The following is a 71,383-nucleotide window of genomic DNA, read 5'->3' on the forward strand; positions in this document are numbered from 1 at the left end:
CTGGTCTGTTTGGTGATTCTCTGCACAGCGTGAGTTCAGTCATCTTCTCCCCGGTGGCTTTCAGTGGATCAGAGACTCTCACAGTATCGCCACACACGCCACCGTGTGCGCATACTCGCCTGTTGGCTCCTATGCTCCCTCGGAACTTTGTTGTGAGTACCAGAACTGTCTACCTGCCCTGTACTCACCTCCACCCCGGTTCGGCTCCGCTTAGCTCAACCAGAAGCAAGCTTCTCAACCAGAAGCAAGACCTGCATTGTTTCTAGTTGTACCTGTCTGCATTATTCCCTGCACGTACTGAAAATAAAAGTCATTACCAACCATACCTGCCTGTATCTGTGCTGCAATTGGGTCCCATACCTACCTGTTACAGTACAATCTGGCCAGAGATGGACCCAGCGCACACCGGCTCATCTCAGTCCCGACAGGGTCGAGAACGTCCTAACCCAAGCCCCGGGTGGGAACCCCAGAGCGTTGCGCTGGAGATCGATCCGGAGGGCTGCAATCCCTTCATCACAAACTGTTCCATCCTGTTTGCCCTGCAGCCCTACACCTTCACCCACGAACAAGCTAAAGTGGCTTTCACCATTAACCACTTGACTGGCAGAGCCCGCCTGTGGGGAACGGCTGAGTGGGAGTGACAAACTCCTGCCTGCTCCTTGTTTCCAACCTTCACCACGGAGCTCCGGAAGGTGTTCGGAGGGGTCACCGTGGGTCCGGACGCCACCGGAGGGCTGCTGGGTCTGAGGCAGGGGGACCGGAACATCGCTGACTACGCCATCGACTTTCGCACCAAGGCCCATCAGAGTGAATGGAACTCCGCCGCCCAGTGTGACGCCTTCCTGCTGGGGCTGGGTGATTACATAGAGGACGAGTTGGTTTCCTACGACCTCCCCTCTTTGCTGGATGGGCTGATCGAGCTGACGTCCCGGGTTGATCGTCGCATCCTGGCGAGGCGACAGGGGCAGCTAGACCTACGCTCGACCAATCAACCCTGCATCCCTCCCGAGGCTGGGGGTTCCACGACAAGTCCGCCGTTGAGGCAGTCTGAGCCCATGCAGGTGGGCCGCACCTGACTCACACCGGAGGAACGGGAACGCCGTCTCCAGGGCAACCTCTGCATTTACTGCGGCCAGGCCGGCCACTTCAAGGTCTCTTCACCTTCCCCTCGTCCTGGGTTATCCAGCGCCACAATCCCAACATTGACTGGGCGACGGGGTCCATCCTCGGGTGGAGTCGTTCCTGCCACTAAGTGTGTCTCAAGCAGGCGGCTGCCCCCCAGCCATCCACCCGTTCCAGTCCGGCGCCAGGTCTGTCAGGGGTTCCAGTGGAATACCAAGACTTTGGTGAGGTTTTCAGCAAGGCCAAGGCGACCTCCCTTTCTCCTCATTGACTGTATAATTGCGCCATCGACCTCCAGCCCGGCATGGCTCCTCCTAGGGGCCGGCAATACTCTATGTCCGCCCCTGAGAGAGACGCCACGGAGACGTACATCAACGACTCCTTGGCTGCTGGCATCATCCGTCCCTCTTCATCACCCGCTGGCGCTGGCTTCTTCTTTGTGGAGAAGAAGGACAAGTCCCCGCGGCCTTGCATTGATTACTGGGGCCTCAACAACATCACGGTCAAGAATCCCTACCCCCTCCCACTCATCGCGTCAGCCTTCGAGCTCATGGAGGGGGCCACCATCTTCTCAAAGTTTGACCTGCGCAACGCCTACCACTTGGTCCGCATCCGGGAAGGTGATGAGTGGAAGACAGCGTTCAACACCCCTACTGGTCATTACAAATACCTGGTGATGCTCTTCAGCCTCACCAACGCCCTGGCTGTCTTCCAGGCTTTGGCCAATGACGTGCTCAGAGACATGCTAAACAAGCACGTCTTTGTCTACCTGGACGACATCCTGATCTTCTCCCGAAGCAAGGAGGAACATGTGCACTATGTCCAGGCAGTTCTTCAGCGGCTCCTGGAGAACTTCCTCTTTGTGAAGGCCGAAAAATGTGATTTCCACTCTTCGTCCGTTTCCTTCCTGGGTTACATCGTGGGTCAAGGGAACATACAGATGGACCCCGCCAAGGTGTCCGCTGTTACCGCCTGGCCCGTTCCTGACTCCCGCAAGCAGCTACAGCGTTTCCTGGGGTTCGCCAATTTCTACCGCAGATTCATCCCAGGTTATAGCACCATGGCCACTCCCCTCACGGCGCTGACCTCCTCCAAGGTTCCGCTCCGGTGGTCCTCTGCTGCTGACGAGGCCTTCCTGTCTCTTAAGGCCCGGTTCACGTCAGCTCCCATCCTCCAAGTACCAGACCCCGAGAGACAGTTCGCGGTGGAGGTGGATGCCTCCGACGTAGGGGTGGGGGCAGTACTCTCTCAGCGGTCAGCCGGCGACCAGAAACTCCATCCCTGTGCCTTCTTCTCCCCACGTTTGACCCCGGCAGAGAGAAACTATGACATCGGCAACCGCGAACTGATACCATCCTCCTCTCTCCACACCGGGTCACCTCTCTCACCTGGGAGGTGGAGGAAAGAGTCAAGGCAGCCCTAGAGGACCAACCTGGACCCAGTGCCTGTCCAGCTGACCGCCTGTTCATTCCCTCCACTCTGCGGTCCGAGGTCCTACAGTGGGCTCACAACTCCCGTCTCACCTGTCACCCGGGCATCCAGCAGACCAAGAAGGTTGTGCAGCGGAGGTTCTGGTGGGCAACCCTGGAAGACAACACCCAGGAGTTTGTGAACACTTGCCCCGTCTGCAACCAGCACAAGTCTTGTTACTGGTCTGCCACCGTCCAAGGGACACACCACCATCTTGACAGTGGTCGACCGGTTCAGCAAGATGGCCCACTTCGTGCCCCTGCCCAAGCTCCCGTCGGCCAAGGAAACAGCGGCGCTCACGCTCCTTCACATCTTCCGCCTTCATGGTCTCCCCACCGACGTGGTTTCCGACCGGGGACCCCAGTTTACCTCGGTGTTTTGGAGGGAGTTCTGGACGCTCGTCGGGGCCACCGTCACCTTGTCATCCGGGTTCCACCCCCAGTCCAACGGCCAGACCGAGCGCAAAAACCAGGAGATGGAGACAGTTCTGTGCTGCATGGTGTTCAAACACCCCTCGTCCTGGTCCCAGCAGCTACTGTGGGTGGAAAAGGAGGTGTCCTGCCCGTCGATCCAGGCATTCGTCCGCCGCTGCCACAGGACCTGGATCCAAGCTCGGGCCACTCTTCTTTACTCCGCTGACCGCTACGCCACCGCTGCCAACCGTTGCCGCACCCAGGCCCCCACCTACCATGCCCGGCCAGAAGGTGTGGTTGTCCACTCGTGATTTACCCTTGCGGGTAGAGTCGAAGAAGTTGGCACCCAGGTTTATTGGCCCCTTCGAGATTCAGAAGGTCATCAACCGTGCGGTGGTGAGACTCAAGCTGCTGTTTCCAGTTGTGCCTGTCTGCATTATTCCCTGCACATACTGAAAATAAAAGTCCTTACCAACCATACCTGCCTGTATCTGTGCTGCAATTGGGTCCCATACCTACCCGTTACACCAATAACTGAATCAGCTCAAATACTCCGATGACACGACTACACTTGCACTCCTTAATGACAATAACTTCAGGCTATCAAGACTCCATCTCCCACTTCACAATGGTGCATGAACAATTACCTGCAACTGAATGTAACAAAGACAAAACAACTGTTCATTTAGACTCCCAGCACACACAGTGCAGCCCACAACTCCACCTGCACCAATAATGAAACTTTTGAGATGACGGAGTGCCTCAAATACCTTGAACTCATCCTGGATAATAAATTGAGCTGCGAATGACACACCACTGACATCAACAACCTCTCTGCCATCCCCAAACACATAGCACTTTCTGTTGGGTTTTTCTTACACACTACAGAAACGACATACACTTCTAGGAGGTGCTATGGAGATGCTATGGCCATACTGGTCTGTCCTTCACACAGCGGCCCCCTATAGTTCATAACCATCATGAGCACAGTATAGTAGTTTTAAAGAGATGCTGCTTTGCACTGCGCCAGGGGCTGCGATTATGTAGATATGTTACTACTACCACTGGTGAGGCGATATAACATGGTCTGGGAAGACTAGTTTAAGAAACAGATCCGTGAGTTGGAAGGCTTATCAGACACCAAATCACGTCACAGCAGTTTACAGTGAGTTATAAAATCTTTTTTTATAAAGTTATAAAGTTATCACAGCAGCAATCATTCCGTCCTTTCTTTTTACTTGAGCATTGCCAGATAAACTAAATACTGCGGTCACATTACAGCATAGTCCACCACAAATACGCGCTTTCCCCTGGAGCCCACTTTGTTGGCACCCCTGCTGTGTGGAGTGGCCTCACTGAAATAAATGTTTTTCTCATGCAGCATTGTTGTCTGTCTAAACACTGCTTGAATCAGGTTTTTTTAAAAAGCAGTACAGAGGTAGGTCAAATGAGAGGAAACAAGGGTATAGAATAACGGGGGGTTTGCAGAAAGTGAAGAAAGTGATGAAGATGATGGTGTGATGTATCGAGCGAGGGAGGAGGAGCATCAGAGTCCAACAGACACTTAGAAGGAGGAGGGGAGGAATTAAGAGGGTGTAAGGTAAGTACAACAGTTATATCAGTTTGTTCAGGAAGCTGTCAGAGCTGCAGATCTCCGAGGATGGAGGTTGAGGACGGAGCGGAGCTCTGCTTCCCGCAACTCCTCAACACCTCCTGCAGGAAGCCCACGACTCCTTGGTCCGAAGCACTGCTCATCCACGTTGTGCTGTCCTCCATCTCTCTGCTCACTGTGGCTCTCAACCTGCTCGTCATCATCTCAGTCTCCCACTTCAGGCAGAGATTAACTCCTCAGCTCCTCTCTACATTCAACAGCTACTGTAGATACAGAAACATTTTTGGGAACATGTTTGTCTTTGAGCTAATACTGAATAATGTTGCACCTTGACACACTAGACTGATATTCTGCCTTGCTGACAAAACAATTAAGTTCAATAATCAAGTAGTTTTAATTGTCTACACTTGACCATATGATAACTATAGACGTGGTATGGAGTACAAAACATTCAAACTTTTTTGGGGGAATATTTTATTGAAATGGTTGTTGTGTCATGTAGATATGAAGACGTGTTGGTTTAATGGTGCTTTTCTCCCTCCCCACCCAGGCAGCTCCAAACCCCCTCCAACACCCTCCTCCTCTCTCTGGCTGTCTCGGACTTTCTCGTGGGCCTCCTGCTGATGCCGATAGAAATCCTCCTCAAAACATCCTGCTTGTTTCATGGTGACCTCATGTGCTCTTTGTATGTGTATGCATCGTACATAATAACCTCTGCCTCAGTAGGAGACATGGTGCTCATATCAGTTGATCGCTATGTGGCTATTTGTGACCCTCTGCATTACCCCACCAGAATCACTGTGACAAGAGTTAAACTCTCCGTTTGTCTGTGCTGGTCCTGTTCTGTTCTCTACAGCAGTCTCTTTATAAACGATTACTTGAATCAGCTAGATATTCATAATTCCTGCTACGGAGAATGTGTGATTGTCACTGACTTTATCGCAGGAGTTGTTGACCTTGTTTTGACCTTTATTGTTCCAGTTACTATCATCATTGTTCTGTATATGAGAGTATTTGTTGTGGCTGTGTCTCAGGCTCGTGCCATGCGCTCTCACATCACAGCTGCTACACTTCAGCGTTCAGTAAATCCAACAAGGAAATCTGAGCTGAAAGCAGCCAGGACTCTTGGTGTTCTTGTACTTGTGTTTCTAATCTGTTTCTGCCCATATTACGGTGTCTCTCTTGCAGGGGACAGCTTGCTCAATACTTCATCTGCATCCTTTATGCTCTATCTCTTCTATTGTAACTCTTGTCTAAACCCTGTGATCTATGCACTGTTTTACCCCTGGTTTAGAAAAGCAATGAAAGTCATTGTCACTCTTCAGATACTGCAGCCTGGCTCCTGTGAGGCCAACATACTGTAGAGAGACTGTGGACTGACTAAAACAAGATCTGCTATACGAAGATTTTCACTGAATTCAAAATCCCAAAAACTGAAGTGAAAGCCCTCTCTTCTCTCTCTGTATACAGTTTATAAACTGTATATGAGAAAACTCACGCGTTGTTCTTCTCATTGTCAGTTTTATGTAAAGAGTGTAACTCATTGCATATTTAGGGCAAAAGAATAATTATGACAAGTTATGACAAAATAATTATTTGGTTCTCATCAGTTGCATTATATGATGGTTGTATGTGTTTTTCTCTCTGCTGCTTTTTTCATTTTATGAGAAAGTAAAAGCAAATTAATAGTTAGATGGAAGAAAACCTCAGAGCCAATACAGAGAGAGAGATCCGCCCTCCTCGGGGAGGCCGAGCTAACAGCTAACAGTGCTAAAAATATGCAGGGTAGATATCAGAGGTGCCAGTGTTTATGGTTGGTGACTTTTAACAGCTGCAGACTCGACAGTGTTCTGCCTTCATTTCAACAATACGTGGACAATATGTCTGACAAGAAGGGGAAACATCCTAGACTCGTGGAAATATTACTGACGCATACGTCTTCCGCCACTCGGCTTTGCAGATCACAATGTTATCTTCCTATTTCTGCATTACAGACAGGTTCTGAAACGTCACAAGCCCCAGACCTACAGCGTCAGCCAGTGGTCGGAGGACGCCATTACACAATGACAGGGTTCATTTGCCTGCATAGACTGGGAAATTTTTGATAGCAACTTTATACCTACAGGAAATATTCAAATTCCACACCCTGCATCACCCACCATATCAATCGTAGATTAAGGGATGGAAAGCCTTTCAGCAGCAGGACTTGCTTTCTGATAATTCTGATAATTCTTTTTTATTAACTAACCAAAATGAAAAAGGGGGCATCTCAGTAGTTACAGTATATATTGCAGTTTTCCCAACATCACAAGGATTTGTAGAAAAACACAAAAAAAGTAAATAACAGTAACATTAATGACAAAAGTTATAATATATAAGTAACACATATATATATGTATATATATATATATATATATATATATATAATAACTGTTGTTTTTGTACCTTAAATTCTACCTTTAAGGTACAAAAACAACAGTGCAAAATAATAATTTAATAAATGGATACAAAAATAATTTAAAAAAGAATTGAAAAACAATAAAAGAAAAATAAATGTAAATCAAAAGCAGAGAATAAAATGACTAACTCCCACATGTCACGAACCCCACCCAACCCTAACCCGCACACACACACACACACACACACAACTGTGGCTGGGGTGTGATGACACACCTAAGAGAAATACAGAGTCAACAGGAAAAAAATAATAAAAAATATGGAGAAACTAACAAACAAACATGGATAGCTGGGCAGGTACATACTGGGATTAATCGGAGGGCAAGCGGTGCAACACATTAACATGGGTCATAAAGGGCTGCCCTATATGAATTTTTTTTTCCCTTGAACCTCTCAGAGTATATTTTATTTTCTCAAGTTTGAGAAAGAACATAACATCTTTAAGCCATTGGGATGTAGAAGCACTCTTGGCAGAGTTCCAATGTAATGGTACGATTCATCTGGCTATGAGAGACGTGAATGCAATTACCTGTTTGTTTTAATTGTACCACTATCTTCAAATGACATGAGGGAGTTATTCATTTTGGAAACTGGTGCTCTTTGATGCAGTTTTATACAAAGCTGTAGTCCAAATGTGGATGATATATAAGAAAGATCTGCGAACACCCCTTCTGTATACAAGTCTTGAAAAGTCTTAATACCTTTACTGTTCCACTGGGAGAAAAATGAATCTAAAGATGAAGGGGGGGATGAATGATTATTACATATTGGAGCCAAGGTTGATGCAGTTAAGAACTTAAAATGGTGGCTAAATTGCTGCCAGATTTTTAAAGTGGTAAGAACTACTGGGTTGTCTGTATAATGTTTGATTTGGATAGGTAGGGAGGCATACAGCAGGGTGGAGAGGGAAGATGAGGTACAAGAGAGTGCTTCCAATCTGCACCAGGGAGTGTTTGGGGACTCGAGCCAATAAATTCAATTCAGTTCAGTTTTATTTGTATAGCGCCAAATCACAACAAAAAGTCATCTCATGACACTTTACAAATAGAGCAGGTCTAGACCGACTCTTTATAATGTTATTACAGAGACCCAACAGTTCCCACCATGAGCAAGACCTTTGGCGACAGTGGCAAGGAAAAACATCCTTTTAAGAGGCAGAAACCTCGAGCAGAACCAGACTCGGTGGGCGGTCATCTGCTTTGACCGGTTGGGTTTGAGAGAGAGAGAGAGAGAGAGAGAGACGTAGAGGGGGAGGGAGAAAGAGGGAGGGGGAGAGACAGATAGACAGAAAGAGATTTTAAACTCTATTCTAGATTTTACAGGGAGCCAGTGCAGCAAAGCTAATACAGGAGAAATATGATCTCTTTTCCTGGTTCCTGTCACAGAATTGTGTATCCGGGAGAGTGCGTCTGGTTTCACGTTTCTGGAACCAGGACGATATGTGAGTGTGAAGGAGAATCGGCCAAACAACAGAGCCCAGCGAGCCTGTCTGGGATTGAGTCGTTTAGCGGACATCCAGTCGGCTAAATTTTTATGGTCAGTCCAAACAACGTTTGGTTAGGGGGGCTGCCACTTCGCGATAGTTGCGGATGAAGCGTCTGTAAAAGTTAGCAAAACCCAGAAATCTCTGAAGCTGTTTTTGGTTACTGGGACGTGGCCACTCTGCTACAGCTCAGATTTTATCTGGATCTGCCTTCAGATGTCCCCTCACCACTATATATCCCAGAAAACTCACTGATTCCACATGAAACTCACATTTCTCCGCCTCGACATATGGTCTGTTTTCCAACAGCCTCTGCAGCACCTGTTGGACATGGGAAATGTGGTCAGACATTTTTTCAGAAAAAATGAGGATGTCATCCAGGCACACGAAACGGTTCAAAAAATCTCTTAAGACATCATTCACTAGGGACTGCAAGACTGCAGGAGCATTAGTGAGACCAAAAGGCATTACCAGATATTCAAAGTGGCCCAAAGGGGTGTTGAAGGCAGTTTTCCATTCATCTCCCTCCTTGATTCTGATCAGATGATATGCATTGCGGAGATCCATCTTGGAAAACACTGTGGCCTTGTGAAGTGGTTTGAATGCAGCAGAAATCAGAGGTAAGGGGTATTTGTTCTTAACTGTGATGGTGTTTAGCCGCGATACTCTATACAGGGACGGAGGGTCTTGTCTTTCTTTGGAACGAAAAAAAATCCTGCTGCCACGGGGGATTAGGAGGGACGGATAAGACCGGCTGCCAAAGACTCTTTGATGTATTTCTCCAATGCCTCCCTCTCAGGGCTGGAGAGATTGTATAGTCTGCTGGTGGGCAAAGGGGCACCTGGAAGGAGGTCAGTGGAGCAGTCATCGGGCTGGTGGGCCGGTAGTGATTGGGCCAGATCCTTATGAAAAACCTCTGCCAGGTCATGATATACATAGGAAATAGAAGATAATTCAGGGGGAATCAGGGTTGGGTGTACTGGTGGCGCCCTCTGCTGGAGGCAACACAGATTACAGGCGGGTGGAGAGACAATAATTACTCCAGTTAATGATCTCATTTCTGGACCAATCAATGTGTGGATTATGTTTTGCCAACCAGGGGTGTCCTAGAACTATAGGAGTCTGAGGTGAAGAAATTATCTTTAGCTTAATCTGATCTTTTGGCCGTACTGGACAGACAGCGATGTAATGTCCGAGCTGTCCGCAGTAAAGACGTTCCCCTCTTAGCATTCTCCGGGTCCGCTCCATCGGAGAGAGGTGCATGCGCACAAGTTGCATGGGCTCCTCCAGGGCTGTGGTGAGGGAAGGAGAGTTGGATGCTTCTCCGGAGGATGAATGCGGAGTAGCGCACCGCACTGGAGGAAAACACAGAAGCGGCGAGCGTCCTGCCCTCTCACGGTGACGCTCCCAAAGCCGGTTATCAATCTTTATGGCCAGAGAAATAAGAGAGTCCAAATCGGGAGGCTCATCGCGAGTGGCAATCTCATCTTTTAATTGTTCTCCGAGGCCATTCAAAAAAGCGCATCTGAGCAACGGGTCACTCTATCCCGCATCTGCAGCCAGTGTGCGGAATTCAACAGAGTATTCTGCCACGGGGGTCCTGACAGATGTTATACAGGCGTTTGTTCGCGCTACCGGAGTGATCAGGATGGTCAAACACACTCCGAAGTCTGTTGGTAAGCTCATCATAATTCAGCGTGGAGATATCAGAACTGGTATTTACGGCTTCGGCCCAAGCTAAAGCTTTTCCTTGCAGTAACCCGATCACATAATGTACCCTTGCCTGATCCGTTGGAAACGTAACATCCTCAACCATCATCACCGACACCGGAGCCCCACAAGGTTGTGTCCTGAGCCTTTTCTGTTTACCCTTTACACCAATAACTGAATCAGCTTCTCACCTGTCGCCACATACTTCAAATAGTCCAATGGCACGACTACACCTGCACTACTTAATGACAATGACTCTGTTTTAGGCTATCAAGACTCCATCTCCCACTTCAAAATGGTGCATGAACAATTACCTGCAACTGAATGTAACAAAGACAAAACAACTGTTCATTAAGACTCCCAGAAACTGTTGAGATGACGGAGTGCCTCAAATACCTTGAACTCATCCTGGATAATAAATTGAGCTGTGAATGACACACCACTGACATCAACAACCTCTCTGCCATCCCCAAACACATAGCACTTTCTGTTGGGTTTTTCTTGCATACATTTCTAGAAGGTGCTATGGAGATGCTTTGGCCCTACTTGTCTGTCCTTCACACAGCGGCCCCTATGTACATAACCATCATTGGCACAGTATTGTCATTTTAAAGAGATGTTGCTTTGCACTGCAAGCACATACAAGTCCTCAACAAAGGGCTGCATTTGTGTAGATTTGTGTTACTCCAGCTACTGGTGAGGTGATATAATATGGTCTGGGACGACTAGTTTGAGAAACAAATCCATGAGTTGGAAGATCAAAAGATACCCACACGCAGAATAGCAGACAGAGACGAGGGTAGATCACAATGTCTTTACTAACTTGTTTGCAAGGTACAGACAATTCCAGGGTCAAATCCAAACCTTCGAGGAAATCAGGCAGAGGGCCAAAGGTAACAGGCAGAAGCTTAAAAACCAGTAGGCAGGTACAGGTCGGAATCCAAAAGGTCACAAATGTTCAAACAGGCGGGATTCGAAGCATGCTAAGCACAAACAACGATCTGGCAGAGAACAACAGGGAAGGTGACTGGTATAAATACTGGAGGTAATTGGGAAATGAGCTGCAGGCAAGTGTCAGGAAGAGCAGGCTGGTGGGTGATTGGTAGACAGGGGAAAAAGGGGAAATGTCCAAGGGCCTGGAGGGAAAAAACTGGCAGGTGCTGACTGGAAGATGAAAGGCTGGGGAGTGTGTGTGGGAGGAGCAGCAGGAGGGTGGGGTTCAGGAGGAGCAGGAGGCTCCAGCAGAGTCCATGACAGTACCCCCCCTCGATGGACGCCCCCAGGCATTCTACTGGGTTCATCTGGGTGTCGACGGTGGAACTCTCTGATGAGGGAGGGGTCGTAGATGTCCCTGGAAAGAACCCAAGACCTCTCCTCTGGGCCGTAACCCTCCCAGTTTACCAAATATTGGATGCCCCTCCCACGACGACGAGGCTTGAGGAGCTTTTTGATGGTGTACACCTCCTCCCCATCGATGAGCCGGGGTGGAGGAGGAGGAGGAGGAAGGTTGGCGGGTGGGGCGAGTGTGCTTGTACGTGATGGTTTGATGCAGGATACATGGAAGGTGGGATGGATTCTCCGAACGGTCTGGGGCAACTGCAAACAGACAGCAGATGGATTATTAATTCTTGACACTGGAAATGGACCAACAAACCTAGGAGTCAACTTTCTGGAGACAGTCCAGAGGGGTAGGTTCCTGGAGGACAACCAGTCATAATTTCTTTCTGTGGAAGACAGACGGTGGGAGAAGAAAGCACAGGGGTGCAACTTACTATCATTGGAAGAGCGGTGAGATAGGACAGCCCCCACTCCCACATCAGAGGCATCCACCTCAACCACAAATTGGAGCTGAGGATCAGGTGTGATGAGAATGGGGGCCGAGGTAAAAGCTCTCTTCAGCTTGGCGAAGGCCTCCTCTGCCGCAGTGGACCAGGAAAAGGGAACCTTGGGAGAGGTCAGGGCAGTTAGTGGGACTGCAACAGAACTGTAGTTATGGATAAACCGCTGGTTAAAGTTAGCAAACCCAAGGAACTTCTGAAGGTCCTTTCAGATGGTTGGCTGGGGCCACTCCAGCACTGGCAGTATCCATCTCCAATCTCCCAGCAGACACTACAAACCCCAAAAAAGACACCGTGTCCCGGTGGAAGTCAGACTTCTCAGCCTTAACATACAGCTGGTTCTCCAATAGACGTTGCAGGACCTGTCTCACATGCTGCACTTGCTCCAGAGGGGACTTGGAAAATATCAGAATGTCGTCCAAGTAAACATAGACAAATTTATTAATCATGTCCCTTAACACATCCTTCACTAGACCTTGAAAAACAGCTGGGGCATTGGTCAATCCAAATGGCATTACCAGGTGCTCGTAGTGTCCGCTGGGGGTGTTAAAGGCCGTCTTCCACTCATCCCCCTCGCGAATGCGCACCAGGTGGTACGCATTGCGGAGATCCAGTTTAGAGAAGATGGTCGCTCCCTGCAAGTTCTCAAAAGCAGAGAGGAGTAGAGGCAATGGATAACGGTTCTCAGCAGTTGAATCATTGAGACCTCGGTAGTCGATGCAGGGTCGGAGTGAACTATCCTTCTCTACAAAGAAGAAGCCTGCACCCACAGGAGAAGAGGATGGCCGTATACGGCCTGCAGACAAAGCATTGTTAATATACTTGTTCATGGCCTCCCTCTCAGGGGTAGTCAGTGAATAGAGCCTTCCCTTAGGCGGTGACGCACCAGACAACAGATCAATGGCACAGTCATATGGGCGGTGTGGAGGAAGGGTGATGGCTCGTGATTTGCTGAACACGGCCTTAAGGTCCAGATATTCTTTAGGTACCGCCGACAGGTCCGGAAACTCCTCCAGTGGTTCCATGGTACCACCTGGTGGCAGAGCTGAAGAAAGCCACTGAGACAAACAGTAAGTGCTCCATCCCAAAATGGTTTTATTTACCCAGTCAATTTGGGGATTGTATTTGACCAGCCTGGGGTAGCCTAGTATTATGGGAAACTGTGGAGTGTCTATGAGATGCAACTGGATCTTTTCACAGTGGTGACCAGAAACCAGGAGAGTAACAGGCTCAGTTACATATTTTACCTTGGCTAGGGGCTAGCCATTGAGAACATTGGCTTGTATGGTCTGGGGTAACCTTCGGGTGAGAATGCCCAGTTGTCTGACCAGTGCTGTGTCAACCATGCTTTCGTCTGCACCTGGGTCCAGCAATACGGCCACCTCCAACCGCTGGTCTCTCCACTGTAGGTTGGCAGTTAGTAGAAAGCGTTGGAAAGGAGATTCGGAGAAGGGGAGGGCACTCACCAGTAACTCCCGCCCTACTGGTGTTCGTTGTCTTTTAACGGACAGTAAGCAACATAGTGTCCTGGTTGACCACAGTAAAGGCAGGAACCTGTGATGAGGCGTTGTCGCAGCTCTGCTGGAGACAGCCTGGTTCGGTCCACCTGCATGGGCTCCGGATCTGAGGAGGTCACAGCTTGCTCTGCTGTCTGCGATCTGCGGGGAGATAGCTGAGGGCGCCTGGCTAATCTCTCTTTCTGCCTTTGTGATCTGAATCTGGTGTCAATGCGAATGGCCAGGTCAATAAGTGAGTCTAGTGTGGTAGGTAATTCACAGGGAACTAGCTCATCCTTTATGGCCTCCGAAACTCCATTCAAAAATCGTGTTTGTAATGAGCCTCAGCGTTCCAGGAACAATTAGCAGCTAACGTGCAAAAATCAATGGCATAATCAGAAACTGACCTCCTCCCTTGGCGTGCTTGCAACAGAACCCGTCCTGCCTCTCTGCCACTGGCGGACCAGTCGAAGACCTTTCTCATTTCCTGGGTAAAACTATCCAGGGAGGTGCACCGCTTAATTGACCTCCCAGACCCTCCCAGAAGTTCCCCACTCTCTCACTCTTCCATCCAAGAGAGTGATAATGTAGGCAACTCGGGAACGATCACATGGAAAGGAGGAAGGCTGCAGTTGAAAAACCAGAGAGCATTGTGACAGAAAGGAGCGACAAAGACCAGGCTCACCACTGTAGTGTCTGGGAGGAGGCAGGCGTGGGTCATTGCTGGGGAGTGGGGAAAGCAGGTGGCGGAGGTGGAGAAGGGATAGCCTGACTGGCTGGGACCGGGGTCTGAAGCTGCTGAAACTGGGTAGTCAGGAGATCAAGATTGCCAGTGATTGCTTGCAGGTGCTGAGTCACCATGGCCGTGTCCTTCTGCTGAGAGTCAAGTGCAGCTCCCTGCTTGTGCACTAGTGCACAGAGCTGCTGAAATTCTGCTGGGACAATGGCTGGCCAGATCGTACTGTCACAAATCAGAAGGAACCCACACGCAGAATAGCAGACAGAGACGAGGGTCGAGCAATCACAATGTCTTTACTAACTTGTTTGCAAGGTACAGACAATTCCAGGGTCAAATCCAAACCTTCGAGGAAATCAGGCAGAGGTACAAAGGAAACAGGCAGAAGCTCAAAATCCAGTAGGCAGGTACAGGTCGGAATCCAAAAGGTCACAAATGTTCAAACAGGCGGGACACCAAGCAGGCTAAGCACAAACAACGATCTGGCAGAGAACAAAGGGAAGGTGACTAGTATAAATACTGGTGGTACTTGGGAAATGAGCTGGAGTTGAGTGTCAGGAAGAGCAGGCTGGTGGGTGATTGGTAGACAGGGGAAAAAGGGGAAATGTCCAAGAGCCTGGAGGGAAAAAACTGGCAGGTGCTGACTGGAAGATGAAAGGCTGTGGAATGTGTGTGGGAGGAGCAGCAGGAGGGTGGGGTTCAGGAGGAGCAGGAGGCTCCAGCAGAGTCCATGACAGTGTTACTCCAGCTACTGGTGAGGTGATATAACATATAACAGCAGCAATCATTCCATCTTTTTTTGACGTGAGGATTGCCAGGTAAACAGTATAAATACTGCAGGCAGTTATATCACTTTGTTCAGAAAGCTGCCAGCTTTACAATAAAATTACAATATTCGACTATTTTACCAATCTTTTCCAATCATTGGATTTACAAGAGTTGTATGCTTTGCCCTGCCTATTTTTGCAATAAATTCATAAACTGCAATTGAAGCCCAATTTGTGGACATTGGCTTTATCCTGTCTTAAGGACTGCGGTCTTAAAGGTAAAGTGTGTTTAACAACTTTCATGGTACCTAAAGGTTACTCTAGCCAATCAAATTAACAGATCCTTGGGACCTATTTTACAAGTTCCTAAAACATTTCCTAGCACCCATACCAAGTGCAAAGATCACAAAGAGCAGAGCTGCCATTAACAGCCGTGGCCGGTGAAAGTATCAGGTACAGGGCTACTTAGCCTGGTGCTATACCGGAGTACGCAGGGTGGACTTCGGAAGAAGGCAGTGAGTAGCGAGGCGTTTCTCCTCGCCACCAGCTTGAATAGTTTTCATTACCATAACCAGGTGATACCGGTAGGGCTGCGAACTCGGCCCCTTTAAACGGAGAGCTGGTCCAGTACCTCCTGACCAGGGGTTACGCGGGATCTAACAAAAACTTGGTGATGTACGCACAACACACTCCCCAACTCTGCCACTGGTCTATCACATTTCCAGTGCACCCTGGTCTACCAACCACTGCTCTTTCCCAAACAAGAGAGAGAGGCCAACGTCTCCACGCGTCCAGGCCTTTGTTCGCTCAGTCTGGGTGGCCGAGTGGGACCCTTCCTCTCGGGGTGGAGTCCAGGATGTTTGCTCCCGGTACGTGGGTCGGATAGCAGAAAGTGTATGAGAGAGAGAGAGAGAGAGAGGCAGAACAAGTGATGAAGATGATAGTGGGATGTGTAGAGCGAGGGAGGAAGGACATCAGTGTCCAACAGAGACAGTGAGAGAGGAGGGGAGGGATGGAGACGATGGTAGAAAGAGATAAAGCAGCTGTATGACAGAGACTTCTGGGTAGAAATCTGCCAGAGCTGCAGCTTCTCCCCCCCCCCTCCTCTCTCTCATGATGGAGACCCAGGACGGAGCGGAGTTCTGTTTTCCACAACTCCTCAACATCTCCTGCAAGAAGCCGACACTTCCTTGGTCTGAAGCTGTGCTCCTGAACTTTCTGCTGCCCTCCATCTGTGTGCTCACTGTAGCTCTCAACCTGCTTGTCATCATCTCAGTCTCCCACTTCAGGTAAAGTTTCATGTCTCAGCAGAACCCACAGTTTAAGTTTGACAACTATGAACACTGAGATCCAAGAAGAATTGAGCTACTTTTTAAATCTGGCAAACTACATGTCTCCTACTAACAATATTCCTTGGTTTCTTTGAACCACGCCTGTAATGTTTCAGTCAGTATCAGAAGAAGGCCAAGTATGTATACACATGTTTTTTTGCTCTTTATTTACTTACACAGAATAGAAATACGGCTGAAAACCAAGGACAGCAAAGCGGAACAAAGGCAGACATTTAGGTATGATGTCTATATAAGAAAGAAGATAAACATATATATACGTATAAATAATACAACAATGAACAACAACAGATTGTCTATATGTAAACAAGAATAGTGTAGGATTGTGTGATCATGCTGGAAGAAATATTGAATGATTAATGTAACAGGGTGCTTTATATAGATGATGTATGTGGATATGTACAGTATATGCATGTATACATGGCAGTATGCAGTATATTCAGTGTGTATAGTGGCTTAGGTTTATATATGACCGTGATGTACTGAGTTAGAAATTGAGTGGTATGTCAAGTGTAAGTATAAAACATACAGTGTCATATTGTCACTGATCTGTGGCTTTTGTTAACTGTTAACTGTTCTACTGTAAAGTCTTATTGCCTAAGATGAACCAGACCTTAACAATGGAACCACAGAAGATATTTTGACATGTCACAGTCGGAAACATAAAATGAATGATGGCTGAATTCCATTTAGGTGCTTCAGTTTCAGTATCCTGGTATTGTGCATGCTGGTGATGTCTCGCTGTTATGTTTTACTGGGACACTTGAATAATGACAACAATAATGTTTGAACTGTAACACCTGTTCACCTGTTCATTCTTCGAATGATTGTTTTGGAAGGCACTGAAATGAAACAACATTTTGTCATTTAGATATGAGGACTTGTTGGGTTATCGACTCTTTTCTCTTTCCCTCTAGGCAGCTCCACACCCCCACCAACATCCTCCTCCTCTCTCTGGCTGTCTCAGACTTTCTCGTGGGCCTCGTGCTGATGCCGGGCGTGATCCACCTAAAAACATCCTGCTGGTTTCTTGGTGACCTCATGTGTTCTTTCTCTACTTTTATTGCATACACCATAACCTGTGTCTCAATAGGAGACATGATGCTCATATCAGCTGACCGCTATGTGGCTATTTGTGACCCTCTGCATTACCCCACCAGAATCACTGTGAGAAGAATTGAACTCTCTGTTTGTCTGTGTTGGTTCTGGTCTGTTTTGTACAGCACTTCCTTTTTACAGGATGACCTGAGTCAATCAGACAGTCATATTTCCTGCTACGGAGAATGTGTGATTGTCACCGACTTTATCGCAGGAGTTGTTGACCTTGTTTTGACCTTTATTGTTCCAGTTACTATCATCATTGTTCTGTATATGAGAGTATTTGTTGTGGCTGTGTCTCAGGCTCGTGCCATGCGCTCTCACATCACAGCTGCTACACTTCAGCGTTCAGTAAATCCAACAAGGAAATCTGAGCTGAAAGCAGCCAGGACTCTTGGTGTTCTTGTACTTGTGTTTCTAATATGTTTCTGCCCATATTATTGTGTCATTCTTGCTTCTGACAGCTTACTCAGTACTCCATCTGGATTCCCTGTGACCTTTCTGTTCTATTTTAACTCTTGTCTAAACCCTGTGATCTATGCACTGTTTTACCCCTGGTTTAGAAAAGCAATGAAAGTCATTGTCACTCTTCAGATACTGCAGCCTGGCTCCTGTGAGGCCAACATACTGTAGATTGACTGTGGACTGACTAAAACAAGATCTGCTATACGAAGATTTTCATTGAATTCAAAATCCCAAAAATTGAAGTGAAAGCCCTCTCTTCTCTCTCTGTATACAGTTTATAAACTGTATATGAGAAAACTCACGCGTTGTTCTACTCATTGTCAATTTTATGTAAAGATTATAACTCATTGCATGTTGAGGGCAAAAGAATAATTATGACAAGTTATGACAAAATAATTATTTGGTTCTCATCAGTTGCATTATATGATGGTTGTATGTGTTTTTCTCTCTGCTGCTTTTTTCATTTTATAAGAAAGTAAAAGCAAATTAATCGTTAGATGGAAGAAAACCTCAGAGCCAATACAGAGAGAGAGATCCGCCCTCCTCGGGGAGGCCGAGCTAATAGCTAACAGTGCTAACAATATGCAGGGTAGATATCAGAGGTCCCAGTGTTTATGGTTGGTGACTTTTAACAGCTGCAGACTCGACAGTGTTCTGCCTTCATTTCAACAATACGTGGACAATATGTCTGACAAGAAGGGGAAACATCCTGGACTCATGGAAATATTACTGACGCACACGTCTCCCGCAGATCACAATGTTATCTTCCTATTTCTGCATTACAGACAGGTTCTGAAACGTCACAAGCCCCAGACCTACAGCGTCAGCCAGTGGTCGGAGGACCATTCCCTCCTTTTTTTTACTTGAGCATTGCCAGATAAACAGTCTAAATACTGCGGTCACATTACAGCATAGTCCACCACAAATGTGCGCTTTCCCCTGGAGCCCACTTTGTTGGCACCCCTGCTGTGTTCAGTGAGTCTAACAAAGAAATCTGAGCTGAAAGCAGCCAAGACTCTCTTGGTGTTGTTGTACTTGTGTTTCAAATATGTTTCTGCCCAGTCTACTGTGTCTCTGTTAACTACTCTACTGTGTCTATTTTAACTCCTGTCTAAACCCTGTGATCTACGCCTTGTTCAACCCCTGGTTTAAAAAAGCTATTACTCAAATTGTTACGTTCAAGATTCTGCAGCTTGGTTAATGTGAGTCCAACAATACTGTAGAGAGGCTGTGGAGTGAATGCAATGAGATCTGCTCATTAATTTGATCATGTTGTTCAGTGTGTGAATTCAGAAATACATAGAAAATACATATACATATATACTGTAAACTCTGTGCTAAGTCCATGCACACATTGCTACTTTGCTGCTGTTAGTATGTACACAGACTTTACACTGAATGGCGTAATCCCATAGCACTAATGTTGTCCACTTTCAATTGGTATTTACACTGGAAGATAACTGGCACTCCCTCACAGGCTTAACCTGGAAACAATGATGGTGGAATGGATCCGAATGGACCGAGGCAGTTGGAGGTGAACCGAAGCTGGGTTGATCACCTTTGAGTTTGAGAAAGGGCCCATGAAACAGGGAGCTAACTTCCCGGACTCTACCCCGAGAGGAAGGGTCTCACTTCGCCAGCCACAGTCAGTGAACAAAGGCCTTGGACGGGGGAAGGCGTTGGCCACTTTCTTGATTGGGAAGGAGCAGTGGTTTGTCGCTGTGGGTTCACTGGCAAAGTGACAGACCAGTGGCAGTGTGTTGTACGCATATTCAACCCATAGCAGTTGTATTGACCACAAGGACTGGTTGTTGGATGAGATGCACTGGAGGGCCGTCTCCATCTCCTGATTCATGCAGTACGTCTGGCCAATGGACTGTGGGTGGAACACTGAGGACAGCCTGATGGTGGGACCTAGGAGTCTGTGAAACTCACTCTAGAAACAAGAAGTGAATTGAGGTCCCCAGTCAGAAACTACGTTCCTGGGGAGAGCATTCAGGCGGAATACATGTTGTAACTTGAGTTTGAATAAACTGTGTCCCATTCATAGAAAACTGCGCCCTCTACGTAAATGTTGTGCATTCCGAGAAAAGCCCATTGAAAACAAGATGTTTTAAAAGAAAACAATGTGTGTTTAAAATGCTATTCTTCATCATCACATATCTCGAGGAACTGTAAAATTAAAGTTCAATGTTCTTAAAAGTGAAAGACACCACACAGGGCTTCGTCCCAGACCCACACCCTGGACATGGCAGGTGGACCTTGCTCAAGAGCATGTCGAGGAGGAGGAGGAAACCTCACCTCAATCTCATGTTACCACCAAATGCAAAAAAGTATGAGGCACAAATCTTACAGACAAATCCTGCTCTAAAATATCTCTTGAAAAAAGTATATCCAGTTGGCCACAGAAACAAAGCAGTGAAACTGTATGTGACTCTGGACGAGCAGAGCAACAGGTCACTAGTTTGTCAAGTGTTCAGAGTCCAAGTGCTCCTTTCACGTTGAAAACATTTGCTGGAGTAAAGGTACTGGCAGGAAGAAGCGTCAGTGGCTATGAAGTGGAATCTCTGGATGGCATTGTCCGCATCCCTTCACCCAGCCTCGTAGCCCCCCACCCCCAATGCGGCTCTTCAACATGCACACCTAAAGTCAGCGGCACACCTCATCCCAGACAATGACCCACAAGCCCCACTTATGCTTCTCTTGGGTTGGGACATCATCAGAGTTCATAAAGTCCGTAAACAGGTGAATGGCTCACACATCCTGCCCTATGCTCAGAAGTTAAATCTGGGGTGGACCATTGTAGGCATGTATGTCTAGGTAAAGTCCACAAACCACTGACAATCAGCACCTTTTACACAAACACCGCTGAGCTAGAACATGTTCCGTGTCAAGGAGGAATCAACCTGTGATAGTGACCACTTGGGATGCAATGTGTCTAAGTGGCCCAAAGATGACAACCAGGTGGCTCCTTCGATGCAGGATGCCTCCTTCTTGAAAATGATGGATGAAGGATTATGGAAAGATTCAAGCAACAGTTGGGTAGCACCATTACCCTTTAAGTGTCCACATCAACGGCTTCCCAACAACAGGCCCCAAGCACTGAACTGTCTCATCGCAACTTTGAGAGGAAGCGTGAAATAAAAGGCCACTTCCTCAGCTTCATGGACAAGATGTTTAAAAATGCCCATGCTGAGGTAGCCCCTCTTCTCAGTGAGGAAAAAGAATGATGGTACTTGCCAACCCAAACCAAAAATCCAAGTGGTGTTAGATTCTAGTGCCAATACTGTGGTATGTATCGCTCAACAATGCGCTGTTAACTGGGCGTTACAGGCCATACGGTGGACTATAGAACATTTGTTCTATTGTTTTTTGGTAACGGAAGATGACAGGGACTTCCTACGTTTTCTTTGGTTTCAAGACAGTGATCTCTACAAAAGACATTGTGGATTATCGCATGAGGGTCCACGTCTGGTAATAGCCCCTCACCTGCAGTGGCTATTCATGGCCTACACCAGTCTGTCCAGGTCAGCCAGTTCAACGTCGACCCTGATATTAAGAACTTTGTGATGTGCGACTTCTATGTAGATGATGGTCTGAAGTCCCTGAGTCCCATGAATCAGGACATGGAGACGGTCCTGCAGTGCATCTCCTCCAACAACCCTTCCTCTTAGTCAAAACAACTGCTTTGGGTTGAATATACACACAACACACTCCGCATCTCTGCCACTGGTCTATCACATTTCCAGTGCTCCCTGGTCTACCAACCACTGCTCTTCCCTAAACAAGAGAGAGAGGCAAACGTCTCCACGCGTCCAGGCCTTGGTTCGCTCAGTCTGGGTGGCAGAGTGGGACGCTTCCTCTCGGGGTAGAGTCCAGGAAGTTTGCTACCCGGTACGTGGGCCCTTCCCAAACTCAAAGGTGATCAGTGTAGTGTAAGTGCAGTTAGTATTTACATTATAGTTATAAGTACAAGCAGGAAGGAAGATGGACAGAAAGGCAGAACACTTAAGGGGGGATATGTACAATGATTAAGAAAAGATGTGTAGAATAACAGAAAGTGTATGAGAGAGAGAGAGAGAGAGAAAAAGGGTGGCAGAACAAGTGATGAAGATGATGGTGGGATGTGTAGAGCGATGAGGAAGGACATCAGTGTCCAACAGAGACAGTGAGAGAGGAGGGGAGGGATGGAGACCATGGTAGAAAGAGATAAAGCAGCTGTATGATAGAGAGTTCTGGGCAGAAAGCTGCCAGAGCTGCACCTTCTCCTCCTCCTCCTCTCTCTCATGATGGAGACCCAGGACGGAGCGGAGTTCTGTTTTCCACAACTCCTCAACATCTCCTGCATGAAGCCGACACTTCCCTGGTCTGAAGCTGTGCTCCTGAATATTCTGCTGCCCTCCATCTGTGTGCTCACTGTAGCTCTCAACCTGCTTGTCATCATCTCAGTCTCCCACTTCAGGTAAAGTTTCATGTCTCAGCAGAACCCACAGTTTAAGTTTTACAACTATGAACACTGAGATCCAAGAAGAATTGAGCTAGATAGTATAATGGTGCAGGGTGTGATCATGCTGGTACAAATATTGAAAGATTAATGTAACAGGGTGCTTTATATACATGATGTATGTGGATATGTACAGTATATGCATGTATACATGTCAGTATGCAGTATATTCAGTGTGTATAGTGGCTTAGGTTTATATATGACTGTGATGTACTGAGTTAGAAATCGAGTGGTATGTCAACTGTAAGTATAAAACATACAGTGTCAGATGGTTTCTGACACTCTGTGGCTTTTCTTAACTGTTAACTGTTCGACTGTAAAGTCTTATTGCCTAAGATGAACCAGACCTTAACAATGGAACCACAGAAGATATTTTGACATGTCACAGTCGGAAAAACAAAGGTGTAAAACATAAAATGAATGATGGCTGAATTCCATTTAGGTGCTTCAGTTTCAGGATCCTGGTATTGTGCATGCTGGTGATGTTTCGCTGTTATGTTTTACTGGGAATAATGACAACAGTAATGTTAGTACTGTAACACCTGTTCTTTTCCTACTATGACAGGTCAAAATATCTGCTGTGAAAAAGGTCTGTTGCTGCGGCAGATCAGCAAAGAAAACCTTTTTCTTTGATTGTTTTTGAAGGCACTGAAATGAAACAACATTTTGTCATTTAGATATGAGGACTTGTTGGATTATCGACTCTTTTCTCTTTCCCTCGAGGCAGCTCCACACCCCCACCAACATCCTCCTCCTCTCTCTGGCTGTGTCAGACTTTCTCGTGGGCCTCGTGCTGATCCCGGGCGTGATCCACCTAAAAACATCCTGCTGGTTTCTTGGTGACCTCATATGTTCTTTCTCTAGTGTAATAGCATACACCATAACCTGTGCCTCAATAGGAGACATGATGCTCATATCAGCCGACCGCTATGTGGCTATTTGTGACCCTCTGCATTACCCCACCAGAATCACTGTGGGAAGAACTGAACTCTCTGTTTGTCTGTGTTGGTTCTGGTCTTTTTTGTACGGCATTCTCCTTTCAAAGGATGACCTGAGTCAACCAGACAGTCATATTTCCTGCTACGGAGAATGTGTGGTTGTCGTTGACTACATTACAGGAGCTTTTGACCTTGTTTTGACCTTTATTGTTCCAGTTACTATCATCATTGTTCTGTACATGAGAGTATTTGTTGTGGCTGTGTCTCAGGCTCGTGCCATGCGCTCTCACATCACAGCTGCTACACTTCAGCGTTCAGTAAATCCAACAAGGAAATCTGAGCTGAAGGCAGCCAGGACTCTTGGTGTTATTGTACTTGTGTTTCTAATATGTTTCTGCCCATATTATTGTGTCACTCTTGCTGCTGACAGTATGCTTAATCCTTCATTTGAATTCTTTGCGATGTATCTGTTCTATTTTAACTCTTGTCTAAACCCTTTGATCTATGCACTCTTTTACCCCTGGTTTAGAAAAGCCATGAAAGTTATTTTTACTCTTCAGATACTGCAGCCTGGCTCCTGTGAGGCCAACATACTGTAGAGAGACTGTGGACTGACTAAGACAAGATCTGATATACGAACATTTTCACTGAATTCAAAATCCCAAAAATTGAAGTGAAAGCCCTCTCTTCTCTCTCTGTATACAGTTTATAAACTGTATATGAGAAAACTCATGCGTTGTTCTACTCATTGTCAATTTTAAGATTTAACTCATTGCATATTTAGGGCAAAAGAATAATTATGACAAAATAATTATTTGGTTCTCATCAGTTGCATTATATGATGGTTGTATGTGTTATTCTCTCTGCTGCTTTTTTTCATTTTATAAGAAAGTAAAAGCAAATTAATCGTTAGATGGAAGAAAACCTCAGAGCCAATACAGAGAGAGAGATCCGCCCTCCTCGGGGAAGCCGAGCTAATAGCTAACAGTGCTAACAATATGCAGGGTAGATATCAGAGGTCCCAGTGTTTATGGTTGGTGACTTTGAACAGCTGCAGACTCGACAGTGTTCTGCCTTCATTTCAACAATACGTGGACAATATGTCTGACAAGAAGGGGAAACATCCTGGTCTCATGGAAATATTACTGACGCATACGTCTCCCGCCACTCGGCTTTGCAGATCACAATGTTATCTTGCTATTTCTGCATTACAGACAGGTTCTGAAACGTCACAAGCCCCAGACCTACAGCGTCAGCCAGTGGTCGGAGGACGCCATTACACAATTACAGGGTTCATTTGCCTGCATAGACTGGGAAATTTTTGATAGCAACTTTAGACCTTCAGGAAATATCCAAATTCCAAACCCTGGATCACCCACCATATCAATCGAAGATGAAGGGATGGAAAGCCTTTCAGCAGCAGGACTTGCTTTCTGATAATTCTGATAATTCTTTTTTATTTCAACAAAAATGAAAAAGGGGGCATCTCAGTATTTATAGTATATATTGCAGTTTTCCCAACATCACAGGGATTTCTACAAAAACACAATAAAAGTAAATAACAGTAACATTAATGACAAAAGTTATAATATATATATATATATATAAGTACAATTTAAGGTACAAAAACAACAGTGCAAAATAATAATTGAATAAATGGATCCAAAAATAATTTAAAAAATAAATGAAAAAGAATAAAATAAAATAGAAAAGAAAAAAGATGTAAATCAAAAGCAGAGAATGAAATGACTAACTCCCACATGTCACGAACCCCACCCAACCCCCAACCAACCCTATCCCGCACACACACACACACACACACACACACACACACACACCTTTACGCAACTGTGGCTGGGGTGTGATCACACACCTAAGAGAAATACAGAGTCAACAGGAAAAAAAAAAAATATGGAGAAACTAACAAACAAACATGGATAGCTGGGCAGGTACATACTGGGATTAATCGGAGGGCAGGCGGTGCAACACATTAACATGGGTCATAAAGGGCTGCCATATATGAATTTTTTTTTTCCCTTGAACCTCTCAGAGTATATTTTATTTTCTCAAGTTTGTGAAAGAACATAACATCTTTGGCTCGGTGGAGGTTCTTGTGGCATCTGTCCATCAGAGGCTCCTTCTCCAGGTGGAGTGCTTCTTTGAGCAACGTCGCGATTGTCATGGTGGAGTTATTGCCCACTTCCTCAGGGACCCCCACAATCCTGATGTTATTTCGGCATGATCAAACATCCAAATCCAATTGTTTTGGATCGCGACGATATCATCAGTGCAAGTTGATAGGGACTGTTCAATTTCAACCACCGTTCCTTTTAGCGAACACAATTCAGCTTGTGTGGAGGCTGTGTTGTTGGCGAGCTGTGTCTTTACTGCTTGTAGTTCAAGTTTCATTATGGATAAATCGTCACCGAGAGCCGCACGTAGCTCTGTCTTAAAGATGTCCGCTATGTCTTTACGCAAGACGGCGAGGAGCTCAAGTTTCAGGGATGAGGGGTCCACAAGTGTTTGAGCTGGGGCGAAGACGCACTCAGAGCCGGGAGGAGAATCACTCGGGGACTGAGGTGCGGCCTGAGGGCAAGGTCGCTGTTGAGATTGAGTAGCATGTCATCCTTTGGTGCTTTTATTCTGCACTTTAAGATTTCTCCATGATGGAAAGTCGAGTGGCCAGTAAACACAGATGTAACTGGACAATTTAACTAATAACAGACGCAAATAAAATACTGTTTGAGGCAAAGTCTGTGGGAGCTCCCACACACCAACGTCTTACTCCATAGCTAGCTCAACTGGAAGTCCAGACTTGCTTTCTGAGTGTTTCCACAATCACTTAGGGTGGGCAATGTAACATCCTCAACCATCATCACACCGACACCGGAACCCCACAAGGTTGTGTCCTGAGCCTTTTCTGTTTACCCTCTACACCAATAACTGAATCAGCTCCTCACCTATTGCCACATACTTCAAATAGTCCAATGACACGACTACCCCTGCACTCCTTAATGACAATGACTCTGTTTTAGGCTGTCAAGACTCCATCTCCCACTTCAAAATGGTGCATGAACAATTACCTGCAACTGAATGTAACAAAGACAAAACAACTGTTCATTAAAACTCCCAGCACACACAGTGCAGCCCACAACTCCACCTGCACCAATAATGAAACTGTTGAGATGACGGAGTGCCTCAAATACCTTGAACTCATCCTGGATAATAAATTGAGCTGTGAATGACACACTACTGACATCAACAACCTCTCTGCCATCCCCAAACACATAGCACTTTCTGTTGGGTTTTTCTTGCATATATTTCTAGAAGGTGCTATGGAGATGCTTTGGCCCTACTTGTCTGTCCTTCACACAGCGGCCCCTATGTACATAACCATCATCGGCACAGTATAGTCGTTTTAAAGAGATGTTGCTTTGCACTGCAAGCACATACAAGTCCTCAACAAGGGACTGCATTTGTGTAGATGTGTTACTCCAGCTACTGGTGAGGTGATATAACATGGTCTGGGAAGACTAGTTTGAGAAACAGATCCATGAGTTGGAAGATCAAAATCATTTTACATAAAATTCAAATCAGAAGAAACCCACACGCAGAATAGCAGACAGAGACAAGGGTAGAGCAATCACAATGTGTTTACTAACTTGTTTGCAAGGTACAGACAATTCCAGGGTCAAATCCAAATGTTAGGAAAGGAAATCAGGCAGAGGTACAAAGGGAACAGGCAGAAGCTCAAAAACCAGTAGGCAGGTACAGGTCGGAATCCAAAAGGTCACAAATGTTCAAACAGGCGGGATACGAAGCAGGTTAAGCACAAACAACAGTCTGGGAAAGAACAACAGGGAAGGTGACTGGTATAAATACCGGAGGTAATTGGGAAATGAGCTGCAGACAAGTGTCAGGAAGAGCAGGCTGGTGGGTGATTGGTAGACAGGGGAACAAGAGGAAATGTCCAAGGGCCTGGAGGGAAAAAACTGGCAGGTGCTGACTGGAAGATGAAGGAGTGGGGAGCTGGGGAGTGTGTGTGGGAAGAGCAGCAGGAGGGTGGGGTTCATCCTCCTCTCTCCACACCGGGTCACCTCTCTCACCTGGGAGGTGGAGGAAAGAGTCAAGGCAGCCGTAGAGGACCAACCTGGACCCAGTGCCTGTCCGGCTGACCGCCTGTTCATTCCCTCCACTCTGCAGTCGGAGGTCCTCCAGTGGGCTCACAACTCCCGTCTCACCTGTCACCCGGGCATCCAGCAGACCAAGGAGGTTGTGCAGCGGAGGTTCTGGTGGGCAACCCCGGAAGACAACACCCAGGAGTTTGTGAACGCTTGCCCCGTCTGCAACCAGCACAAGTCTTCCCACCAAGCTCCTGCTGGTCTCAGAATCAGAATCAGAATCAGAATCAGAAACCACTGCCGGTGCCCCATCGGCCGTGGTCGCATATCTCCCTGGACTTTGTTACCTGTCTGCCACCGTCCAAGGGACACACCACCCTCTTAACAGTGGTAGACCGGTTCAGCAAGATGGCCCACTTCATGCCCCTGCCCAAGCTACCGTCGGCCAAGGAAACAGTGGCACTCACGCCCCTTCACGTCTTCCGCCTTCATGGTCTCCCCACCGACGTGGTTTCCGACCGGGGACCCCAGTTTACCTCGTGTTTCGGAGGGAGTTCTGCACGCTCGTCGGGGCCACCGTCACCTTGTCATCCGGGTTCCACCCCCAGTCCAACGGCCAGACCGAGCGCAAAAACCAGGAGATGGAGACAGCTCTGCGCTGCATGGTGTTCAAACACCCCTCGTCCTGGTCCCAGCAGCTACTGTGGGTGGAGAAGGAGGTGTCCTGCCCGTCAATCCAGGCATTCATCCGCTGCTGCCACAGGACCTGGATCCAAGCTCGGGCCACTCTTCTTCACTCCTCTGACCGCTACGCCACCGCTGCCAACCGTTGCCACACCCAGGCCCCCACCTACCATGCCAGCCAGAAGGTGTGGTTGTCCACTCGTGATTTACCCTTGCGGGTAGAGTCGAAGAAGTTGGCACCCAGGTTTATTGGCCCCTTCGAGATTCAGAAGGTCATCAACCGTGCGGTGGTGAGACTCAAGCTGCTGTTTCCAGTTGTGCCTGTCTGCATTATTCCCTGCACATACTGAAAATAAAAGTCATTACCAACCATACCTGCCTGTATCTGTACTGCAATTGGGTCCCATACATACCCGTTACACCAATAACTGAATCAGCTCAAATACTCCGATGACACGACTACACTTGCACTCCTTAATGACAATAACTTCAGGCTATCAAGACTCCATCTCCCACTTCACAATGGTGCATGAACAATTACCTGCAACTGAATGTAACAAAGACAAAACAACTGTTCATTAAGACTCCCAGCACACACAGTGCAGCCCACAACTCCACCTGCACCAATAATGAAACTTTTGAGATGACGGAGTGCCTCAAATACCTTGAACTCATCCTGGATAATAAATTGAGCTGCGAATGACACACCACTGACATCAACAACCTCTCTGCCATCCCCAAACACATAGCACTTTCTGTTGGGTTTTTCTTACACACTACAGAAACGACATACACTTCTAGGAGGTGCTATGGAGATGCTATGGCCATACTGGTCTGTCCTTCACACAGCGGCCCCCTATAGTTCATAACCATCATGAGCACAGTATAGTAGTTTTAAAGAGATGCTGCTTTGCACTGCGCCAGGGGCTGCGATTATGTAGATATGTTACTACTACCACTGGTGAGGCGATATAACATGGTCTGGGAAGACTAGTTTAAGAAACAGATCCGTGAGTTGGAAGGCTTATCAGACACCAAATCACGTCACAGCAGTTTACAGTGAGTTATAAAATCTTTTTTTATAAAGTTATAAAGTTATCACAGCAGCAATCATTCCGTCCTTTCTTTTTACTTGAGCATTGCCAGATAAACTAAATACTGCGGTCACATTACAGCATAGTCCACCACTAATATGCGCTTTCCCCTGGAGCCCACTTTGTTGGCACCCCTGCTGTGTGGAGTGGCCTCACTGAAATAAATGTTTTTCTCATGCAGCATTGTTGTCTGTCTAAACACTGCTTGAATCAGGTTTTTTTAAAAAGCAGTACAGAGGTAGGTCAAATGAGAGGAAACAAGGGTATAGAATAACGGGGGGTTTGCAGAAAGTGAAGAAAGTGATGAAGATGATGGTGTGATGTATCGAGCGAGGGAGGAGGAGCATCAGAGTCCAACAGACACTTAGAAGGAGGAGGGGAGGAATTAAGAGGATGTAAGGTAAGTACAACAGTTATATCAGTTTGTTCAGGAAGCTGTCAGAGCTGCAGATCTCTGAGGATGGAGGCTGAGGACGGAGCGGAGCTCTGCTTCCCGCAACTCCTCAACACCTCCTGCAGGAAGCCCACGACTCCTTGGTCCGAAGCACTGCTCATCCACGTTGTGCTGTCCTCCATCTCTCTGGTCACTGTGGCTCTCAACCTGCTCGTCATCATCTCAGTCTCCCACTTCAGGCAAAGATTAACTCCTCAGCTCCTCTCTACATTCAACAGCTACTGTAGATACAGAAACATTTTTTGGGAACATGTTTGTCTTTGAGCTAATACTGAATAATGTTGCACCTTGACACACTAGACTGATATTCTGCCTTGCTGACAAAACAATTAAGTTCAATAATCAAGTAGTTTTAATTGTCTACACTTGACCATATGATAACTATAGACGTGGTATGGAGTACAAAACATTCAAACTTTTTTTGGGGAATATTTTTATTGAAATGGTTGTTGTGTCATGTAGATATGAAGACGTGTTGGTTTAATGGTGCTTTTCTCCCTCCCCACCCAGGCAGCTTCACACCCCCACCAACACCCTCCTCCTCTCTCTGGCTGTCTCAGACTTTCTCGTGGGCCTCCTGCTGATGCCGATAGAAATCCTCCTCAAAACATCCTGCTGGTTTCTTGGTGACCTCATGTGCTCTTTGTATAATTATGTGTCCTTCATCATTACCTCTGCCTCAGTAGGAGACATGGTGCTCATATCAGTTGATCGCTATGTGGCTATTTGTGACCCTCTGCATTACCCCACCAGAATCACAGTGACAAGAGTTAAACTCTCCGTTTGTCTGTGCTGGTCCTGTTCTGTTCTCTACAACAGTCTCTTTATAAACGATTACTTGACTCAGCTAGATATTCATAATTCCTGCTACGGAGAATGTGTGATTGTCACTGACTTTATCGCAGGAGTTGTTGACCTTGTTTTGACCTTTATTGTTCCAGTTACTATCATCATTGTTCTGTACATGAGAGTATTTGTTGTGGCTGTGTCTCAGGCTCGTGCCATGCGCTCTCACATCACAGCTGCTACACTTCAGCGTTCAGTAAATCCAACAAGGAAATCTGAGCTGAAAGCAGCCAGGACTCTTGGTGTTCTTGTACTTGTGTTTCTAATCTGTTTCTGCCCATATTATGGTGTCTCTCTTGCAGGGGACAGCTTGCTCAGTACTTCATCTGCATCCTTTATGCTCTATCTCTTCTATTGTAACTCTTGTCTAAACCCTGTGATCTATGCACTGTTTTACCCCTGGTTTAGAAAAGCAATGAAAGTCATTGTCACTCTTCAGATACTGCAGCCTGGCTCCTGTGAGGCCAACATACTGTAGAGAGACTGTGGACTGACTGAAACGAGATCTGCTATACGAACATTTTCACTGAATTCAAAATCCCCAAAATTGAAGTGAAATTTCTCTCTTCTCTCTCTGTATACAGTTTATAAGATAACAATGGCATAAGATAAAACTCTTAATAAAGCTATGTAAGGAAAAATGATTTTGTTCTCATCAGTTGCATTATATGATTGTTGTGTATGTTTTTCTCTCTGCTGCTTTTTTCATTTTATAAGAAAGCAAAAGTAAAATCATAGTAAGAAGAAGAATAGTAATAGTACGCAAAGAGAGATCCCCCTCCTCAGAGGGCTGGTGCTGCAGTTGGAGACTGAGGGGAGGGATCCCTCCCCCAGGATGGACAGACGTGCAATAGATGTCGTGTGTACAGAATAGATTCACAACAGAAAATCAATATACTAATTTCTCAAGAACTGTAGAAAAACAGGGCGACAGCTACTTTACTTTAGCTGTTTTAAGGTCACTTGGTACGACATCTGTTCTGAGGGATAAAGTTAAAACATGGGTGAGGGGACAAGACTAGATCTTATTTACTCATGCCCTCTTTCATTTCCAGTATAGTGTCATGCATTTCTTTAGAGGTGGGAGGGTCAAACATACTTTTCATTTTTCAGAAAAGTCAAAGATGTTCGTGTCTTGAAGGGATTTTGCTCTCTTCAAAATGTCTTGCTCGTCTTTGTATCGAAGCAATTTAACCACAATGGATCCGGGACGACCAGCATGGTCCTATTGTCCAGTCCGATGAGATCTTTCGATTTCTATCAGCTTGGAGTCTATTTTAAGGTGGTCAGATCATACTTTTGTTTGCCTTGATCTCTGTCTCACTCCAAGATTCAGATTTTGAGTCCCGCACTCCATCAGCAGGTTGTTTCTTCTCGACTGATTTTTCAAACAATCCATTTTTGTGGACAGATTATTTATGGAAGTTTGGCAGTCAGCAAGGCTGTCAGAGATAACTGGGATTTTCTGCGCAGGTCATCCAGCTCAAGGTTAGCTTTAAGGTCATGAATGTCTTTGGACATGTTCAGTACGTCTTTAACAAGACTGTCTGTGGGCAAATGTAGAAGTGACACTTGCAGACATGATTTGTAACTGTTGTAATGAAGTCATTTGTTGTAAAAAAGAATGTAAAAAAAAAGTCCCTTGCTGTTCCAGCAGCTCACGAACCATTGAAAGAGATTCTTCCTTATCTTTTCTAGGCATTTACATTTTTGAGTCCACAGTGACTATAAGTTGTGGCACTTACTCTTAGAAGATAGCCAAGACAGTCAATGAAGGCAGGTAGGATGGTGGGAGATCCAGTAGGCCCGAATTGTCAATCCATCTGAAATCTCTTTAAATGTTGTCCATCCACTTGTCCAAGCAACTCTTCTCCATAAATAACTTGAACGTTTGACAGAGAAACTGTTTGTATGGATTTTAATTGAGGTTATTATTTAAAAAGGTTCAGAAATACACTAAGTACAATACAATATTAATATCTGTGTCCTGTACATGCGCTCAGCTGCTATGACTATGACATCTGCCATTGAACCCGGGCAGAGGATGCTCCTCTGATGGCTCAACGGCTAGCTCTTGGCTGTATGGTGTGATTTGCACAGGATATAACACGATGGGTTGTTCCCTGCGTGTAGGACCAGGAGCGTGGCCTTGTCGACCGAACTCTAAAAGGGCCTCGTTGGAAGACATTGCCTGGCTGCTTCACGGTCTCCCATCTCGACCATTGTGCTGCCATATCTCAGGGATATCGCGCTGTGATGATGTGGTTGTGTGTCTCACTCTTGATGCTTGACGCAACGTCTGCGGGGGCACCAACCGGTTCGGAATTAGACATCCAGGTTACATTTGGCTTCCAGCTTGAACGCATGCAGTTAGGCTCCCAGGAGAGCCGGTGCTCAGTGGCTGTGAGTATGTCACATCCCTGATGGCCTTCGCCTCGGGAGTTTAACAGCAGAGCTCGTTAAGAGGACAAAGTCTGTACAAAATAGAAATGCATGTATCTCCCGTTTTATGAGTACGTCTGGAGTTTGGGCCCAATGACTAATGTCCAATAAAAAATAATGAAATAAATCAGGTTCTGTAGTATCCTGTTTTTATTACATACTACAAAAACAGTAGTAGTAGTAGTAGTAGTCGTTTTAAAGAGTTGCTGCTTTGCACTGCCAGCACTTACAAGTCCTGCGCCACGGGCTGCATTTAGTGTAGATGTGTTACTACCACTGGTGAGGTGATGCAACATGGTCCAGGAAGACTAGTTTGAGTAACACATCCGTGAGTTTGAAGGTATCATATCGTGTCATATTATCACAGCAGCAGTCAGTCCATCTTTTGGCAACGAGGATTGCCAGATAAAGAATCTAAATACTGTGTTTTACATTACCATGAATGTGCGCTTGCATGTATTTGATTTGCCAACACAGTGTGACATCATATTGCGTTGCTACGAAAGCTGAGCCAGGCTCATCTCTTTTGCTGGACAATGCTTCGTTTTTTTTCCCCCTGTAGGCCTCTGCTGTGTGGAGTGGCCTCATTGAAATGAATGACTGGACTGTTTTTCTCAACTACGAGATGATTAAGAGATAATTCACATCCTGGCAAATGCACATATTGGCCAAAATAATACTGGTTATTCTAGCCATATGTCCTTTTTCTGCGTGCACCAAAAAACTGTTTTCAGCTCGAAACGGAAAGGAAACAACAGGGAACAACAACCAAACAAACAAGGAAACCAAACGAAATAAAAAGTCTAAAAGCTTTTCTTTGTTTTCCCATTTCCCCACCTTGTCTTCCTGCTGCGTGGCCACGCTTTGGGCATGCGCTTTGTATACAAGACAGGTGTGCCAAAAAGAGACCGGCCGCCGAAAAAACTGATTGCCGTCCGCAGGAGTGCGCGCATGTACACATAGGAAGCAAACTGTGACACCTGGAGCTGCCGTTGGAGACTTAAGGTGGGAAAATAGAGAGTTAGAGAGTACAGTTTTACTACTAAACAGTGGGATTATAATCCCTATACCCCATCTCCCACAAATGTGATAAGGGAGGTGGGTCAAGCATGTAGGAGGAGGCAATGGATCAGCGTTCATCTACAAAAAGTGGATCGCAAATTCACATGGTTTTTAACAACAATCACCTATACTGCGTACTGAGGACACATTTAATTTCACACATAAAGGTTTACATACGCATCTCTGAACTCAAATGAATCAATCACAACCTTCTGGATATCACATTTTATGATTTATTCGAAATTGCAAACTGCTCAATGATTGACTCAGATCAAACGTTCAGAAATACAATACAAAAATCCGCCTCATCCATCAAAGATTCTCGTCACGTATAGGAGGGCATAACATCAACTAAGTGAAGCGATTCGTCCGGAAAGTGAAGTGATAACTGCAACATGCCGTGCTATGTCCAAAATTCCCTTATATTGATATATAGAACAGTATGTTTACTTTTTCATATCTTACTTGAGAGTCGGAACACTAAGATTTATTCTTGTTCACCCTTGGATTCTGAGTTTATTCTGTTCAGATTTAGCGCCCATGTGTGACAGCCCTAGGCCTAATGACAGTATCCGTGTTGGCCTGCCTCCTCCAGATTCTCCCTGATGGTCTGGCCCCTCCCCGCCTTGATAAACTGGGCGACTCCAAGATGGCTCCCTCTCTCTACCTCCTGGAAGGCCGGTGCCTTTCGGGCACCCATTTTAGTTATGTTTGGCTTTGATTGTGTTTAGTTTAGCCTTGGTTCACAGAGTTACACATAGTTTAGGTTTGCCTGTACAGTCTTATAACACCCATCACCCATCAATCATTATTGACAACTTACTCTACATCTCCTAATTTGCTTATGTTGAGTTATCCTCAATAAACTATACATTTACTTAAGCTGTTACTGTGTGGACCTGTGTGTGTTATGCTCCTGAACGAGCATTGGGATCCTTAATGATTCTTCTAGCCTTATTCTTGCAGCACCTGGTGTAAATATCTTTTAGGCAGGGTAGAGCACCATCTATTGTACGTTCAGCTGAATGAACCACTCTTTGCAGGGCCTTGCGGTCCTGTTTGGTGCTGTTTCCGTACCACTGCCTGGGATGCTCCCTGTCAGGACGCTCTTGATGGAGTAGAAACTCCTCACTATTTGAGGGGATACCCGGAATTCGTCCTGAAACAGTCTCTGCCTTGCATTTCTCACCACTGAGTCACTATGCAGCGCCAAGGTCAGGCCCTCGGTGATGTGGACACCAAGGTACTTGAAGCTGTCCACCCTCTCCACCGAGGACCCGTTGATATTAAGGGAGGCATAGTTCCTTCCCGGCTTCTTCCTGAAGTCCACTTGCAGCTCCTTAGTCTTGCTGACGTTCAGGAGTAGGAAGGTCTTTTCATTGTTATCTGTTATCAGCCGTGTCGTCAGCAAACTTGATGGTGTCGGAGTTGAAAGTGGCTACATAGTCATGTGTGTCCAGAGTACAGCAGGGCTTGTAATCTGTCATAGTTCTTAGACCTTGCCACATGCTTCTGGGATTGCCTTCCTGGAATTGTAGTTCCACTTTCTTCCCATAATCCCATGCCTTCTTTACTGCTTTTCTTACATTGTAGAATGCTGCTTTATAACTGTCCATGTTGCGTGGTAACCCATCTTTCTGGTTATGGAATGATGTAAACTGTAGTTTTGGGTACAATTGCTTCTGTTGCTGTACAAATTAAATCCACCACAGACTCCATTGATGTCATCTGTGACACCGAGGGTGTCTTCGGTGTCTTAAAAAAGGGTAGAGAGGTTTGAATAAAGAAAAGGAAACAGGGGTAGAGAATAACAGAGGGGGGGGGGGGGGGGGGTAGGAGAGAGACAGACAGTGAGAGAAGCAGGGTTGCAGGGAAAGTGACGAAGATGATGGTGTGATGTGTCGAGCGAGGGAGGAGGAGCATCAGAGTCCAACAGACACTCAGAGAAAGAAGAGGGGAGGAATTAAGAGAATGTGACAGAGATAAATTAGTTATACGACTCAGTTTTGTTCAGCCAGGGCTGCAGATCTCTGCAGGTCTCCGAGGATGGAGGCTGAGGACGGAGCGGAGCTCTGCTTCCCGCAACTCTTCAACACCTCCTGCAGGAAGCCCACGACTCCTTGGTCCGAAGCACTGCTCATCCACGTTGTACTGTCCTCCATCTCTCTGCTCACTGTGACCCTCAACCTGCTCGTCATCATCTCAGTCTCCCACTTCAGGCAAAGATTAACTCCTTAGCTACATATTCTTTTACTTAAAAATGTCAACAGCTACTGTATATTTAAAGGAAGAATTGTCTTTGAGCTAATACTAAATAATGTTGCTTCGGGCCATACTCAATGTATATTCTGCCTTGCTGACTGTTTTTGCACAATCAAGAGTTTGACTTTGACGGTTCATATCCCGTCTCATACCAATAATCAACACTGGTTTCTATCCACCGTGACCTCTAACAAGTCATTTAGATTGTCTGCACTTGACCATATGGTAACTATAGATGTGGCAGATCTTTTTTTTGTTGTTGTTGTTGTCTTGTCATTTAGATATGAGGACTTGTTGGGTTATCGACTCTTTTCTCTTTCCCTCCAGGCAGCTCCACACCCCCACCAACATCCTCCTCCTCTCTCTGGCTGTCTCAGACTTTCTCGTGGGCCTCGTGCTGATGCCGGTAGAAATCCTCCTCAAAACATCCTGCTGGTTTCTTGGTGACCTCATGTGCTCTTTGTATAATTATGTGTCCTTCATCATTACCTCTGCTTCAATAGGAGACATGGTGCTCATATCGGTTGATCGCTATGTGGCTATTTGTGACCCTCTGCATTACCCCACCAGAATCACTGTGAGAAGAGTTAAACTCTGTGTTTGTCTGTGTTGGCTCTGTTCTGTTCTCTACAGCGGCCTCTTTATAAAGGATGGCTTGATTCAACTAGATATTCATAATTCCTGCTTCGGAGAATGTGTGATTGTCATTGACTACGTTGCAGGAGTTGTTGACCTTGTTTTGACCTTTATTGTTCCAGTTACTATCATCATAGTTCTGTACATGAGAGTATTTGCTGTGGCTGTGTCTCAGGCTCGTGCCATGCGCTCTCACATCACAGCTGCCACACTTCAGCTTTCAGTGACACTAACAAAGAAATCTGAGCTGAAAGCAGCCAGGACTCTCGGTGTTCTTGTACTTGTGTTTCTAATCTGTTTCTGCCCATATTACGGTGCCTCTCTTGCAGGGGACAGCTTGCTCAGTACTTCATATGCATCCTTTGTGGTCTATCTGTTCTATTTTAACTCTTGTCTAAACCCTGTGATCTATGCACTGTTTTACCCCTGGTTTAGAAAAGCAATGAAAGTCATTGTCACTCTTCAGATACTGCAGCCTGGCTCCTGTGAGGCCAACATACTGTAGAGAGACTGTGGACTGACTAAAACAAGATCTGCTATACGAACATTTTCACTGAGTTCAAAATCCCAAAAATTGAAGTGAAATTTCTCTCTTCTCTCTCTGTATACAGTTTATAAGATAACAATGGCATAAGATAAAACTCTTAATAAAGCTATGTAAGGAAAAATGATTTTGTTCTCATCAGTTGCATTATATGATTGTTGTGTATGTTTTTCTCTCTGCTGCTTTTTTCATTTTATAAGAAAGTAAAAGCAAAATAATAGTAAGAAGAAGAATAGTAATAGTACGCAAAGAGAGATCCCCCTCCTCAGAGGGCTGGTGCTGCAGTTGGAGACTGAGGGGAGGGATCCCTCCCCCAGGATGGACAGACGTGCAATAGATGTCGTGTGTACAGAATAGATTCACAACAGAAAATCATAGTATGTACAATAATGATGACAAAATGTAGAGTTCAAATAGAGAGGAGAAAGAGACAAATACACAGAGGGAGAGAGAGAGAGCCACGATAACATGCAAACTAGGAGAGGGAGAGAGAGCAGGGGAGAGGCTGAATCTCCTGGGGGACGAGGATCCAGATCAACAAGTGGATGAGGCACCCACGGCCAGGAGAGAGCGGGGTCCCAGGACAACTGATGGTCCAGCACAGAGACGCCTGAGCGCAAAAGAGGAGAAGGCTAGGGAGAGAGGGGGGGAGGAAGAGAGGGGTGGGTGGGGTGGGGGGGGGGGGCATGCACAGTTTGGCAGCTTTCAGGGCACAGAAAACAAAAACAGCAGAGGGTTAGAGAAATTCAGTCGATATCCAAACGTTTGCAAGTCTTTTAGTTGAATTCTTGTCTGCAGTACTAATGTGAATAGATTCATTAAGACTGAGACTGACCCGCTGAGAGTAAAGTGGTAACAGGTACGAGGCCTGAAGCTCAGATTTAAAGGCCTCAACGTCATGGAGTCAGACTGATGTCAGCAGGAAAATTGTTCCAGAAAAAACGGGCCCGATAGGAAAAGGCCCTGCAGCCAGCTTACCTCTGTTTAACTCTGGGGACAGACAGGAGGAGGGAGAGGACGGAATGGGACATGAGGGTTGATGAGATCAGAGAGATAAGAAGGGGTCATAAGTCATCAGAAGCTCCTTAAAGTCCGATATGACATGGATAGTAAGCCTACGAATGAAGCTGAAATTTGTGAAATATGGCTGTCTTGTCTCATGCCGGACAGGTTGTGCATGATGGCAGAACTGTGTGGACTAGGTCATCCATGCATGGACACCAGTACAGCTCTCTGGGCCACTGTTTTTGTGAGGAACCATGCCCTGGTGTCCCACATGAGCTAGGTGTACTGCCCTTTTTCTCGTAGGACCACCAGGCGCGTAGAAAGTAAGGCTGTACCTCGGCTGAAAGATACTTCTTCACCTTAGGCTACTCTGAATGAATGACCTTTGCAAATTCAGGATAGTCCTCACATTCAGCTTTGGAATCTGCAAGTAGCAGTGTGGTCAGGAAAGGGGAGATCTCTGTGATTAGGACCTGCAGCAGTACTGGGGTTGGTGAGGGGAACACATGGGAGGCAGTCGGCCATGACATTCGGACTACTTGGGCAGTGCTGCATGTCGTACTGAAAACACATGTTAGCGAGTGCTGGGCTTTTTTTGTTTTGTTTCCAGAAGCATTACTTTGAGCTTAGTGAAGCTTTTTTTCTGCTGCATCAGTCCACCGGAGTTCCATCACTGTAGCATAGTTTGGAAGAACTTGCTGGACCAGGAGGTTAAGCCCGGGAAGGAGCAATGTGCTTCCATGTCTTTTTGCGCAGGAGCTTCAGCGACGGCCGCCAGGTGATCTGGGCTAAGTTGCCAGCCCTCCTTGGAGATGGCATATCCCAGGAATGGAATGCTGGCTTTGTCCAGTGTGAGATTGTCTTCCGGTAGCAACTTGTCCTTTGTAGCGCTGAGATGACCGTTAGCAATTAGCTGATCTTGTATCATGTCACTTGTCATCTGTCCAAACCCAGATGGCGCAGCCGAGGCTCTCAAAGCTGCCACACACAGTGAGTTGCGGTTTCATTTAAGGTCCCAGCATGAGGAAGGAAGGGTGGTGGACTCGTCCTCATCCTCGCCACCAATTTGGTTATGTTTTGTTATGTTGGAGAGTGAGGCACAGGAGACAAACCAACTGTGAGAGAACTTTACTTGACTATCAGCAACAGCTAACAGTGACAACGCACATGGCTTCATCTGGACCGTGGATGTATGAGGAGAAGTGGGGACGGTGATGGAGGCGGGAAAGTTGCTCAGCGGCACGTGAAGCCAAAGAAAAATTCTACTTCCGGGTATAAGATTAGGAGAGGAGGCGAGGAAAGGAACCGAGGATGTACGAACTGAGTAATGAGGAGAGGCGCTGGACTCACCCTACATCTCTACCTGTTTGCATTCGTCTTCTCTGCCCGTCCTCACTCAGTCTCTATGTTATTACACACAGTCTTACAGAGACACCTACTGGTGAGGGTGTGTATAGCATCAGTGACAGTCCACACAGTCCATTTCAAGTGCACACGTGTCTGTAAACACAACAGAGAGTATATTTACTTTTTAAATACGTTCATTTAGTGCCTTAATACTATGTGTACAATGTATCTATTACCTGCTGTCACAAATTCCAACAATGGACCACCACCACCATATGCTGGTCTGGACTGTGGACTGAGACTTACAGACTACTGTTCAATAAAATAAAAATAGTATGAAATAAATAAAAAAAAACCTCTGGTTCTGTTTAACCATCCTTTTCTTCTTGCACACCACAAAAACTACAAAAGTTACATAAATGTCTAGAAGGTGACTATGGCGATTCTTCAAAATCCCCAAAATTGAAGTGAAATTCCTCTCTTCTCTCTCTGTATACAGTCTATACGTTAAAGATGCTATAAGATAAAAACTCTTCTAGTCATTGTCAATTTTGTTGTTTGTTGTTTTTATTGTTGAGCTGCAAGCCGAGATGATGGCTTCACACTATGACCATGACACTGGGTCAGTAGTGTTATATATATATACAGTCATGGAAAAAATTATTAGACCACCCTTGTTTTCTTCAATTTCTTGTTCATTTTAATGCCTGGTACCACTAAAGGTATATTACCTGAAGAATACAATGAACAAGACAAAAAATGCAGCTGATTACATAATACTTTATGTCCTATTTGACATGCTTAAGCTTAATTGTATTCCCAGGGTATATAAGAGGCCATTTCATGTCATAAGCAGCACTGCACATGCAAAGGCCTGGAGTGGTTTCCTGCTTACATTCAAGCCGTAGCACAACTCAGAAGTTGTCAGCTCTCACATAATGCCTAAAACAAAAGAATTATGTGAAGCCACAAAGGCAGCCATCTTGGCACTGCTGGAAATTGGCATGAGTGAGAGACAGGTAGCCAAAAAACTGAAGATCTCCAAGACAGCCATTCATTACACCAAGAAAAAACAAGCCGAACATGGTACTACCAAATTGCTAGCTGGTCGTCTTTCTACCCCACGTGATGACCGTGCACTCATCCGTTCCTGTGTCAGGAATCGTCGTCAGACCTCCAGGGACCTTAAAAATGAGTGGGCACTGTCGAGAAATGTGACTTGTTCGGCAAGGACAGTTCGAAACCGACTTCTTGAAGCTGGTCTGAAGTCACACAGGGCACGGAAGAAGCCCTTCATCAACGAAAGGCAGAGGAAGGCCCGGTTACTCTTTGCTAGGGATCACAAGGATTGGACTGTTGATGATTGGGCTAAGGTTCTCTTCAGTGAAGAATCCAATTTTGAGTTGATGCCCACTCCAGCCAACTTACTAGTTAGGAGGAAGCGTGGAGAAGCCTACAAACCAGACTGTCTTGCCCCTACAGTAAAACATGGGGGTGGATCAGTGATGATCTGGGGTTGTTTCAGTATGGGTGGAACAGGGCAAATGCAATTGTGTGAAGGGCGAATGAACCAGGTCATGTACAGGGCTACTCTTGAAAACAGTCTTCTTCCATCAGCTGGAAAACTCTTTCCTGCCTCGAATGACTGGATTTTCCAACAAGACAATGCCCCTTGCCACACGGTAAGGTCAGTTAAAGCCTGGATGGAGAACCAGAACATTCGAACCATGCCTTGGCCTGCTCAATCACCACATCTAAATCCAATGGAAAGCCTGTGGAAAATCATCAAACTCAAAATGGAGAACCACAAGCCCAAAAACAAAGCAAATTTGTTTGAATTTGTGCAACAGGAATGGGCTGCTGTGACAGCAGAACAATGTCAGAAGCTGGTGGAGAGCATGCCAAGACGCATGGCTACAGTCATCAAAAACAATGGTTATGCAATCAAGTACTAACTCCTGTGTGTATCATGTGACTAAAACAGACAGAAAAGAAAACATGGAATGCCTAAAAGCACTGTTTTTGGCAGTACAATGCCATAGCTATTGATGTAAGAACTTAAGTGATTTTGGTTATTATCAAGAAAACCATGGAAAATGGCTAGATATCAGCTCTTAAATTAAACTCTTATGAGCTATTTTTGTTGTTATCATTATATTTGTCCAAACAAATGTACCTTTAGTGGTACCAGGCATTAAAATGAACAAGAAATTGAAGAAAACAAGGGTGGTCTAATCATTTTTTCCATGACTGTATATATAATAAAATGGTATAATCGCCAGGGTTGCATGTAAAGGCAGATTTCAAACAAGTGTCAAAAATTCATTTTGTCAAGACAGCGTTCTGAGAATTTCTGCATTTCATCTAGACAACATAAAGCTTAAACTGATTTTGTTTAAAGATGCCCTATTTCCACTGACTGCAATAGATCGCATGAAGATGGAATTCAAAATAAAAGAATTTATTTTCATGAACACCGGAGATTAATTTAGCTGCTGCTGCTGCTGCTGCCCCGAATGAGAGCAAAGAAATGTGCATTGAACAAAAGGAGGGAGAGAATAAAGCAGCGTGCTGGTCCCAATGTGGATGTTTGGAGAGCCTCAATTTAAGTAAAAGCTGGGAAGCAATATTGCAAGATAATGTAAAAAAAAAAAAAAAAATACTCGGTCAAATTACAGAAGTGTTCTTAAGGTAGGAAGATATATATAAATGTAAAAAGTAGCCTACTCGTTGTGGCAAATCATCCCTTTCAAAGTGACATAAAAGTGACGTCTTATTGTTGCAGCTGGCTCTGTGTAAATACAGTCATGGGAGAAAAATGCTTTTAATCTGTGCTGTAGCCAAAAACATACACAATCACATTCGTGCGGGCTAAAAGTTAAAAGAACGCCATGCGACTCCAACTGTACTGAGTATTTTTCTCTCCGTCTTTCGATGCATTATTCTGTGAACAGCTGCAGCATCAGCACGCACAACAGTGTCTGTTAGTCGTGACACGCTCTGCTGCCAGCAGATGGCGCAGTTGACTTCATTTTTCCACGACAGAAATGAAGTGAAGCAGTTGAAGTGTGAGTTTCACATAAGAAATGTTTGAGATTTCTGTTCACTTTTAGGAAGTTTTTTCCTCGCCGCTGTCGCCAAAGTGCTCGCTCGTGGTGGGAAACTGTCGGGTCTCTGTCATAACATTATAAAGAGTCGGTCTAGACCTGCTCTATTTGTAAAGTGTCATGAGATGACTTTTTGTTGTGATTTGGCGCTATATAAATAAAACTGAATTGAATTGAATTTTACATCAAAGTAGGAACGAATATCTTTTACACGGCACTTTGAACAATCGTCACCGCCGCTGAGATTCAACCAGCGTCACATATTCTTCAGTGCTGTCTCGGCCGCTAGAAGTCACAGCACACACCACTCCTAACGTGACCGCCGGTTTGTGTACTTAAAGGCCTGCTTCCTCTGTCAGTCCTGGGACAGGGTGTCTCCCGTCCAACTGTGTCATCTGGACTTGTTGAGGCACACACCCCGGACATTTAGCTCAAGTCTGAACAGGCAGCTCCATGTTTGCTAACGGGCAGAATTCACTGTGGAGACTACATTTCATTTGTTTTCTGGCCTGAGACAAAAAGAGGTGCAGGACTTTTCATTTTTGTTTGGGTTTTTTTTGGGGGGGGGGGGGGGGATATCACAAAAACATCATGGCTATTTGAATTAAGCAGCCAAACTTGATATTTGCAATACGTCATCTAAATGTGGCTGCAAATGCACAAAGTGTGTCAGATTCATGGCAGTTGGTCACATTTGGATTTTGCAGCCAGTTACAGGAAAACAGTATGGAATGTCAAAATTCTTCTTTCTTTTTTTTTTACTTTTCTAGCTCATCTGACCAGGTTCTATACTTGCACAAAGATTGGCGGAATTGGGATCAATCCACACCAAAAAACTAGCCTCTACTTCAGTGGCACATGGTTCAACTTTGACGAACAAACTCATGGGACAAAAACACAACTGCTGTACACCTGAAACACCTAAATACGTGTGTGCTGTTTCAGTGTGGAATGTTTCAGTGCAGTGTCCTTCCGAACGAGATCTTGTAACTTCCTATTGTTCTCGATTATATTAAATTGTCGGTGTGTTTGGCGGCACCTAGTGGTAGTTTGGTGCTACACCAAGCGGACAGCGTCGCCTGACCTCACGTCTCAGGGAGACTTTTTAACGGAGGTGTGCTGAAATCGTGGACCGTGGAAGACGCCAACCGCTGTGTGTGTGTTTGGGCCGTTTGGCTTTGAACGTGCTGATTTTGGTTTCTTTGTAAAGGCCTGTTCGGGGGTTTGGATTGCGTTTTTGATGCGACAGTCAGCCAAAGCGTTTGGCCTAACTCAACAACTCATACGCCATTAAAACAACCCTCGGATCATCCGAACTGCGAGTAACTGACCAACCAAAAGACAGCGCGTTGATCAGATCGTGTCGAAGGGCATCTGTTTTCACGTGGTTTAGAAGACGCAATAAAAACACATCTTCAAGATTCTTCTGTCCTGCTGCTGCTGCAAAAAAAAAAAAAAAAAAGAAACAAACATTTTCCCTGTTCTTTAGGGCGCATCTCCATTTTTCTACTCAAACAAAGATGGTAGTCACACATGCGCAGTCATTGGGTCACAGCACATTAATGTTCAGCTGAAGCTCACGCTGTCTTGCTGAACGACCTACAACACTATAGAAAGTGACAATAAAGAAATGGTTTGAAACATGTAAAAAAAAATAAATAAATAAAACAAGTTTGGTGTTTCATCAGAGATGTAAGCAAACATGATTTTCATAGGACCGTAGTTCGGTTTTCTTTATAATAAACACTAGACTTGATTAATGATGGATTTAAATCAACCTTTATTTGCCGTCAGCGTAGAAACACGAGCAGGTCGACGTGAGACCGCGCATGCAGAGACTCATGGGTAATCAACGTCAGCACCACGTGCTGCTACTCGGTTACCACAGAAGCCACAGATCCCAGAGCTGTTCGTCATGCATTCCTTCCAGGTGTGTGTGTGTGTGTGTGTGTGTGTGTGTGTGTGTCACACTGACTCCGTGTACATGGTCACAGTCTGGCTTGTTTGGCAGCGTAACCTAAAATGTGATAAATGGGAGTTAAACAAGAGGAAAGCATGCGATGTGGCTCCAGGGGGGATATTTCATTTCACTGTTGGGGGGGGGGCGATAAACATAATATCTTAAGAGCAATTCCAGAAGGGCACACCAAAGGTGCTGACAAAAACTAGGGTTGTAACAGTTATAATATATTAAATGTGTTCTCCTGAACCGACTGGATTTTGAGATGTGTGCGTGGGGGGGGGGGTACAAACGTGACCCCTATGTACTGAGGAAGTGGTTCAGCTGATTGACCGCAGAATGTTTTTTTTTCTTTTGTTGCCAACAAAACGTTTACCAGCGGGCCCACTGAATGTAATAATACAATCATATAGCTACTGTATGTTAACAATGATATATTGAGACCCCCCTGGTCCCCCCTGGTCCCCCTGTAACATCTAACATCTGCCCGTGTCAACATCGGCTCAGTCACTGTTGGAAAACCTCAAGTTGGTGCAGAGGCAACGGGAAGTTGGCATAAACATTGTATGTGATGATGACGATTTTTATGCTTTTTTTTGTTTTGTTTGTTTTTATCTGCTTTGCATGACGCGCTTCGTAAACGTGAACACATCGATAATAATGATAATCACAAATAGTCACAAGTGACCGTCCTCCTCAACACAAGACAGTTTAAACAAAGCTGCTCTTTTCTGTTTTCTGTGTCGAGCCTCTAAAATGACGCTGCTTAACAAAGTGTTCCGAACTCATCCAGGTTGCAAAAAAAAAAACAACAAAAAAAACGAAAAACAACAACATCGTTTTCCTTTTATGGCTGTAAGACGGACGCAACGACAGCCCCGCAGTCCTTGGCGCTCCTCACTTCCTGTAACAACTACAAGGCATGTTTGTGAAATCAGGACTTCATTTTCATTTTCAGAGACGAAGGAGGGTGCAGGGGGGGGGGGGGGGGGTGACAATGTGTCAGACTGAGGGTTTGGCTGAGGATCAGTGTGTTTTATTCATGCCAGGGGGTGTCTGCAAACACACACACACACACACACACTCCACCACCTCACCCTCAAATGAGAGCTGACGGTTCCTCTGAGGGAAGCCGTCTCTGACCTTGTCTCCCTCCGCAAAGACTCCTCTGACGTGGAATGCAACCAGCGATTCGAATCCACTCTGGCTTGATTCGGTCACTCAAGACTTCCTGGAGTCTGTTGCCTGGCAACGTCACGGCGACGACAAGAGTCCAGGAAGTGAAGCGACTGCGCCCGACCAAGAAATAGTTCCAGCACTTTGCCCTCTATAAAACCAAACGTTGTTTTTATTTGTGCATGGATGAGGCTAGTCTTGCATAGCCAGACCCGTCTCCACAACCCTCAACCCATCGTTGTTCTGGGATGGGGGGGGATTTTCTTTAAGCCAATCCCTTATCGTCTTGGGAGCCGCGCTGAGCCCGGGTGGACTTGTTTTGGTGGAACATCTGCACGTGGGGAGGCGAGCCCTGGCATTAAAACGGTTAAAGCTCCGATAAAGAAAACGGCAGGTAAGATAGCAAACAGCGCACGTAGACGGCGTGATTCTACAACTTTTACTTTGCGTCCTGCAGGCGAAGCCACCAAAACAGTGAGGCGCAGATAGTGGGGGGGAGAAGGAACGGGACCTGAAATAGTCGGCAGATGTATCCCAGCAGCCCACAGCCGGTGAGGATGAAACCACCCAAAGTGTGTTTGCTGCTGATGTGCAAAACAATAGCTGCACATGAACATACAGCTACACATATGTTAAGATGGCTGCGGCGCCATTAAAGTAGTAAAATGTAGTACTACTGTTATCCTGCAGCACCTGTAGTATATATCCCTCCCTCCTCTACTTTGAAGCGTGAATAGTGGCCAGAACATTAGAATCTGCGGGACACTCCAATTATGAACCTCCCCTGTTGCGTTACAGGAACTTCAGGAGGCCTCGGTACACCTCGGCTGAGCCTGGGTCAGACAGACCTTCCTCCCTCAGCTGTGTGGAGGCCACAGGTCACAGCGGGGGGGGGGGGGGGGGGGGCGAAGCCTCGTTAGCACTTTCAAATTAAAACAGGTTCCTGGAGAAAGTCCAGATAATCTGCGTCAGGCAGCTGCTTCTGTGGAAATGCCCCCTTATATTTTCTATTTTCTATTTCTTATTTTTTATATCTTATTTTGTACATACTCTCATTTCTACATTTTTTCCTACTTTCTCCTCTTGAATGGGAGCACCGGTACTGTATGACCCCCCCCCCCCCCCCCAATAAATATTTCTGATTCTAATTCTGATAAAAAAAGATGTGAAACTAACGTAATGTATGACTGCTGTATTTTTAAAGTGGGGCTCCAATTGAAACTTGATAATAACAATTTTCATGTTTTTACAATGGCGTTAAAGTCGTGAATTACGTGAATGACAAACAGACACTGTGGTAGACAACAACTGCAAATAGACTTTCACCAGCTTTGTCTGATTGCACAACAACAAACAAAATGAATGTGAATCGAAAATGACTTGAAAGATGCCATCAGGTCAAAATTACATATGCGAAGTAACTGCAAGTAAAGCTGCGCTGTCGCAGAACTTCTTTGCTCTTCACACATTCATTACTTCAAGAAATAATCATGCAGAAGACCGTGTTTTCCCACACTGTTGTGTTTCTGCATCTGTAGCTGTTCTATACGTGTATGTGTACTGATTATGTACACGTGTGTTTTTCATTGCACTACTGCGGAATGCTGCAGCATTATAATACTGCACCACTGTACTTCAAAGACAGTAGTAATACACGTTATGCTGGTACCAGCTTGTCAGCAAACATCACACACACACATGCGACGTTTGCTCTCAGGTGGCAGAGCTTCAGCCCGTCTACTCTCCGTTAACATTTTCTGCTCCACTTCCACCTTCCACCGCCCCCACCCACCCCCACCACCCCCCACAGGGCACAAACAAACAACCCTGGCAACAAGCGGCGGTGTCGAAAGGGGACTGGATGGTTGCATCTGTGACTCCGCACCGAGCGGCTCGTCTGATTGGCCGGCCAGCTGCGGCCGATAAGCGTTGCACATTGTCTCTGCAGGAGACCCCCGCTGCGCTCGCGTCAACATGTTAACGGGATAACTGGTCCGAACGGAGACTCTGATCTCCACTTAAACCTGTTAACTCACGGCCCCCCTCCGACCTGCTGACCCCGTGGACTCTTGCTTGCATGCTTTGAAGTTCGCGTCTCGCAGTTTCGTGCCCCAGACGCTTATTTTTGAATTTTCACACCTTTAGGCTCGTGCCTTTGAACGCCCACCTTCCTCTTTGAACTTCTCTGTCTTCAAACCGCAGAAATAATCCAATTAGCTCCAGCGGTTGCGATGCCTGGGTAGGAGCCGTGTAAGATTCACACTCGGGAACTCGGGGAGCTCCCAGACTTTTGCGAAGAGAAAGTGTCACCCCCAGTACTCCCAGTGAGCACAAACTGGACACGCTGGTGACATGACGACAGTTCACCTGCTTCTGGTCCCTGCAAGCGTCACGCTGGGACCCCTGTCTGTCACTGTCGGGCCTGTTTGTGAGACCCTGTTCCATTAGACCATTACCACCACCACCACTCCGCACACGACATGTTTCTTACACAAGAAAAATACAAGTAGCTCAAAATTATAAAAGCACCGTACTTGAGGAAATGTGCTTTTCTGAGCATCGCATACGTGACATTTTATATTCACTGTGAGACCCTGCCCCACAAGGCTTGTATAAGGGGGTACCCTGTAGGTCCCACTCAAACCTGAAAGTCACTGTTAAGCTGAGCAGAGCTGCAGATTCAAGTTGATAATTCTCTGGAGGTCATTTTATTTTGTTATAATACAACTATACAATGAGATACTGCACGTTTTATTTCTAGATAGAGCTTATCGCCATCGTTGGCGGGCGACACCGAAATGCAGACGTCTCCTGCACGGCAACCAGCGGTGCAGCTGCTGACACGGTCAATTGGGATTGGTGGAGCTGAGCGACTCTAAAACAGGCCACGGTGAAACTTAAACTCCACAACAGCACTTGGCCTTCACTCCCAAAGGTCAGGCAAAGAACGGAGGCATGAATCATTTTTTCCTTTTTCTTTTTTTTTTTGTGCTCAGGGTTAGACGGTTAATTATGAATCCCCCAGACTGATCTCCTGCAGGGTGTGCACTGATGACACAAGACTAAACGGGACGTCAGCGTCACAACAAACAAACAAAAAACACGCCACTGCACGGGTAACACCGACAGCCGAAGCACAACTGAAGCAAGAAGCACAACAGCACGATTGTCATTGATGTTTTCTAACGCCGCGGGCAGACAGCTGGATGAGCGACCTTCACAGCTGGATGCAGCTGCAGCGTGGACTGTGCGATGTTAGTAGGTCACTCAGTGGATGGAACCATGAGACTTTTTACTCACCAGCACTGGAGTCATCTGCCACCAACATCAACTTCATGACGACAAATACACACATTTTTCACGCGTGCACTCTGCGGCCTGTTTTACTAAAGCTGTCGGATTCCATATTTTTTTTCTGTGACTTTAAAGCGGTTTGAGACGCTGCACATGCAGTGCTTAACATATTTATTAGACCACCTGCCATAAAAATGAGAAAACACAAATATTTGAGAAATCTGTCAAAAACTTGTTTCAAACTAAAAATTGTGTTGTTATTTATTAGGCAAATAACAAACTGGAACAACTAAATAGTCCTTATTCACATATATTAACCAAAAATCTTAATATTCTGTACGACCTCCTTTGGCCCTGATGACAGCTTGCATTCTTGCAACCACAAAACAAATGTTTCTGTTCAGGAATACAAGTAAATAACTGTAATTTGGCATCTCAATCAAAAAATAATAACGTGCTTTACTATTTCTTTCTGCTTTTTTGTAAAACAGTAAATTTGAGAATTCATGGATAACAACAATAATTATATTTTAGCATTAAAGATGTCATTTTGATTAAAGAGCTTGGCTTGCACATACTGGTGGATTAACCATTACAGAAACATCAAATATTTTGGTCATCAGCAATACTGTTCATTTAGGGCAGCGGGGGTAAACACCTTACACTGGGTGGGGGTCTAATACATTTGTTAAGCACTGTATATATATATCCAGCATTGATAACCTCATATCTGCTTTTTTGTCACAGTCACGTGTTGTAAGTCAATCGCCGCACAGACTTTTTTTTAAAACCAATCTGCAGCTGTAGTGTAACATTGATTCGAGGTACACTTCCCAGTCTTTCAGAAGAAGAGGGGAAGTTCAAAGATGGTGAGCCGGGAACAGGGGGGGGTCTTCTCCGTGGCTGGAGGGTGTAGATTTCCCGGGAGTCTTCATCGTTTTGTCAAGTTATCCAAATGGATTTCCAGAGCCCCGTGAAATACATGGAAAGCAATAATTAAAGGTAAGGAGAACATGAATAGAAATAAATAAATAAAATGAAGTATGAAAAATATTCAAATGAGCAAATAAATACATTTTAATGAAGAATTATAGGAAGTAATCATGTGCAAAAGACCCTCAATTACATTTCAGATTTACAGACTGACAGTTTATATGTAGCTCCAACCAAGGCGGGAAAATCTGTCCAGACAGAAGTGGATTAAAAACAGCTGATATTTAATAAAAAAAAAATTAAAAAAAAGAAGAAGACATTTTCATACTTTCAGAAGTATGATGACATCATTCATTCTTTTATGTATATTAAAGTTGCTACTTACAAAACAAACCAAAAAAAAAAACTCACTAGTGACGGGAAATCTTGTAAAAGTGAAATTCTGCAGCTGGAGCTAATCAAGCTGGCAGGACCGACGGGAGGTGAAGGCAGACTCACCGTGTCTGGAACATTTCCTCTCCACTTTACAGCATTTTCAACTTTAATGTGAAGCTCCTAATTAACGTTTCCTGTTTTCTGGGAAACATCGAGGGGAGAAACCGACATTTTGCGAAACGCCGCCGTCTTCAGGTGCTGCGGAAGATACGGTAGGTTGGTTGCTTGAACATACAGTTTGCCACAGACACGTCCCCGTGGACCAACAGCTCGGAACACCGTAAACCTCATCATGTCCACCATCTGTTTGCAGGGCGGGTGATCCGCCATTTACAGTTTGATCACTCATTGGTTCACCACAGTCCTCACAACCCCCGCCTCCTCGAAATGACCTCAAAATTACAGGGTTGCCCTCATAACTGTAAACAAATATTTGGACATTTTGTCAACAATTCTAATTTGAACTCCTATGAACAAATATTAGCGTGTTAGCTGTGTATGCCCACCATTTAAAACTGTTTATATATGTGTGGAGACACTACTAGATTTCTTCCAGAGCTTTCAGCCGTATCTCGGGCAGTGAGGCCAGCAGCTCGACCCAGTTGGTAACTGTTCATCTTTCTGCTGGGAGGTCCTGAACCCTGCTGGTCTGTGTTTACTCTGGAATTACGATTTTATACTGAACCTTATTAACCATTACAGCGTCTCATGACATCATCTTTAAACACCTCCAAGTGTTGTTTTTAAATTCACTCATACAATATACTTGTAAGCCTACTGTATATACTGCAGAAACATCAGTTTTACTCCAACGCTCCGATCTAGATTGAGAGTTTGTTTCACTGGATGTCGTTGGCGTTCACAATGTCCAACGTCTGAGCTAAGTGTGTTAGCATGCTAACATTTGCTAATCACTTAAACACAGGGTCCAGCTGAGGCTGATGAGCGTCATCAGCTCTGCAGGTATTTGGTCAGAAACCAAAGTGTTGGACACATGAACGCGTTGACCAAAGTGGTGGACCATCCAAGAGCCGCGCTGCTAGCATGACTGATAACAAGCCATAATGGTGACATACGCCATACGACGTTATCAGTGAGCCATATAATATTTTTTAATAATAATTTTTTTTTCATACTTTATTTGTACATTTATCGGGACAATTCACGTCAGTCGACATAATTCTGAAGTAAATTAAGCAAAGACTTCATGTTCAGGTCCCTGTGCAGATTAATGTCGCCGTCATAGAAAATTCTTCTCTTTCCAGTTATAGACTCTTTGACTGGATGTAAATGATCCCACTGATGCGCTTAACAGCCTCATAAAAAAAAAATAATGATAATCATTTCAGGGCTCCATCCTTTTCTCCATGGCGCAGCGGATTCCTATTGATAATCGATGCCGTCTCGGGTTACAAGGAACATTTGGAGCCATCAGACGTCCGGATCGTTTTCACTGCATGTGTTCATTAGATCTCCACCTTTTTATCCCGTTTAGAAGAAAGACTAAACTCATTACGCCACCATCGTGGTACCAGTGATCTTTAAAAATGTGACATTTGTCCAGAGGATGGTGCAAAAAAAAAAAGATGCAGAAGTTCTTATTCATGCACACTATATGGCCGGACGTGTATGGACACCCTGTCCTCATGCATTTGTCTGCTTTTGGTCTGGGTCTGTTTTTCATGCTTCCAATGAAGGGAAATCCTAATGCTGCAGCAAACAATCAGTGATTATTTTTTCAATTAATCAGGAGTCTATAAAAGGGCAGAAAGCAGTGACGCCCATCTCAATTTCCCAAAGCCCAAAGTGGCGTATTCAAATGGCTTCTTTAGTCCAAATCGTCTCAGAAGCATAAAAACCAGGAAATATTTGCCGTTTCTGTTCGAACAATAATTGGAACAAGAAGTTGATTATGAAAATAGTCGGCGATGAATCTTCTGTCACGTTCAGCTGGGATGTTCAGGTTCAGGTATTATATCGTCCATTCCGGACCAGGCTACTGTAACGTATTGGACGTATTATCGTCCTCTGGGGAACGTGAACAATCCATCCATCCAAGTGTTGGACACAAAAGCTTGTCGACAACAACATTTAAAAAATAATAATAATCTTCACTTTTTGTGAAGTTTATTTATTTTCTGTCTGATTGATGAACAAAGTTTGCTAGCTAGCATTTTCACTGCCTTTGCTGATGCATCGCTACATTACTGCCACCAACTGTCAATCAGCGGAACAGCAATAAGCGTAGCATATCACCTTGCGCGTTGATGCACGTCCTCCTGAGCGTGTGCGATGGAAAACGAACCGGGGGACCACAAACAGTGGTCAAAAGTTCCACAAGGAACTTTGACGTTTTGCAGAGCGCGTGCGTATTTAATCAGCATCATCCTGTTTCACACTGCTACAGTCACAGTGGGAGCTTCCCAGTCGCAAGCACACTCCGGCATTAATCATTCTCCCAACACTGCAATGGAAAAAAAACACGAGATGTTTCTTTTTAAAACACTATCTGCCCTTCAAGAGTGGGTGACTTTGTTTCTGGCCAGTCCCCTTTCAACAGGAACTCTTTGTTACTTGGGAGTGTAAATACCGCCATGGAAACCAGAATCTTTACACATCAACACAGAACCCATAAACTCCGAATAAATCACCCAACCGGTTCTCGGTTAGCACAGAGCATTAGCTGCCGAATGAGGGTGCATGCCTATCGTACTCCGACACCCTTCACATACCACAGGACTGTTAGTGCTGGGGCTTCTGTCAACACTGAAATCAAAGAGATCCTCATTCCTTCGTCATGTTCATTCTAAAATAAAACAAACCTGGAAGCTGTTTTTGTTTTGTTTTTTTTCTCACCGGCTTACAAAATGAAGAAGAACCAGATGGTGCAGATGTGTTTCCCCCATGCCTGACCTCCGATGCTGCGCCTTGGGTTACAGATGCCTCCTGCTCTCTACGGTTCTACGCTCGCCTGTACCTGTGGGAGTGTAGAATCTATACATACAGAAACAAACTTGAAACTGAAATGCCCAGAAAGCAGACCTCAGGCACTAAAGGAACTGAACCGTCTGTGATTGGCTGCTTCTGTCCCCTACTGCAGCTCAGACTGGTTTTAACTTCGCCTTCGTCCAGTATCCATATTGAAACAGGAATGGTGCCGAACAGAAGCGGATATAACTGCAGATTTCAGGTTTTTACAGAGCACTACAATACTGATAAAATACCACGGTGAAAATACCCGCAGCTGGTTTAAATCCTGCACTGCTGCACCGGCAAAGTAAACACACAGGCAGATTCATGCTCCTCTAAATAGACTCTGGGGCCTCCACGTTAGGAATTCTGCCTGGAATACAAAATGAGCCTCATCTGCTGTGATGCAGGTAAACAAAACTCACAGTGTGCACGTGCACACACACACACACACACACACAATCTTAATGGAAATACATGCAAATTTGCAGCCGGGTTTTAAATCTTCCCACATGCATTCATACTGTATGCACATGTGCACACACACACACACACACACACACACACACACACACACACACACAGACAGAGACCTGCCCGTAAAATCGGCATCTTCTGTTGGATTACCCGGCAGTGGGGTGACCAGGCACGGTTGCCTAGCAACCCCCGTCTGCATGCGAACCAGCGAGCGGCGGGATCACCGGCGCATTTTTTGGCTCGGGAGAGACGTGGAGAGAGACAGAAGGGGGAAATCCTCAGGCCACCTTGGCAGGGCATCTCAGCGACATGCCATGTCAACGTGTAATCAACAAAGATTAGCGGAGAGATGCATCATCTCGCAGTGAAGCGACCGCCTGCTCATCACCCATAACCGACATCAGCCTCGTCCTCAGCTTTAGGCGATGAAGAAGAGGATTTTCTGCAAAAAGCACTGAGGTTTTATTCGGAATAAAGATGAAACAGTCATTTATATTTTGATTTAAGAAACAGCGACTGACGACACCAAACGCACCGCTTGATTCATGCGCAGTGAGCGTCTGCTGTCGAGTTGCAATCATCAAAAACATCAAATTCTGCCGAAGAAGCTGCAGACAATGATGAACCGTTATTTGTGGTGGCGGGAGAGGTGCAAAAGCGCAGTTCAGACAAGCTTTTACCAAAGTACAGACGTATTTATCAGCAGAATGTACGCAAGCATAGAAATAAAAGTACACAGTAATGCAAAACTTTCCCTTTCAGAGTGTTATAATGTTAAATTAGTATTACTGATTAATTAACGTGAACATTTTAGAATTTTTCGCTTGTGAGCGTTTATAGGGAAGCAGAATGCACCCGTGACTGATTGGCTGCCGAGTTTTTAAAGGCCCCGGAAGCAACAATGTCTCCTAAAACGTACGTTCATACGCTTCAAATTTGAAAATTCAAAAACTGTCCCGAGATCATTTTGTCTTCAAACGTCTCGTTTAGTTACCACGGTAACTACATCACACGTTGTCAGATTTTATTCCAGCATCAGTCTCCTCACTTCCTGAACTGACTTCTTCTGTGAAGTGACTCCCATGAGAGACACAACTTCAGTCTTTATTGGCACTAAACCTCCTGTTCTAATCCAATCAAAGCAAAGCTAAGCTAATGGAAGGACGGAGGACAAAGGAGACGGCCTACAGTGAGGCGGAGGTATTGTTGTGCTAATAGGGGATGTGGGACAGAATTACCCGGGTTTATGTAAGCGATAAAAGGGGGAACTCCTGCCGTGTTCATCACCCTGCAGCCAAACACACCTCCTCCTCCTCCTCCTCCCCCCAGCTGCCTGTTACCTGCCTCAGTAGTGAGAGGGCGGTGGGTGGTGGGTGGTGGGGGAGGGTGGATGTGGACGTGGAGCTGAATGGATGGAGGCATGCGGGAAACCCGAGCACAGACGACACCCACTGAACCTACAACAATAAGAGCGCCGGACTCAGCAGAGGGACAAACGCAGCCGTCCTGGCCTCAAGGCGCCGAAGGTCACCACGGTCCACTTTTTCAGGTTTTTCCAAAATCACTTCAGAGTTTGGACTCGTGTCGGCAAAGCAGACGAGGTTTAGACACCGGAGTTTGTTGTTCCAGCCCTCGAGCGAGGCAGCTAAAGTGGCCAAAAGAGTAACGTTTGCCCTGAGGGTGGGGCTGGAGGAAAGGTCACTGGGTCATTCAAATGGAAAGGGTTGGAAGGCTAAAGGTGCACGTATTCTTCAAATGCAGTCTCGTTTTTTTTGGTTCGACCAAAGGCAACATCATGGATCTCCTTCAGGAGAGACTGTGAAAGCGTGAAGCGTTATCTCCTCTTTGTACATTTCATGTCTCCGTGACGGCAGGCTTCTCACCCTCGCCTTCGCGCGCTATAAATACTCTCACCTTCGCACCCGCTCGGGTGACACGTCGTACTTATCGGCCTTGATGTGCATCATTGTGGATGCATGTTTTGTTGTTTGTTGAGCGGCCTCCCAAGATCCTTGTTGCGGCGTTTTCCAGTTGAATCAGATCGGTGGCCTCTCTAAACCCCTCTAAAACAGTCTGGAGCTCTTCACGGGATGGGGGTGGGCGGGGCTGGGCTGTCCTTGAAAGTCTCACCACATTAAAACTAAAAAGTGTTTACAGCTGCTCTGAATGAAGGCCCGGGTGTAAAGCCTGCAGTCGAAGAGACGAGTGGGGCTGAAGGGGTTAACATGTTTTAAAAAAAAAAACAGACACAGCTGTTTTTCAGATTCCAGAGTAATGTGAAGAAAACCCACAAAATGAAGGCCCGCCCCACTCCTCATACCTGAGAGACTTTCAGGCGCAGCCAGATCCAGCTGGTTCCTTCAGGCAGGTACACATAAGCCCCGTGTTTGCACACCTGGAGAGCCTGTTGGTTTGAGAGATAAACATGTGGGAACACGCTGAGAAACCCCAGTGTTTGTACTCTCACTGAACTCCTTCGCACTTTCTGACCAAAAAGCCTGCGAGGACACGCGTGAAAAGGACTTTCTTGGGAGATCGCTGTAAAAACCACGGCCCTTTTGATCGTCCCAGAAAGACACTTAGGACGAGATTTTTCTTCACGAGGTTGATATTTTAGAAATACGTGGTTTTACAACACTTTGCACTTGAGTGTTGAGTTTCAGTGTTGATGATTTCCCAGCAGCGTCGCCACCTACAGCAGAGTTTCATCTGTGGAAACAGAGCGATTCGCGTCTCACTCAGCGCTAATGGGACTCTCTGTGGTTTACGTTGATCAGGCAGCTGCAGTTTTTTTTTTTTAACGCCGCAATCTTTTCTTAGCAGTTCATTTAAGTGCTAAATGAAAAAGGAGGCTGCTCTTTTACAAGCTGCCACGTGTGCGCACGTGTAAATGTGTGTTTTAGCAGGGGATTTTTTTTTATTTTTTTTTTATTTGCGCCGCTTCCAAGACAAACAACAAGGGAAGGATTTGGAGAGTGGCAGCAGTCAGCACAGCTCTTCGTGTTTGACACAGTTCGACCAGCCAAAGCGGTGGGATTTCCAGCCCTGCAGCTGCTCTGTGTATCCCGGCAGACTGCAGAGAGCTTGGAAGGAAATCAAACATCACTGCCAGTGATTCATTTAACACCAACCCTCCCCCCCCAAAATCCTCCCCCGTCCCGCTCTGCTTCTGCTCTGTTTCCGTGCCATCGGCCTCTTGACCCCTGCCTCCGCCCGGCTCTCTCTTACTGTAATCCACAGCGCTAATGGTTTTAGGTTTTAAGTTACCGCGGAGTCCGGTTACATTCGTGTCACATATTCTGATTAGCTCAGACTATATTTAGGCCACAGACACAGATTTTCATTGGGTTTTAAAATACAGCCGCGATAAAATCACTTTTTACACCATCGAAGGGTCAAAAGGACATTATTTTTGCACACATGTCCATCCACTCGTGCAGCTCGCTTTGGGTTCATTTGCTGGAAGTGTTGAAACATCGGAGGTTTCTGCTGGGCTTCATTAAGTTGAGTCTCGACTCAGGCGTCTCTTGATTAACTTTAGACTTGACTTGGACTTGTCTTAATTAACATGAGACCTGACTCGGATTTGATTCACTTGAGACCTTGAGTTTGACTTGTCTTGCTTAATAAGAGATTTGTCTTGGACTTGTCTTGACTAACATGAGACTCACCTTTGACTTGTCTTGATTAACTTGAAATGTTAACTTGTCTTGGTCCTGCCATTTGACTTGGACGTGTATTGATTATCATCTTGATTGACTTGAGACTTGACTTGAACTTGTCTTGACTCATTTAAGTTGAGTTTGACTTGATTTGATTGACAGCCAATAGGAACGCGCTCTCTCTGAAACGACCTGTGATTGGCCAAAATGTCTTTAAGATTTTCTGAAGCCTGGAAACAGAGCCAAAGGAAAGGGGGAGGGGGAGGGGGGTGCAGAAGTCTAGTTTCCTCTCAGACCACTTGAATCACAATATACTGAAAGCCTATTATGGCCAATGATGCCAAAATAAAACTGCCTACCCCGGCTTTAACTTGTGACTTGACTTGGGCTTGTCTCGTCTAACTTGAGACTTGTTGACCAAGACCAAGTTTACGTGAAACTTTAACTTGTCTTGGTCCTGCCATTTGACTTGGACTTGTCTAACTTGAGACTGAGAACTAGTCTTGATATCATCTTGGTTAACTTGAGACTTGAGTTGGACTGGTCTTGATTAACTCGAGATCTGTCTTTCATTTGTCTTGATTTACTTGAGACTTGAGTTGGACTCGTCTTGATTAACTCGAGATCTGTCTTTCATTTGTCTTGATTTACTTGAGACTTGAGTTGGACTTGTTAATTAACTTGAGGCTTGACTAGGAGGTGAAAAGAAGAATAACTGATAACTGTTATCTGTGTGTTTCCAGAAACACTGAGAGACTTTCGGCAGCTCTGCCTCCACTGAGATCCAGAATAATTAGTACCTGATTTTCAAAGGCTGGCAGAGCTTTGTCTTCCCTCAATAGAATATAAATCCATTAAGCATTCACACAGTTATTCTCTGTATATTATATTCTGTTTCATATGCAGCCTTCGTCTAATTTTTGCCGTGTCGTTTGATACACATGTGGTCTGAAATGTTCGACCAAATCAAAGCAGAGTCTGACACGATTGTTAGCCTTCCCTTGTATGTGCGTGGAATATTAACAGCGGCGTCTGGACAAGCAAGGCACCCTGGGACAGCAGGGCAGACGTGTGATCGGCGGCGACAGGGCGGTTGGTGTGGGAGAAAACGAGGGCTGGCAACTCTAATAGCGGCTCTTTCCCGTCTTGCTTCGGTGTCCGTTGCTCCGCCAAATGCTCATTACACAGATGTCCTGGGCAGCCAGTCCGCCGTGTGAAATCACACTGCGAGATGCAACGTCATCTTATGTAAGATAAGACGTAACGATGGACATTTCTGCAGTGCAGGACGGAGGAATATCATCAAGCCATCAAGAACAGAGAGCGATTAGGGCCACCTTAACAAAACTGTTTGCAAAGAATTAAGTCCGAACAGAAGAGACTTAATGAATACTTCAGCGTGTTGAGAATTAGGCTTGTCTTGCTTTATAAAATATCAATAGCACATCTCCACACAGTCCCCATAAGAGTACTGTTAAATAATAGAAATAGAAAGTGTAACTGTAGAAATCAAGAACAAAAAGGGCAAGTGTGAAAAGGGAGGAAGAAACAGCGGACTGTAGCCTAAATATAGCATTTCACTAATTGGACATGTAGCTTTTTGTTTATTATGTTGTTTCACTAGCTGACAAGTTAGTTAAAGGACGCCTCCCGTAATGGCCGACTGTTGTTACTTCCTGCTTTGTTTGTGAATGTAAAGGTGTTCTTCTGAAAAGGAAAGTCTTCATTTTTGGGTGGTTTTCTCTTTTCGCAACGACTCCCGAGAGGCTTCACTGGGTCACTTGTTCGTAATATTAAGAATGCACACATATGTGTGTGTGTGGTGTTTTCCCAGGCTAATCTGTGCTATGAAAAAGCCAATTGATTTTGTGTCCTTACTGACAGTCTGAATATCAAAGGAGCGTGTGTTTTCACTTCTTGCCTTTCTATGTTCTTGTTTTTCTCAGCTGTGGCCAATTTGTGGTGGTATGAGTGACTGTATCCTGGAAACAGCACAACACTAAACACGTTCTTGTTTTAGAATGGTGGTATTGCATGTCAAAATACCACCATAGATGATCAAATGATGGACATCATCTTTATGTGTCCTGCTGAGGGACGGAAATGTGGGTTTAATGAACTGGGTGTGAACTGGTGCAGCATGCGCTTCTTATTGAATGATTTAATAATTTAAAAGTAAATACAAATGTTTTTGCCCTGCTTCTGGAAACACGTGGCAGTTGGCTTTGATACAAATCCCGCTGACACGAGTCGGCTTCCCGGTGTAATGCTGGATGGATACACAAAGACCAGAGGAGGCTGGGATGGGAAGGTCATTCGTTTCGTAGGTCCTGGGTCCAAACCAAAGTATTGGTAACCTGACGATGTCAACCTCACGGTGGCGCTAAAGGAAAAGTCAAGGGATCACCAGAGTCGTTAGGATCCGTCCTCTTGGCACCATGAATGTCTGTACAAAATGTAAAGGAAATCCATCAGATAGTTATTTAGATATATTGGTGGACAGATCGGCAGACTAGAACCACGCCGCGAGCATGACAAAAAACACATAAAGTCAACACAGAAATCTGCTGTGAATGTTCTTAATGTTCTTGGTGGTCACTTAGCTTTTCAGTACAGAACGTATACTCTATAACCGCATTCTCTAATGCGCAAGTTTCCATTGAATTTCCTGATCACATTCCTGCTCCCCAGAGGATGAACTCTTTTCAGTAGTAGTTCGCCACCCTGATGACCTGAAACTTTATGTCCTTGTATTTTCAGGTCCTCTACTGCTAAGGCTGTAAGAACAGCTGAATCATCGTCCGTTTGTCCTGCCCAACACTTTTTCTACGGTAACTGTCGAGTCATCCCAACATTTTTTTTTTTTTGACTGCTTAAACGCTGCAGTCGGTTTTAGAAACAGGGTCAACACCACGGGGCGTTCTGAAAGGCAACTGACACCAAACCACCAGGGCAGCGGCAGCCTCCAGCACTTTGCGTTAACTTTCGAGGGCAAGTCTTTGGAAGTGTAGCTTGTTGTCGTGACTCTGCAGCACTGAACAGGCCAGGCTCATGTTTCAGGAACCAGCTCCCTGTCACAGCACCTTACAGACAGGAATGGTTGCATTAACGCTTTCATTTCTGTGTGAAGGTTTGATTTCTTCCCTTGTTTGAAGCCTTTTCTTCGTACTTTACAACTTTTTCTTACGTTTCTAGTTTCTATTTGTTGTGGCAAGGACAGGTGAATTGGTGAATTGGTCCATGCGAATAGATTATCAGTGAAATGTATCTCTGACAGCAGAAATAGGCCTCACTTTGAGCCTTTTGCAGTATGGATCTATTTCAACCATCCAAAGAATTCTTGCAATTACCCTCCTCTTTATTTAGGTCCGTAATCAAACACCATTATGGCTCTGCTCTAGACCTCCACATCTATCTATCTATAGGATTAGTGGAATATTTCAGGCATGTGAGGGATTGAGTTTGTGCTTGTCCATCACCATCATGACCTCCCCTCTGCCACGCCGAATCAAAACATCAGACGACAGCTGGCAACAACCATTCCTGGCATGTCTGTCAAGGCTGCACCCTCGAGCAGAGTGTCGCGCCGCCCGTGCGGTGATGGCGGGCGATTTCGGAGGGTAAGGAGGGTGAAGCGATCTTGCATTACTTCAAACCAGAAGCGAAAAAGCCTGTGTTGCCGGCTGCCAGTCGCTGTTTCATCATTTTCGTTTGGAACCAAGACGGGGCCCAGATCCGCAGGGCTGATTCCCAGGACACAGAAGCAGGCTAGTCCCGGATTAGGAATTAGACCGGTGGGATCTCCATCATCCTGCCTATAATGAGCTGCAGCATTTCAGAGCGGCAGAGCCTGTCGGTGTGGCCAAAGCAGGTCTGCTGACCGTGTCCTTTATACAAGAAAACATTCTAATTATTTGCCTCCAAAAGTTCTTATCTGAGGCGGTGATTCCCAAGCTGGGGGTCCAGACTCCCATAAGGGGTCATGACACAAACAAGAGGGGTCCCGAGATCATAGATAGGATGGGATAGCAGAAAAAGCACATTTCTGCTACAGACTTTACTCTGATGTTTGCCTTCTTGTCTTCAGAATTATGATATATGAGTATTGAATATAAATACATAAATAATGAGCCAATTTGGGATTAAAAAGGTCTCTGCTGAGCATGAGTTATCAAGCGACAGCCAAGTGCAAGCAGTAAAGTACCAAACAGTGTTTTCAGTGTCCAGAATATTGGTGGAAAAGGGTATTCTGTAAAAAAAAAATCTTGGTCGCAGTCCACTCCAATGAGACAGAGGAGCTCGTCGCTGTCATGTCCGAACACGTCTGAGTAATGGGGAGGTGATGAAACGCCTGTGACAGGTAATACTTTATTCAGCTCACTAATGTCCAAATGCATTCGTCCGGACCAGAAATACAACCGTAGAAGACAGTAGAGTAGAATGATACATTTACTTTAATTCTCATTTACCTCAAAAAAACCCACTACATTGTGGCAGTAGACCGCAAAGAAACCGACACCTTCTGCTTACTACATTATTTCTACAAAAACAGAAAAATGAGATAAACGTTCACAGACTTGCTTTGCATTTGTGTCTAAAAGTGGAAACCTGGTGATCTGCATTCCCTCTTCCTATGTTCAACTGGCTTCGCGTGTCTTTTTTAAGATGCAGAAATTAGATGTACTAAGTGGAGATGTCCAGCCTTCACAAAAAAACAAAACATGCTCTGCTGCTCTGACAGTTTCCAAATCAGGACAAGATGAAGCTAATAGTCTCGGTAATTTGCTGCAGCTGTAATAACGGAGAGAGGTTTGTCTGAAAGTAGTGCTTCACTGTCAGTTTGTGGCTTGTGTAAAGCAGGAAGCGATGAGCTGTGAACGCGTGGGCAGCGGGAGTGATTTCCCAACAACAGATGTCATTTCCCTTAAAGGCGGCTTATCTCTGTCAGAGGTCTTTGACTTCCCTTCCTGGATATGAGATGACGCCCACTCCCTTCAAAATATTCGTAGGATAAAAAAACTTTTCTGAGCAGTTGAAACGTCACATCTGTGCTGGTTCAAAACCAGAACCAGCAGAGCTCAGTTCAGGAGTATGCGTGCTTCTTGGCTGACGAACAAGTCAGGACTGGTGTGCGATCAAAAACACACATGCGTACCCCCCCCCCCTCCGTGATGTGGCTGTAGCCTCACATAGCACTCCTCTGCATCATCACTTTCCACCCTCCTACAGCACATGTCACAACTATTAATTTCCTGCAACGTCACCGAGGACCGCAAAATAAAGAAAGACAAAAACAGGACTCTTTGCTGTAATTGTAGAGTATGTTGCAAAAGCCAAACTTCTAGGGCGTGTCGTATCCAGGGAACAGCTGTACAGCGCGTGGACGTACTTCATGCACGGGTTAAAAAGCACATGATAAAGCAGTGTGGTTATTACAGTCAGTGTTTTGCAGGGTGATTTATCAGAGGGACAGAGATCTGTTGACCTGCTGGTCACTGAGGTTAAGAGAAGCCAGTGACTACATTCAAACCATCATTCTAAAAATGTTTAGAAGACTTAGACGGACATTTGATTACAATTTGATCACTTAACACACTATTCGTTTCAGATGTGGTGCTGTAAAGGAAGAGTTGTTCAAACTGTGAGGCGCACCTCCCCGGGGAGGCCCACAGAAATGAGGTCCCGGAAGAGCCTGGAACCGAACGTCTCCAAAGCTAAAGGGCCGGAGGTCGACTTTCAGAGAGATCGAAAGGCGCGCCTGTCGCTTCCCATGCGTTTTTAGATGCGACATCTTAACTCTTTCGTGGTGGACCAATCCAGTGATTTCAAATTCAAGATACGAAGTCTCACTGCTGTAAAAGGGAACAGCCATTCAGTGCTGCTTTGGACAAGCAGTGGATTTACATCCTCCAGCTGGAGACACCTCCTCCTCCCCCCTCCCCCCGACCTCTCCTGACCCCTCCACAGCTACAGCACAAAGGGAGGGGGACTCTCTTATCTCGGACCTGGACCTGAATAGCAATGTTTTCCTGGGAAACCTCCACTCCAGTGGGAAAGGACAACAGATCCTTTGTGTTGTTGGTCTTCCCCCCTTCAACCCCACAACCTGCCCCCCACCACGTCAGGCCTGCGGGGACCACTACCATTGGCTCTCACTCTGTCTCACTCTCTGCTGACTTCAAATTCCTCCGTCCTCCACCTGTAGGTGGCACAGATCCAACCGGCTGATGGCTCTACTGTACGCTTGATGAATAGTATTTCAGCCCACAGTGAGCCGGCCTCTGCAGTCCCCCACCCCCCCTTCCCACACTCTTCTTGTTTGGGGAAAAAAGGCAGTTCCACCTGTCCCACCTCATACAATGGCTGAATGAGGTGACCTCTTAGCTGGGGATATTGTGTGTTCAGCAGCTCTGCTGTAACGCTAGCTGCCCCAGATTTAACCAAACCCGAAGTGATAGAAAACTCAGATCCCAGAGGAAACCCACTGGTTGAATGTTCCAAGTAGAGCTTGACCTGGAAACACAGGCCTGGTTTGGCTTCAGCCCCAGTCATCTCTTTACAAGTGAGCTGAGCCTAACAGCTTTTTGACTGCTGGAATTATTCACGACAAATCACTTTTTTAGTGTTATTTTTAAATCCAAGATCGACCCTAAACCAGTACATTCATGCCTCATCCAACCAAAGGCAAATACACCTTAAAACATTTTTTATTAAAAAACCATTCAAAGGTATCAGGTTTCCCTTTTGTTTTGGGACATAGTCCTGTAGCTTTAGGCAGTAGGGATGGCAATGACGATCTGTCAGTCGGTTGATGCAGACTGAAATATTTGAACAACTATTGGATGGATTGCCGTGACATTTGGTGCAAACATTCACGTCCCTCCCAGGATGGATGAATAATAACTTTGGGGATCCCCGAACGTTTCAAATGTTCAGTTTGTTCAATACCTTCAAAACTGATGGCCTTGCCATTGTCACTTTGTGTTTAGTGCTAATAGCTAAACACACAAACTAAGATGGTGAACATGATTAGCATGTTAGCATACTGATGTTAGAATTTAGCGCAAAGCACGGGGGCAGACTCTTGTTAAGTCAAAGCTTGACCATAAACCAGGGCAGTTAGTTATATAGTTAGTTAAATATTCCTCATTGTCTACGTTGCCCCATCAGATATTTAAGGAATCCAAAGCTTTACATAGAACTGTGCTTTCAGATAATATTGTACACTGTTTGCGTAGTTGGACGTGCTTTTGAAAACCTTGTCTCTTCAGTTTTGGTGATTCTCGCGCTTTCAAATAAACTGAAGGGTCACATGCTTCTTGTGCAGGCAGGAGACACATTTTAAACCCTCTCAAACCGGCTCTTAGAAACCCGCTTGGATAAAGTCAAAGTGCACAAACGTGACACTTACTTACCATACAAGGTTTTCACGTGGCAAGTGTTCCACCATGACAGTGATCCCACTCTACACATGCCTCTTGCGTTTCGTTACCGTCCGTCTCCGTCACAAGTTATATTTAGCTCGTACAGAATTTGCCCATTTGGGTCACCGCTGTCCTCGGACGCTGGAGTGCTTTCGTCGAAGGCTTTTTACTCTGCAGGTATCACACGAAGGTCAGTGCGTCTTCAAAGTGCTCGTCCATTTACCCGATGGCTGCTGGCCTCCGCCCCACTCCCGACGTTAATATGAAGTGCATTATTCTTTCAAAGGCTGAGAGCGGCAGTGGAAATGGCTCTGGGACTATTTCTGGTTGCGTTGTAGCGTTGGAATTAATATTTTGGCTCGGTATAGATGCTGAATTGCGCCGGTTTCGATAGATGGTGGCAGGATCAAAGTTTCTGTCTTGTTTCTGTTATCACTTCAGATTTCTTTTTTTTTTTTTACGCTGACGTTGAACTTTGCTTTCTGGGGCCGTTTATCAGGCAAAATCCAAATGAAAGTGTGTGTGTGTGATTTTATCAATGGGTCTGTGACCGCAGGGCTGCAAATAAGCGAAGTAGCAGGTGTTTCAAGGCCACATTGATGTCATATCTTACTGACCACTGATACTGTATCACAGAAACTTCACTTCCACCTGCAAATATTTGGGTTAGTTTGCTGGACAATGTCACCAGAAGTTTCAATCCTTTTCTAAAGTCTCAAACAGACATCTGCATGTGTCTGATATGCTGTCTATAAACTGTAGATCGCAGTTTACCGACAAAGTTCCTTCTTCCCGACATCACGGCTTGTATTACGGTCACATCACACAAGATGATTCGGCAAGACACAATTTACACCTATTGCCCAGGTGCAGTGCCAAATCAGGAAGTAGTTTAATGACTATATAATGCCGAGGAAATCAAGGGTGTGGAGGGAACACGTTATGACTTTGAAACTGGAGATCAGTGTTCCCGTCCCTACTGATGCTGACCTTTCTAAAATTTCTTCTTTTTGAAATCTTTTTGAAAGAGGAGGACGTTGATTTTTGACGCGTTCGTGGAAACAGCATCTGAGACTCAAGTCTCCGAGAGGCGTGGAGAGTGTAGTGTTAGCTATCAGTGTTAGCCATCGTGCTGCCACGTCCACTCGCAAAGTGGAAGCTAGTTAACATAGCTCCAGAACATTAGCACTGATTCCCACTGCGCGTTGCTTTTCACTCATCTTGACGCCTCCTGAGTCAGCGGCAGGAAGGAGGTTTTGGCGTTAGCGTACGTTACTCGGCAAAGAGGCTAATAGACTGCCGAGATTAGAAAGTAGAAAAGATCAGTTTCAATAATCAGATCAGGGACGGATTCAAGCAGCAAAAGGCAGGAACAGGAACTCAAGGATTTCAGGTTTCACCTCATTTGATCAGCGAGGGGCTTCCAAACACGACAAGACCACTTCAGTCTCCGTTTTAATTTTTTTTTTACACGCTCGTCCCTCCCTGCATTTTAATATCAGCTCCCAGTCGGGAGGGTAATGGGGCTTTTGACGGAGTACACCCGAGGCTCGGAGGGGAAATTTCTCAAACATTCATGGAGAGCGGCTCATTCTATAATTCAGGGGTTCTGGGTTTTGCGAATGTGAACCGCCCGCTGTGAAACAAGAGGGGGCTCATTTGCAACCGTCCCTGACCCTGCAGCAAGCTGCTGATCCACAAGAGCAGCGTCAGTGTCCTTCAAAATCAGCCACACACACACACACACAAAAAAAAAGATCTGTTACCTGAAATGAAAACGAAACTGGCAGTTTGCAAAAGAAAGAAAGAAAGAAAGAAAGAAAGAACCATGGACATGGTGTTTTAAAAGGAATTTGGGTTGAGAAATCCAGAAGGTTCTCCCTGACAACAACTGTCTGCTGTGAACCAACCTTACAACCTGATAAACAGGATCCTTGTCAACAAGACAATAACACAAATAGAGGGTTTGAGCCTGAAACATGCACGCGTTTGAAGATAAATGAGTAGCTTTGAACGCCTCGACACTTGAGTGATTACAGGTCCCACGAGCAGGGGTGCAGTCAGAAAGTCTGGGCTCTGTGGGTTCCCGGTGAGTTCCTCCCCCAACTCTCGCAAACGTTAACGGTGCAAATAACTGGGTAACAAATACAAAACATACTAGGGTATATTAGGGTGTTTATTTAATATCTTCTTAAGAGGCAAATGTAGAAATAGGCACCTTTCCTGACTTTTCAGACGTCGTTGTGTTTTGGACTGTTGGTCCGACAAAACAAGACACTTGAAGACGTCACTTTGAGGTCTGGGAAACCGTGACGGGCATTTTTAATGATTTTTTCGGACATTTTAAACATTAAACGATTAATCAAAAATCACCTCAGTAAAAACTATTATAACCGCCAAAGAAAACGATCATTAGATGCTGCCCGAGTGTTTCTCGCATTATAATGGCGACTGCAAATTGCTGCCAGTCTTAAACACCGTACATTTAGGCCTCATCAATAATGCACTGCCTGAATGAGATCACACCTCTCTCTCTCTCTCTCTCTGTGTCTCTCAGCAGTCTCTCCCTGGAGGATATGGAGGGTTTTAAATCCCCTCCCTTATGTTCCTGCAGACCAGCTGATGTCACGAGTTCAGGATCTGCTGTCTGGTATCAAACACAAGACAGCAGCAGGTTAACGTAGTTTTTCTAATGTGGAGAATAAGAGCCAACAACCCAGCAAACATCCAAAGGAGCATCAGCAGAATTTATTTTTTTTTTTTTTATGTCACACAGTCATTTAAAAATGAAGGTCACGTAGTTCGAACGCTCCAAAGCTACTTGTCCCCCGAACAGCAGAAGAATCTGTTTGAGTAACTCGATTCTCCTCTGAGAATTGAATTACCAGCGGCGTAAAACCAAGCAGACACTTCACACTCACACACGGCAGCTGACATTCTCATTTCTCCACCCAATACGCTTTTAACAGCCACATCAAATCACCATTTAAACGGATCCATGTGTTCCGCTGCCAAAGGCCTGCGACAGCTTCACCACTCCCCCCCCCCCCGCGGTACGTCGCAGCGGCTCCGGCCTGCCGCTGGCGGCGCTGCTTTCTGCACATCAGACTTCAGATGATTCTGCGGCAGTGTTCTCGGAAGCGAGTCGAGGAGCGGAAGCACACGGCTCGTCGCGCAAGTCACGAGGGCGCGACGCTAGTAAGATTAATGACGCATCGCTTCCTGAAATTAAAACCCAGGAGGGGCTTTTTGTGCAATGACTTTGCACAAATAGAACTCAAATACCCCTTTTTGGTCACACTATATACACATACATGTACACTGTTATTGTATATATTTTTTTACTTCATTGTTCACTTAAATACTGTAAATGTGTATATTTTTTTGTTTTCTATTTTCTTACTTTTACTCTTGAGGGGATCAATAAAGTATTTCTGATTCTGATTCTGATTCTGATTCTACCCCCACAAACGCTGCTAATATTTCAACTGTTTATCCACTACTTTTAGTTAATATTTAACTATTTATCCACTACTTTTAGATAACTATTTAAATGCGACTATGTGTTACTAACTAACTGACTATTCGGGAGAAATCTACAGTAGCTGGGAAATCAGGTTTCTCTAATCCCCTCCCCACATAAAACAAAACTGTGTGTTTGTCTGTTTAATGTAAAGCGCCCTTGGGCCCCCTATATAAATTATTATTATATTATTATTGTTACTGCAGACTTTTAGCAACTTTCCACGTAAACACGGCGCTTAGTTCTGAGATAGCTGCTTTAAATTCAGACCTTTCTAAGAGCAAAACTAAGCCAGCAGTGCCTGGAGGACCATCCATACACACAATATTCACACTGTGTAATCCCGAGAAAGCAAAGAGCCGCTTTTACCTTGAAGGGAAAAGGGGCATCAGCCGAATGACCAAGAAACATGCACTCACTCGGCCGGACAAAAACCAAAGGTTAGGAAAAAAAAAACACACACACACACACACACACACACAAAGTTTGAGGCTGCAGGGAGACCGGAGCTGAACTTTCCACGACCTCGTCCCTCCATCCGTCCTTAAAGGACTGAGGCGTCTTCCGCTGATTCCAGTTTTCTCTTTCTAACCTCGCCTGCGTTCTCTGTTTTAAATCTCTCCTCATTAGTCCGCTCGCCTGGCTTAGCGTGTGATATCAGTGTGTCGGCGGGTTCAGAGAGATCGGCTGCTCGCGCTATTAAATTGCTAATGAGACCCTGATATTAGACAAGGACCCTTAAAGTCCCACACATCAAAGACTCAAACAGACACCGGCTGACCCAATTAAATGCGGCCGTTGTCCGTCGACTGTGATATGCAGTCGTTTTTACATACACTGTATTTTATGTGATATGTTTTAGCTTCTTTCTTCTTTTTTTTTCCTTTTCTTATTTGCATCATATCTATGTTTCGTGTGTTTTATGTTCAGGTCTGTGTTTCAATCGGCCGCAAGACACTTAAAGTTTAACATTTGTTGAATTGCAAATCCCATAATCGTGAGTCATTCAGTCTTAAAAGACTTTTTTTTTTCCCCTCAAAATTAAATAAAATAATTCTTAAAGCAACAACGGGACTGTCCAGAAACTGGACATTTAGATATTTCAAAAAGTCTGACCAGTGATGGAGTTTCTCATTTCCCTCTGAAACAATCGCCTTACGGACACGGTGTCCTCCAAAACCTTTACAAAAAGGATTCATCTGACTGAGGTTTGGGGAAGTTTTGCCACCAAAACTACTCGGTTACGGTCAGACAAACGTAGTCGTCTTGCTTAAAACAAACCTGTTGGTAGGAAACAGGAAGTCACATGCTTTGCCGACCCTACGTCGGCCTTTGCTCTGGACCGACAAGAGTCGCTATTTATATGGTGGCCAGCGGTCGCTGTCGGGGTGTCGTAGGCTAGGCTGCTTCAGGCATTTTAATTCCGTCGATTTTCAGGTGAGTCTTGAATGCATTTGGACTCGAACGGTCCAGTGGACCACAAAGACGTAATCATAAATCATAAATATCCTCTGGGGACCATGAGTGTCGTTGAGTATCATACCAACTTTCATGGTGATCTGGTGATAAATCACACTCAAAGACACTATAATGAATGATTTGTTAAGGCGACCGGAAACAAACAGTGTTTTAGGCATTAAAGATTAAACAAATGCTTCAGCATCATTCTGACAGAATCTGTCCACAGAGACAGAACAAGCCTCCTCTCTCACAAAAAGGACCAGGACGGACCCCAAACGTTTTGGCCTCAGTTGCTCCTCTTGCCGTCTGTCTTTGTCTGGTGTGTGAATGTGGAGGGGGGGTGGGGGGGGGGGGGTTGGCTGGAGGCCAAACAAGTGCTGTCCCTATGGATTGAGGGGGGTCGTCATGACATTCCTATATCCCTGAAACAGCCCAACAGCCACAGACAGCTGGACGCGAACCAGCTGACCGGTTGCTATGTGAACGCCTTTCTTTGCTTTCATCCCAAAACAATTGACGGTGACCGACTCAGTGGCCCTTTAATCCACCTCTCCTCTCGCAGAGCAGCGGAGTCACAATCTGACCTCAGATCTTTGTTCAGGCTGTTTGAGCCGTCGCTGTCTGCTAGTGCTTAGGTTTCATTAGCGCCCTGTTAGCGGATCCTCACTGCCAACAGGCAGTTTCTTACTGATTCTCATTAGATTGTAGGTAATATGTTTTAGGTTTCTTAGCCTTTTTTTGGTTCCATTGAAATGGAGAGAGCCTTAGAGGGAGCTGACGTCCAAAGACTTCATGGAAGAGGGGGGGGAGTGTTCTCGTCTTCTGGCTCTGTTGCACTATAGGAAGGGCTCTCTCTCTCTCACATGACAACTGGTGTTGCCGGTTCACATGTTTCTCCATATAAAGACCACAATACCCATGAACGCCACTGCTTCCTGCACCGTGAGCCGAGTGACCACACTCGGGGAGTAATCCCGTCCTCGCCGCGGACTCTCCTCCTTCCCGC

The 71,383-nt window shown here is 45.5% G+C and overlaps 5 protein-coding genes across 5 annotated transcripts; all 5 read left to right on the forward strand.

Moving 5' to 3' along the window:
• The first annotated feature begins 4,665 nt into the window (after positions 1-4,665).
• Positions 4,666-5,981, forward strand: LOC139292812 (trace amine-associated receptor 13c-like). Its single transcript, XM_070915201.1, has 2 exons — positions 4,666-4,838; positions 5,168-5,981. The coding sequence occupies exons 1-2, from the start codon at positions 4,666-4,668 to the stop codon at positions 5,979-5,981; spliced, it is 987 nt and encodes a 328-aa protein (XP_070771302.1).
• A 10,140-nt stretch (positions 5,982-16,121) lies between these two features.
• LOC139292814 (trace amine-associated receptor 13c-like) lies at positions 16,122-18,184 on the forward strand. The gene is made up of 2 exons (XM_070915203.1): positions 16,122-16,393; positions 17,371-18,184. Exons 1-2 carry the CDS (start codon positions 16,218-16,220, stop codon positions 18,182-18,184), a joined length of 990 nt encoding a protein of 329 aa, XP_070771304.1. The 5' UTR covers positions 16,122-16,217.
• Positions 18,185-22,260: 4,076 nt separating this feature from the next.
• LOC139292879 (trace amine-associated receptor 13c-like) lies at positions 22,261-24,057 on the forward strand. The gene is made up of 2 exons (XM_070915277.1): positions 22,261-22,478; positions 23,244-24,057. Exons 1-2 carry the CDS (start codon positions 22,303-22,305, stop codon positions 24,055-24,057), a joined length of 990 nt encoding a protein of 329 aa, XP_070771378.1. The 5' UTR covers positions 22,261-22,302.
• Positions 24,058-29,814: 5,757 nt separating this feature from the next.
• Positions 29,815-31,135, forward strand: LOC139292300 (trace amine-associated receptor 13c-like). The gene is made up of 2 exons (XM_070914605.1): positions 29,815-29,990; positions 30,322-31,135. The coding sequence occupies exons 1-2, from the start codon at positions 29,818-29,820 to the stop codon at positions 31,133-31,135; spliced, it is 987 nt and encodes a 328-aa protein (XP_070770706.1). The 5' UTR covers positions 29,815-29,817.
• A 5,072-nt stretch (positions 31,136-36,207) lies between these two features.
• LOC139292264 (trace amine-associated receptor 13c-like) lies at positions 36,208-37,564 on the forward strand. Its single transcript, XM_070914534.1, has 2 exons — positions 36,208-36,380; positions 36,751-37,564. Exons 1-2 carry the CDS (start codon positions 36,208-36,210, stop codon positions 37,562-37,564), a joined length of 987 nt encoding a protein of 328 aa, XP_070770635.1.
• Positions 37,565-71,383: the final 33,819 nt, after the last annotated feature.

This window comes from Enoplosus armatus, chromosome 11, assembly GCF_043641665.1.
Source record: "Enoplosus armatus isolate fEnoArm2 chromosome 11, fEnoArm2.hap1, whole genome shotgun sequence".
In the NCBI taxonomy this organism is placed as follows: domain Eukaryota; kingdom Metazoa; phylum Chordata; class Actinopteri; order Centrarchiformes; family Enoplosidae; genus Enoplosus; species Enoplosus armatus.

Excerpts from the sequence above, each read along its gene's own strand:
- LOC139292879 (XM_070915277.1), top strand. The coding sequence starts at position 22,303 with ATGATGGAGACCCAGGACGGAGCGGAGTTCTGTTTTCCACAACTCCTC. Across the intron at positions 22,479-23,243 it reads ATCTCAGTCTCCCACTTCAG|GCAGCTCCACACCCCCACCA; the intron begins GTAAAGTTTCAT and ends CTTTCCCTCGAG.
- LOC139292264 (XM_070914534.1), top strand. The coding sequence starts at position 36,208 with ATGGAGGCTGAGGACGGAGCGGAGCTCTGCTTCCCGCAACTCTTCAAC. Across the intron at positions 36,381-36,750 it reads ATCTCAGTCTCCCACTTCAG|GCAGCTCCACACCCCCACCA; the intron begins GCAAAGATTAAC and ends CTTTCCCTCCAG.
- LOC139292300 (XM_070914605.1), top strand. The coding sequence starts at position 29,818 with ATGGAGGCTGAGGACGGAGCGGAGCTCTGCTTCCCGCAACTCCTCAAC. Across the intron at positions 29,991-30,321 it reads ATCTCAGTCTCCCACTTCAG|GCAGCTTCACACCCCCACCA; the intron begins GCAAAGATTAAC and ends CTCCCCACCCAG.
- LOC139292814 (XM_070915203.1), top strand. The coding sequence starts at position 16,218 with ATGATGGAGACCCAGGACGGAGCGGAGTTCTGTTTTCCACAACTCCTC. Across the intron at positions 16,394-17,370 it reads ATCTCAGTCTCCCACTTCAG|GCAGCTCCACACCCCCACCA; the intron begins GTAAAGTTTCAT and ends CTTTCCCTCTAG.
- LOC139292812 (XM_070915201.1), top strand. The coding sequence starts at position 4,666 with ATGGAGGTTGAGGACGGAGCGGAGCTCTGCTTCCCGCAACTCCTCAAC. Across the intron at positions 4,839-5,167 it reads ATCTCAGTCTCCCACTTCAG|GCAGCTCCAAACCCCCTCCA; the intron begins GCAGAGATTAAC and ends CTCCCCACCCAG.